A 68,417-nucleotide genomic window follows, 5' to 3' on the forward strand; every position below is an offset into this window, starting at 1 on the left:
ACCGCCTAGCTAAAAGGTTTAAGGTAGGGGACGAGGTATAGCTCTCTCTATATAATATAAAGACGAACCGCCCTAGTAAGAAACTCGATTAGCTAAATACCAAATATAAAGTAGTCGTAGTACCTACCCCCCTAATAGTAACGTTTAATATACTAAGCAATCTATACCTAACCTTCTATATTAATCTAGTTGAGTAAGTAGCCTCTAATCTACTCCCTTTATAGAAAGTTATAGATAAGTGGCTAGACCCTATATAGGTTACGTCGAAGGAGGGTATTCCCTAGTAGAAGTATAGGGTAGAGGCGATCCCTAAAGCTTAGAATGCTAGGGGGAGAGGGAACAACTACGATATATACGTTAAGTGGATAGATTACAACAAACCAACGTAGAAGCCCCTAGAGAACTTCTTAGATACTACTATATTTAATAAGTTCGAATAGAAATAGGGAGACGTATAATATAACGATAGGCTAACGTCGAACTAAAGGAGAAAAGGAAAACGCAATGTTTATATATAAACTACCCTATAAGAAACGACAACGATAAAACAAATATAGCTTAGTAGTACTACTAGGTATATAGTCACCTTAATATATCTAGCTATAGTCTTATTATAAAAAAACAATAAGAAAAATATAAATGTAGAGAGGCTTTAATATACTAACTAAGTCTCCTTCCTTAGATATAGGTAGTCCTTTAGCCTTACCCTAGCGTCAATCCTATAGTACTATAGGATACCTAGATACAAGCTAAAGGGAAGTGGGGTCGACGACCAACGTATTACCTACTCTAGGATCTTTAAGGTAGGGCGAGAGCAGATATTAAAATTGCTATAACTACTCTAGTTGGTAAATTAGTTCAATAATAGGTCGAAGTATAAGATAAAGTAGGAATAGGGCTATAATAGAGGACAGAGCTATCTCTAGCCCTACTCTATAGCCTCTTCGTCTCTAGATAGTACTATATCGCTAGTAAACGAATGCTCAATACCCTCGTTAGGCAATAAGAGCACCTTTACAATCGGCTATCTATTAGACCTACTAAGGGTCTAGGGAAGGGGATTAGTATATTTACAAGGGATATAGGCGAGATTCTTAGTAGGAGAGGATAGGCGGCGCTAAGGATATAGGACGAAGGGAACTAAGGCAATGTTATACTTAGTAGGAGTTATACTATAGCTACCTTGTAGAGAAGAGCTAGACTATAGCAAACTCAAAATATAGTCGATAAGACGGTTATTAGTATTAACGACTATTGTAATAGCGTCGACTAGATAGTGTATATTACACTAGTAGGCTTCCTTATTGCTTATTAAGCGATAAGTTAGGTAGATAGCTAGCTAGGCAGAGTAGTCTAAGGAGGAGGTAGACGAATTATAGGGGACTAAAGCCCTATAGTAGCTTAATATAGTAGGGGAGGCGACTAGGGTCTAGAGGATAGTGTAAATCGGGGTTCGCTTAGTAGTAGACGAAGGGAGTAATACTAGCTAAGTAGGGATACAATACGTTTATATGTTATTAAAAGCGGTCTAGAAAGACTACGTCAACTTTTAGAATTTGTATTTAAGGACTATATAGCAAGTGGACTACGAGCTTATCTTCTTCTAAGCTAGGGTCTTAATAGCCTAGCCTATATTGTACACTTTAAGGATTTTCTTTAGACTAGACCGAAAGCAAGGGTTTATTACCTATAATATAGAGTCCTATTTGTATATAGTATAGGCCCTCCGATATTCCTTATAGGATTTGCTATAACTAGGAGTATATTCGACCTTAGTGCTACTAAGGAGATAGGCAATACATTATATATAGAACTCTCCTTTATTGAGGAGAAGTTTGTTTTCTTCGTCGTCGGAGTCTCCTTCGACAATAAACCTACTAATCAATAGCTTATCGTTCTTCTAGCGATAGTTTTAGTTCTATAATATCGTAGTTAGTAAGCAACTTAGGTCTATAATAGGGTCGTCCTAGAAGCATTTATATTATAGTCTTTATTATTATCGCTACTAGGATAGTAGCCTACGCTACTACCTCTAAGAGCAGTGGTAGCGACTAACATTTTAGCGTTCCTATATACAAATGTAGCGAGCGAGTTTCAGAACTATATTGCTATCGAGGGGGGGGGGGAAACGAAGAGACTTTTATAGGAGCTAAGGCGAAAATGAGCAACGTATTTAAAGATATAGGCAGATATAAGGTAGGAGTATAAAAGAAAGGAAATATATATAAGGTAGAATAGGGAGGACAATGTTAATATATAAAAAGGGGGAGGAATAGATTATAGGAGAGGAAGAGGAGGCGTACATTAGGTATAGGAAGAAAATATAAGAGAGTCAAGTTGCATAAAAAGAGAGGTTTAAATAGTAGTAGGCAAGGTTAGATTGTACGCAATTAGTAGATACGCCTAGTGTAACATAGTTGCAATGTACGAATATACAAAGCGAAGAAGGGCCAATCAACGGCTTACTAAGGCGATATAAACAAACAACTCGAGCCTAGGCAATAGGGCGGCTATAAATAGCAAGGCTTTAGCAGGCAACTACGCTAGACTACCCTAATAACGAGGTAGGCACTATATAACCTAATAGTAGGTAGCGGCGTCTATTACAACTAGCGCTATACTAGACCTAAACTACGCTCGATATAGCGTTATATATACTCTAATTCAACTATCTAACAGGGTGGGGGGGGGTATATTATAGACTAGGCTATATCTAGGCTAGGTATATAGGGCTACGCCTAGAATCTATAGTGGCCCTAGGACGGACCTATAGCGGGCTCGTTTCGCGCTTAGAACAATGTTGGTCTAAACCTACTTCGCAAGCCTCTAAAAAACTCTACGTATAGGGACTATAGCCTATACTTCTCCTTTTTCCTTTCTTAAGGTAGTTGAATAGAACATTGTACGCTTATCTATAGACGCTATAAGGCTAGTACGTTATATACCGCGGCATTATAGCTATATCACTAGCACCGTAGGCATCGCTAGCACTACAGCATTGTAGCTATATCGCAGCTACCGCAGGCACCACTAGCACTGTGGCATCATGGCTGCATCGCTAGCACCGCAGCATTATAGCTATATCGCTAGTACTATATACATCGCTAGCACTATAGCATTATAGCTATATCGCTAGCACCGTAGGTATCGCTAGCACTATAGCATTGTAGCTATATCGCTAGCACTGTAGGCATCGCTAGCACTACAGCATTATAGCTATATCGCTAGCATCGTAGGCATTATAACTATATCGCTAGCACTACGGCATTATAGCTACATCGCTAGCACCGTAGCATTGTAGCTATATCGCTAGCACTGTAGGCATCGCTAGCACTACAGCATTGTAGCTATATCGCTAGCACTGTGGGCATCATAGCTGTATCGTAGGCACCGCGGCATTATAGCTATATCGCTAGCACTGCGGGCATCGCTAGCACTGTAGCATTGTAGCTATATCGTAGCCACCGCAGGCACCGCGGGCATTGCGGCATCGAAGCTGTGTTGCAGCCACCGTGGGTATCGTGGGCATCGCGAGCATCGCAGGCATCGCGGGCATCGCGGGTATCGCGGGCATCGTGGGCATCGCGGGCACTGCAATAGCGGTCGAGACGGCGTTCAGTACAGCGGTTGGTATAGCGGTCGGCATGGCGGTCGTTGCCCTAGATATCGAACGGCGGTCGGCATATTGGTCAACACCTAGGATGTTGAACGGCGTTCGGTACAGCGGTCGGTACGGCGGTCGGCATGGCAGTCGTCGCCCTAGATATTAAACGGTGGTCGGCATAGCGGTCGGCACAACGGTCAGTACCTAGGATATTAAACAACGGTTCGGTACAGCGGTCGGCACAACGGTCAGCGCCTAGGATATCGAACGGCGGTCGATACATCGGTTGGCACAACGGTTGGCGCCCTAGATATTGAACGGCGGTCGGTATAGCAGTCGGTACAACGGTCGGCACCTAGGATATTGAACAACGGTTCAGTACAGCGGTCGGTACGGCGGTCGGTACAGCGGTCTGCGCCCTGGTTATTGAACAGCGGTTCGGCATAGCGGTCGGCACGTAGGATATTGAACAGCGGTCGGCACAGCGGTCTATGCCCTAGATATCGAACGGCGGTCGGCACAGCGGTCGGCACCCAGGATATTGAACAGCGGTTCGGCACAGCGGTATACGCCCTAGATATCGAACGGCGGTCGGCACAACGGTCGGCACCTAGGATATTGAACAACGGTTCGGTACAGCAGTCGGTACAGCAGTCGGTATGGCGGTCTACGCCCTAGTTATTGAACGGCGGTCGGTATAGCGGTCGGCACCCTGTATATTCAACGGCGGTTAGTTCGGCGGTTGGCACCTAGGATGTTGAACAGCGGTTCGGCACAGCGGTCGGCACGCAGGATATTGAACAGCGGTCGGCACGGCGGTCTACGCCCTGGATATCGAACAGCGGTCGGCAAGGCGGTCGGCACCCAGGATATTGAACAGCGGTTCGGCATAGCGGTCGGCACCGCGGTCTACGCCCTGGTTATTGAACGGCGGTCGGCACGGCGGTCGGCACCTAGGATATTGAACGGCGGTCGGTACGGCGGTCGGCACCCAGGATATTGAACAGCGGTTCGGCACAACGGTATACGCCCTGGATATCGAACGGCGGTCGGTACGGCGGTCGGCACGGCGGTCGGCACAGCGGTCGGCACGGCGGTCGGTACGGCGGTCGGTACGGCGGTCGGCGCCCAGGATACTCAACAGCGGTTGCAGATATCGTAGTTATCCTCGCTATCGCAAGCACATCGTAGATATCGTAGGCATACAGTATACAGGCGTTGCTCGCCTGCGTAAGGTGTTTTAGCGGGCCCGACATGCGCAACAGAGGAGATGCCTAAAAAGGAAGTATCAAAACATCAACAAGCACTCGAAAACACCAGAAAATGGCTATTTGGGCCGTTTTTTGCAGTATCTACAGCTTCAAATTCGAGGGCGATGGTTGCCCACTGTTGCCCACTGTTGGCTACTGTTGTTCAAATTGGGGTGTGTTGCAGGCACCTGGACCCACTTTCGCCTGGTGTTTGGAAGCGACAACATATCTCAACTCCTGAACGTGCTATCTCTACTCCAGGTCAGGCTGTCCTCTCTTGGAACCACAACTCGACCGACTGCAGTTACGCAGTGATTACGGAGAGCGCCTCCACGACACATGGCCAATAAGGCTGCTGCAGTGTCTCAGACATTGGCCAGGCCCCGCAACCTGTCCACCGGTCTAAGCAGCGGTGTAACTCGAACAAGCCGGAATTGGAAGCGTGCAGCACGTGTGATGCACGAGGCAGCGCCTCGAGAATGCATTTTCCGGCGATTCGGGTCGAGGTGTGGCACACCACAGACCCGGGAAATGCCCTCTGCGGGCGCCGTGCGACGGCCTATCCGGCGTTTTCGTGACACACCTGATCATCAAGGCGAATGCAGCGGGCTGAACTTGGACGCACCGCTGCGATTCTGCGTCCCAGTTCCGCTGCGATTCGGAAATCCACACATGCCGGCGTTGCGGCCCAGTAGCGACGGCCGATGTGACCGGGAACGATGTGATCGGCATGGTGCAGGATTGCTGCCTTCATGGCCGCTCAAGGCTCAAGCGACCCGGGCAGACACAGACGGGGCATCGTCTTGGGTGGGAATGTTGATGGAGATCAAGAAAGTCAGGAAGGCACCGCGTACCTTGGGTACTGTCGGTACCCCTCGTTATCTCCGATATCCGGCTTATTCAGCAGCAAGCGACCTGGCCTCTGACGGCCCCCTAATCACCCAAAACGCCGAAGCGGGAGCGGGAGCGGTGCTGCCGGAAGCAACGATCGACGACGGCCCGGTCGGGTGTGCGTGCTCGCGAAAACGCAAAAACGGAACACAGAAAACAGGGCAGGCGCGACAGCCGCTCAAGACCTTCCCCGCAGCGCCTCGACAGATGCCTGCTTGCTTCAGCCCCGATCCGAGTCGGAGGGTGGGCATGGCGGGCATGGTGCGGGAAGCGGAAGCCCAACTCACTGCATTAGTGTAGTGTAGTTCCTGATCCCGGAATGGCCGCGAGACCCGATTCGCGGGGCCTAGTCTCGTCCCAGTCCTTCGGCGGCACCCCTACCCGCCTCGGATAGGTGCCGCCCTCCAGGGCTGCGCTGCGCTGCGCTTTCGCGATGCAAGGTAACCTGGAAGGAGGTGGATTTACCATGCTATCTCCGGCCCTGGCAATGCCGAAAGCGCGAGCCTGCTGGCCCATCCCGTGCGCGCCAATGCAACTCTAGCTGCTCCGCTACCTTCCTTAGGGGCAACGAAGTCTCAGACAGCCCCACGTTCCCCTGCTTCGCGAATTTTCCTAGGCGTTCTGCTCTACACTACACTCCATAAATGGCTGTCTTGACCTCGCCTCGCCGACTCTCCAAGGTTGCTTCAACACCGACCACAAGTTAGCAGTCATCCGCCATGGCCGACAGAGAGGGGCGGCCGAGCCGGGAGGGCCAAAAAAAGGAGGATGCGACGTTAGCGGAGAAGCTGCAGCACCCGCTCTCTGACTCGAGCACCTCGGTGGGCTCGGTCGAGGCGGTGACTGGCGAGAAATGCGAGGATGATCCAGCAGCGCCGGCCCAGCTGCAGCGGGCTAGTCACGGCGGTGCCCGCGGCACCCCAGACATCGACCACGTCGAGGTCGAGGACGCAGTCCCCGGCCATGCTCTCGACGTCGAGCTCGAGAAGGTGAGTCGCCCCGCGAGGCTCTCTCTTTCATGCCCACCCCACCCCAAGCCACGCTCACACGGCTCTCAGGGCCACGACATCTCCGAGATCAAGCGCATCCCGACACACGGCAGCGCCAAGTCCAAGCTCTCGCGCGTCGTGTCGGCCCTGTCGCGCAGGCGCACCCACGAGCGCGAGCGCATCCCCTTCGCGCCCATCCCCGAGTCCAACCTCGCCGAGGGCATCGTCGGCTGGGAGTCGCAGGACGACCCGGCCATGCCGCTCAACTTCCCCACCGCGAAGAAGTGGCTGATCGTTGGCCTGCTGTCGGTTATCACCCTGCTGACGCCGTTCGCCTCCTCCATCCTGGCGCCGGGCATCGAGCGCCTGGACCGCGAGTTCGGCAACACCAACGACATCGTCGGCACCATGACCGTCAGCATCTACCTGCTGGGCTACGTCATCGGGCCGCTGTTCCTGGCCCCGCTGAGCGAGCTGTACGGGCGCCGGACGGTGCTGACGGCAGCCAACGTCTTCTTCTGCGTTTGGCAGATTGGGTGTGCGCTGGCACCTTCGATCGCGACCCTGATAGTGTTTCGGTTCTTCACCGGTATTGGGGGTTCGGGCTGTCTGGTAAGCTCTCTCCGCACGCTCGCGGCGGCGTTGACCCTGGTTTGAGGGACTGTGGACTGACCGGCTGCAGACGCTGGGAGCAGGCGTCATATCGGACGTCTTCCGCGCCGACCAGAGGGGCTTCGCCATGGGCATCTACACGCTCGGGCCGCTGGTTGGTAAGTCGTGCTTCCATGACCACCGTCATTCGCTCGCTCGCTGGCTCGCTCGCACGTCGCTGACTGCCCAGGTCCCACGGTCGGTCCCATCATCGGTAGCTTCGTATCCGAGACGATCGGCTGGCGGTGGGACTTCTGGATCGTCTTCATCGTCGCCGCCGTCGTCATCGCCCTGACCGAGCTGTTCAACACCGAGACGAACCCGCGGGTGCTCATGCAGCGCAAGGTCAAGCGACTCCAGAAGGAGCTCGGCCGCGCCGACCTGCGCAGCTGCTACGAGACGCCCGGCGCCGAGCCCCAGAGCCGCGCGCGCATGCTGCTGAACGGCCTCGTCCGGCCGACCAAGTTGCTGTTCCTGTCACCGCTCGTCTTCTTCGTGTCGCTGTACCTCGCCTTCGCCTACGGCACGCTCTACCTGCTCTTCACCACCATCCCGATCGTGTTCCAGCAGACCTACGGCTGGAGCCTCGGCATCACCGGCCTCGTGTACATCTGCCTGGGCCTCGGCAACTTGACCGGCTGGGCCGTCATCACGGCCACGTCGGACCGCGGCGTCGTCAAGCGCACGCGCGCCAACAACGGCGTGTTCCTGCCCGAGTTCCGCCTGCCGCTGAGCATCTACTTCAGCCTGGCCCTGCCGCCCACCTTCTTCTGGTACGGCTGGGCGGCCTACTACCGCACCCACTGGATCGTCCCGGTGCTGGGGCTCTTCCCCTTCTCCTTCGGCATCATGGGCTTGTTCCTGCCCCTGACCACCTACCTGGTCGACTGCTACCCGATGTACGCGGCCTCGGCGATCGCCGCCAACACCGTCTTCCGCAGCCTCGCCGGCATGTTGCTGCCGCTCGCCGGGCCCTCCATGTACCAGAACCTGGGGCTTGGCTGGGGCAACTCGCTGCTGGGGTTCATCTGCGTTGCCATGATCCCCGTGCCGCTGCTGCTGCTGCGGTACGGGGCCAGGTTGAGGAAGATGGGTCTGCAGCTGTAGCGTGGAGAGAAAAAAAAGGAAAAAGGAAAAAGGGGGCCTGATAGAGGTCGATTTGGATAGACCAGCGATAATCATTGCACACTTACCTGTATATATATTTCCATTCTTCAAAATTCTTCTACGGGTCGCGTTCTGCGCTTGGCTCTCGATCGGTTGCCTCGTAATGGCAGCCTCTGAGTATACCGTCCGATATCCCATATGCTTATCCTGGTAAGGCATCCGGCGTTAGGTAGGTCGCGGTATTTATTTGCGGGCACCGGGTCTGTCTGCGGCGGACACGCCACCTTCCCCGGCCTGAACAAGGCGGTGGTTTTCTTCTCTGTCCCGATGGATGTCTGTATAAGGCTCGTCTCCTAAAGCCAACACAGGACCCAGCGACTGGTTAACCTCATCCCTCTGATCATCATCACATCATCATCACCATCGTCATCATTCACCATAGAGTGAGTTCCCGATATCCCATCGAGGTGAAAACGTATCATCAGTCTACGTCCACACAAGCAATAGCATTCAAGATGTCGGGTCTACAACGCCATTGTCGGCCTGTGCCGCGGCGAGTACGCCTGGCGCTCCCGGCTCGACGGCACACGCGCGGACAACGGTGTTTAGGAGCAGGAGCAGGAGGACGCGGACTGCTTGTCGCAGACGGTAAGCGCCCGCGCTGACGCCCGCGGCGGCCGGGGCGACCTGCAGGCGATCCTGCTCGGAGATCGGAGGGCGCGATGGGCCCATCACTCGTGGTGAGGGTTGGAACTGTCACGGGTGGATAGAACTGGTCTGAGACAGACAGCATCGTGCATGTTTGGAAAATCAATGCACTGCTGAACTGTTGCGATACTTGGGAAAGCTGGACCGTGCCACCCGGCTGACGAGCGATATATATGAGTGCCCCCATGCCCCCATGAGTGCCGCAAGCGGTCATCAGTCAGCTAGCTACCCGGGAAATTAATGCGACGGCATGTTCCGACCGCCATGCGGCGCCCGGTGATGTTCACCGTGCTGCATGCCGCCGCTCCGGCTGTACTTCTGCCCGACGTCTTCGGGGAGCTCCCCTCCCGCCGCGCTGACAACCTCGCCCAGCGCGGTGCTCCCCAGCGTGTTGTCTTGCACCCCGCGGCCGCCCACGCTCTCCTGCTCCTTCCGGATCGGCTTGGCGCCCTCCCCGGATGGCACCACGTTGGGCTTCCCTGCGTCTTCGGGAACTGTAGCGTCTAGGTTGGCGCTCTGCAGGAGCAAAGGGTGGGAGAAGGGGGCGCGGGAACGAACCCTTGGTGCCCTCCTTGGCCATGTCGAAGAGGTTGACTCCTTGGGGGTACCGATCAGACATCTTGACAGACAGGGGCTCTCGGCTTCTTTGCGTGAATTTTCAAGACCAGCCGACTCTCAACGATGGTCTGTAACTTGCGGTGGTTCAGGGCTGGCGGATAATGGTTATATTGCGGACCGATTGTTCTAGGCTACGTCACGACGCTCTGACATCACTGGGACCCTCGCGGAAGGACAAATGACGTACGACATGGCATTGTAGCCCTACTAGCGAATGATCCGCACCCGTATATCCGGAGATATATTAGATCTCCCAGTGCGTATTGGATCTAATAGCTATTCTGTCCAAGACTAGTGGAGGCGCTCCCTATCTTCCTCCGGAGGGTACGCCATGAGCAACTCGGAGCCGTTAAGAAACTCGGCGTCCGCCAACAATACGCATGGGGCGCAGGAATGGGCGATTCGGCAAGTCGTCATGGGAGAACATGGTAATGCTGTCGATGAACAGGCGATACTGTCCGTCTAAAAGGTTCACCTTTCCTTTCATGTTGCAGAAGGTGGCCGTGCCGAAGCACAGGTTGAGGTGCTGCCGGAGGAAAAACTCGAAGCACTTGAGCTCCAGCGGGGCGACGGGTTACTGGCTGCCAAAGTGATGTTGCCGCCAGGATGGGCTCCCAGTAGGTCCCAGCCAGCTCGACACCCACGATGAGAAGGCGGAGGATCGCGTGGCATACCCAGGAGTCGCGTCGGTATGCCAAACACGGTGCAGACGCCGGCACGCCGCGACGAGAGCGAAGACATCGCTTGTTGGTTCGCAGTGCTGGAGAATGTTGAGAATGACGTCGACGGGCGCGCGTCGGGCAAGGAAGTTGTCCGAGGGTATTGTGTGGGGTGTGTAGTGGGATTAATTACCGAGGGAACAGAGGAGAGCTGTCGTGGTGAATGTTGTTGGTTCTGCGTCTATCCCCGCAAGAACAACCAAGCATGCTATTTAACGAATTACCCCAGCTAGGCCAACCCAAGGCCAAGGGGTGACCTGAAGCTTCCACGGCTGAGCCGGAAGCACAACCACGCAAACGCCGCCGGAGGACAGACAGACATCCGCTTCGCTCCGCACCCTCTCTAAGAAGTCTTAATGCGTCTAGTCTACAGTACAGAGCTCCAGTTCACTTCTGGAGCACTTCCTGCAGCCAGGGATGGTTTGTCAGCTGGTAAGCAGACGGCCGGTCTTCGGGCCGCCACTTGAGCGTCCTCCTGATGAAGTCGAGAAACTGAGCCTTGTCGTCGCCCTCCAGGACCTTCGCTTCCGCCTCCAGCGTGGCTTCCGACACAAGGTCGGGATGCTTGAATGTGCCTACATGACCAGTGGTTAATAAAGGTTAGGTTCGCGGAGGGAGCCCGACTGAGGGCCACTTACCGTCGTCATTGAAGTAGTTGGCCGTGACGTTGCCCTTCTCGAGCAGATCCGGTGGCGGTGGCCCCAGCAGGGAAATCATTCTGGCCAAGTGAGCCGGAGTCGACGCGTCCCGGCTGGGGAGTCTCTCCGTGAAGAGGGTGTCACCCTCGAGCAGGTGCCAAATCTATCCAGGGTCAGCGTTTGTGCACATGCGCGTCGTTGCCGATCAGTCCTTGGGCGTACCATGAGCCCAAAGGCCCAGATGTCAATCTTCCTGTCCCACGGGATGGCCAGGACGATCTCGGGAGACCTGAAGAGATCGGGCATCACCTCACCGAGAAAGGGCGGGTCACCGAACTGGGCGTCTCCAAAGTCGCAAATGATGGGATCGCCGAGATCGTCCGGGACGCCTAAGTCGGTGGAACAGTAGACCACACGGTCTCCATCGACCTTGCGGAGGCCGGGCTTCTCCCATTCCCCTTCCACGGCCTTGTCGAGGACGGTCGCGTCTGCGAGGACGAACAGGATGTTGCCCGGCTGGATATCTGCCTCGCGATGAGCTCAACGTGCGGTCGGCTGGCGCCACGGGCGGTAGCATAATTACCTGTATGAACAACCCGGGCCTCGCGGTGGAGGAAGTCCAGAGCCATGAGCATGCGGTAGGCGAAACCTTTGAGTATGTATGGCGGTATCTGTCCGCCGAACATGTCACGGAGTTCGGCCAGGCTCAGGCCCAGCGGCTCATGCACGATGCAGACATGGGGTCCCTTGTTCCCGGGCAGCTCAAACGAGTCCAGCGCCAGACGCACCAGCTTTCGTCCAGGGTGATCTGAACTGACGGAGCCGATGTGCTGCAACACTTTGTACTCGGTCCGGGCCTGGCGGTGGCCGGTCACGTAGACCTTGACCGTGACATATTTGTGCTCTCTACGCTGATGGTTAGTCTCGCGGCCTGTGACTGGAGACTAGGGAATTGGGCTGGACCTCAGATCGCGGCACAGCCATGCCGTCGAGACGGAGCCGAAGCCGAGCTTGAGGAGGACCTGGTAGCGAGATTCGAAGACGTCGCCGATTTTCACCGGGTACCAGTCGTCCGGGTCGTACCACGAAAATGCCTCCTCCTCCACGAGACAGTCGTCGCCGAGCAGCTCGGGCTGTGCTGTCGGGAGCGCGCGGGGAGGGGACGGACTCCGCGATCCTGAGCTCGCCATGATCAGTGAGTCAAGGTTGAAGTTGAAGATGAATGTTGCGTTGTTGGCAGCGAGCCCGCGGGGTTGCTTGAGCAAATAAGATTGGCGGTTTGCCGAACTCCATGCGATTCCATCAGTCATAGGCGCCGTAATTTTAGCGGCTGCAGATTGCAGACCGCTCACGCGCGGCGAAGGAGCCAATCATGTGCAAGTTGGTTGCAGAGCACGGCCCACGGCGGGCGGTCGCATTCTCCGCGGGCGGGATGTTTCAGTGGCAGAGAACCACCGTCCACAAAGTAGCCTCCAGCGGTTAACTCGGGTGACACGCTCATGGACTACGCGCGCGCCAGCGTGGCTCCAGCCTATCGCCGCAAGGCAGGTGCGGTCGACCGACGATGGTCTGTGGGCCAGGGACCGCGGCCCGGGACCCCAATGAGCGCGCTAATCGCCAACGCAGAGTCTTGTTCCATCGTCCACGGGCCTGCTCCGAGTAACTAAGGTACCTATGTAGGCAGTCGAAGACATCCGGAAATCCAAAGATAGCACCAGTCCAGCCTCAGCCATGAACGACTGTCTCGCTGCAAGGCCAGGCTGCTGTCCACGCATCATCTGAGGCAAGGAGCGTAGGGTGGCCGAAAGCTATATTAACCAGCCATCTCTCCATCGCTTCAACGCTTTGCTAGCAGCTCCACGGTACAAGCTTCGCATCTCCTCGTTGAACTTGACCTCGTCGTCCTGTCCGGGCCCTTCACTCGGAAATCTGCATATCCGTTGAACAGACTCCCTGCTATTCCATCATTCCATCCCGAGTCATGTCCCGCCCTCCCTCTCCAGGTGCCGCCTCCCTCAGCAGCATTGAGGAGGCCCCCGGCTCTAAGGTCCGCTTCAAGGACTTCGAACATTCTTCCTGGATTGGTGGTTTGAAAAAGGGGATGAAGATCCTCAAAAGAGCCGTTCGTCCCACTCCTCCATCAACCTGTCATGGACTCGTTCGGACGACTGACATTGTGTCTTTGCTATCCACAGAACCCGGATGCCAAGCAAGTTATCATCAAGTAAGCCATCTCTTCAGGTAATTTCGAGCCACAGGACTTTCAAGCTCATGAAACATTGCTATCTCTAGAGGGCAACCGCACCAATCCAGCACCGTCAAGGAACATAAAAACATCGTTTCCGTGCAGATTCTGGATGCGTTGGGAAGATATCTTGGATCGGCTCACATCGACCAAGACGGCAACGTCACTCCCAACAGGAACTGGGAGCAGAACTTGAAGAAGAAGAAGTAGATGGCTGCTTGAAACGGGGACCTGGGCCGGCTGAAAGGGGTCATGTAAGACAGACTTGGAAGAATTCGGCGGAGAAGGTTTGGGTGCGTGGTCTGGGCATATGTTGATCAGGTAACATGATACTGGGCGGTGGCTACGAGAGTTTCCGATACCTACGCAATTCATTGGCTGAAGCTAGGTGTAACCGGTTTGTTGGTGGACATCATTTCATCGTTACGACCTGCCCGTGATTTCCGCGTCCAGGCATTCCGTCATACCCTATCTGCAACGCCAACACGGGACTTGTCAACTACCGCGGCGGCCTAGCCCTCGTCATCGACGGCACACTGTATGATTGCTGGGCGCGGAACATGGACGATGTTGGGGCCCTCGGGGCTTCTATGTGCACGGAAACACGAGGTCGGTCAAGCAGCTAAAGCGAAAAAGCGAGGGACATTCCGTGAGGAGAGTGGCCGGGCAGGCGATGAAGCTGCTGTGACGAAGGAGGAAATGGTGATGGTACACATAGGTGGCTTCATGCAGCGGCGCCAACTGGTAGATTTGCTTCTTACCCAAGACCACGGCTTGCTGGTGGGTTCCATCTGATACGCCGGTTCGGGGAACGACCGGGACTTTCTCGGTCCACCACGGTCAGTCAGCATTGATACTGTTACACTGTGCTCCACGAGCGCTTTCCCGTGCCCTGCTGTGAGTTGGCAGACGACCACAAGCGGACTGATCCAGTCGCAATTTCCATCCAACCATGTCACAATCCCTTCTTCCGTCCTCCCCCCTCCGATGACCTGGGCAAGCAGCACTTCCCACTCCCCTCGGCTCGTCCTCCTTGGTTTCTTCTTCTTCCCAACGATTATCAGTTTCAACCGTTTCAACCACAGTTTTCAACCGCTTCCAGATCAATTAACACTGGACCAACCGTCTCAACCACGCTTATCCACCATGGATATCGCCGCCCGCAGACTACACGTCGGTCGGGAAGAGCACTTCGTCCACGACGTGCCGGGCACCTACCCGCGGCTGTGCCGCTCGGCCGACGGCTCCATCCTCGCGGGCTTCACCGCCTTCGAGGCCGACGGCCAGCGGGTCCTCACGGTCGCGCGGAGCGTCGACGGCGCCAGGTCGTTCCAGCCGCACGGCGAGGTGACGCGCTCCCGCGGCGACTGCGACAACCTCTTCCTGCTGCAGCTGCCGGGCCCGCCGCTCGACGACCCGGACTTGCGCGGGCCCCACGCCCACATGCCGATCCTCGCCGCGTTCCGCAACCACGACCTGGACGCCGCCGGCAACCCGACCTGGTTCCGCATCACGGTGTGCCGCTCCCTCGACGGCGGCCGCTCGTGGTCGTTCCTCTCGCAGGCCTTCGAGAAGCCGGCGCCGTTCGGCCTGTGGGAGCCCTTCCTCCGCATCGGCCGCCGCCTGGGCGACAACGATGACTACGACGACGACAACCGCTGGGAGGTGCACCTGTACTTCTCGCAGGAGCTGGCGCACGACGACCAGGACACGATGCTCGTGCGCAGCGCCGACGGCGGCGCGACGTGGTCGGCGCCCGTGGCCGTGACGGGCATGGGCGAGGCGCTGCGCGACGGCATGGTCGGCGTGGCGGCGTCGGACTACCCGGGCAGGCTCTGGCGAGATAAGGCGCTGGTGATGGTGCTGGAGACGACGCGGCGCGGCACCTTTTCCATCGAGGCGCTGGTGTCCTTCGACGGGGGCAAGACGTTTGCGTCGCGGCAGGTGGTGTACGAGCCCGCGGCGGGCAGGAACGCGGGCGCGCCGCAGATCGCCGCGCTGGAGGACGGAACGCTTGTGGTTGTGTTCATGACGGACGAGGATGGACCGGGCGAGCCCCAATGGCCGCGGCGGGCGAAGATCAAGGCTGTGCACGGTCGTCTGCTGGCGGACGGAAAGCTTGCGCTGAGTGCGCCCGAGGTTGTTGAGGAGGCTGCCAGCTTTTGGCCCGGCATCATGTCCATCCTCTCTTCTTCAGCCCTGGCGGTGTACGAGTCTTCTTCGCGGATCAGGGGACGTCTGCTGAGGTCTGGTCCCGCAGAGGAGCAGTGAAGAATGATGGACTTCCAGGTTGTCAGGTAGTATTGCGGGTGCGACATCCGGACAGAACTACCCCCAAGAGTTGCCATCACAAGATAGACTCGAATAACGAATCTGAAAACACGATGTCGAGGCACCGAGAGACCCCTCAGAAAAGCCTCAGATGGCAGAAGAGACAAAAATGCTGGATGCACCCGGGATCGAACCGGGGACCTTTCACAGTAGCGCATCGTGGTCAATGCGAAGCGAAAATCATACCACTAGACCATGCACCCATGTGACTTTGATGTCTGGGTGTGCCAGCTGGTTTATGAGCTGCTAGCTGGCTAGCCTCTACGAAGAGGACGAGGTAGGACCATAATTTCGCGAACTGATTGCTTGTCCCTTCCCTGCCTTTTTATTCATATTCGCAATTACAAGAACATTCCTGAATGCAGACACCTCGAATAATCAATCACCACGACGACCGACTGCTCATCATCGCGCAACTTTCCCAAGTCTCAATCGCACCGGAAATTAGCTCAGTATCTAGATAATCTCTCGCATCCGCATTTCCCTTCATTCCATCATGGATCGAGATCCGACAGTGGTAGAAGACCTTCTAGGTCAGTCAGTCAGTCGTTGCAAATGACAAAACACCCTCCTAAGTAGCTTGCTTAGCAGACCCCCCGTTCGCACAACCGCCCTGCTAACGGCCCCCAAGAAAGGAAGAACGTGCTCGTCGCCGAGATCATGACGGCGTACCGCGACCTGGTCAAGCACGCCACCGCGCAGGTCGACAGCAGCGCCTCGACGGGGCAGGCCGCCTACAGCAGCATGGCGCTCGGCATCATGATGAGCCAGATTGTACGTATTTGCATTAATCCGCCACCACCATCCCAATGCGTCTCCCATCTCTCAAGCCGGACCTAACCACGCGAGAACCGAACAATTGAAAAAACAACAGATAAAATCAACCGAGGACCTGCTCGCCCTGACGCGCAGGATCCGCGAGCTGTGGGTGGTCGGCCCGCTCAAGGCGCCGGGCGCGCACGACGCCGAGGCCGAGCAGCGCATGCGCGCCGACGCCGAGCACGTGTTCGCCATGCTCAACGCGATGCGCGACGCCGAGCGCCGCGGGATGGTGCAGGCGTTTGCCGCCGCCGCTTCCTCCGCAGCAGTAGCAGCCGCACCAGCAGCAGCAGCAGCAGCAGCAGGAGCCGCACCGGCACCAGCGGGCGGCGGGGTAGCAGCGTCGGGAGGGGGAGGCACCGGCGGAGGCGGAGGCAGCGGGTTCACGTTTGAGCGGGCCGAGGTCGATGGCGCTCCTGCGCCCCCTGGTGCTGCAGCTGCTGCTGTTCTTCAGCAGCAGGCCCAAGCCCCGGCTCGGCCGCCGCAGGCGGCACCGGCGGGGCCGACAACGGGGGCGGAGGGTGGTACGGGGTCGCAGGGGCAAGGGGACAGGCAGGGAGCGGCGCCGGCGCCGGCGCCGGGTGTTCAGCATGGCTAGTGGGACATGCCGCCGCGTTCCGGATAGAGCTTGCATGAATGAGGCTAGGGAAGCGGGCAAGGGCAAGAGCGAGGATGGCCGCGAGGCAGGGGACGAGCATGAGATTTCATTGTCACCGAGGCTCAAGGGTAGTACCCATTAGGACGAGAACGGGCACGGAGACGGCCAGAATGAGCGATCATGACAGGGAGAAGAGCAAAGAGGCACATTGGAGCCTGATCACCATGGCCGTCCGGCCACACTAGTTGGAGCGCAGCCGGCTGTTTGCGGTTGCAACCCTTCAATTCGCTGCGAAGCCTGGGCGAGCAGCATACCGCCGCCAGCAATAATCTACCTCGTGACAAATCTACGCTGTGCCTCCCTACGTGCCCACCTCCTCCACGCCGTCGGCGTCGTCGCCTAGCTCCGCCTGCAGCGCCCGCGGCACCTTCTCTATGAACCTGTCGGAGCGCTCGTGCGACGCCTCCAGGCCGCCGGCCGTGACCCAGAGGAAGTAGTCGGTGCGGAAGTTGTCGACCTGGTTGAAGAACAGGTGGAATCTGCGTCCAGGTCAGCAAAACGAAACGGCTCAACTGAGGAGGATGTTCAGCTCCAGCAGGCGAACACTCACGAATTCTCCTTCTCCTCCAGCTCAAACATGCGGCGGTAGATGTGCTTGTCCTTGAACTCGGCGATCTTGTCCTCGTACTTGGCGAAGTCGATGGGCTCGCGGCCCAGCCGCGCGGCCCGCTTGTTGTACTCGGTGAACATGGGCCGCTCGAGCATCAGGCCGAGGCCGGGGGCCTTGGGGATGCTGATGCGGCGCGGGCCGTAGCTCTGCAGGATGGTGTCGAGCGGGGCGCCGCAGCGCACCACCATGACGGCCATGGCGACCATCTTGCGGATCTGGTGCATCATGAAGGACTGCCCGTGCACCTTGAGCGACAGCCACTCGGTGTCGCCGATCACGATCGGCGCCGGGTTGACCCGGAACGACTTGATGTGCCGCTTCGCCGACGCGTCGCCGTACGACTTGAGGACCGTGTAGTTGTGGTAGTTGCGCGTGCCCACGTAGAGGTCGAGCGCCTGCTGCAGCCTCTCGATGCGCGGCGGCGTCACGCGGTACCGCCGCTTGGCCGCCACGTAGGCCGCCTTGACCTCGCGGAGGGCCAGCTCCAGCGGGGTCAGTTCCCGCTCGGCCTTCGGCTGTGGTGCGCTTGCGCTTGCGCTTGCCCCCTCGGGCGGAGCCGGCGACGCCGCGTTTTCGGCGGTCGACTGCGGCGCGGTGTCCTCGCTCGGCGCTGTCGTCGGCGCCGCGACCTCGGCATCGGGCCGCATCGGCATGCCCTCCTCGTCGGTGAGCTCCTGATCCGCCGTGTCGTGCAGCTTGCGCAGGACCTCCGCCCTGACCTCGGGGTCCAGCTTCTCGAGGATCGGCCGGATGTCCCTCTTCTCCACCTCCTCCCAGAAGCCCGCGACGTCGTCCAGCCGGCTGGTGTACTCGGCGGCCACGCCCTTCTCGCGGGCGGACTCGGCGAGCTTCTTGCCCAGGAAGCTGTGGGGCTGGGGCGGCAGCAGGGCGTAGCTCGGCATCAGGTACTCGTACCAGCGGGAGTCGCAGGCCTGGTAGCAGCTGAAGCCGTTGTTGGTGCGCTGGATGCCCCATACCCTGATCTGCTCGGGCAGGTGCTGGTTGATGCGGTCGACCACGTCCTCGTCCTCGACGATCAGCTTGAGCGACAGCACGTTGCCGGCGGCGTGGACGCCCTTGTCGGTGCGGGCGCAGCGCACCAGGCTGGACTTCTTGGGGTCGTCGGCGTTCGCCTTGGAGATGGCGCCGGCGGCGACGAAGGCGGCGAAGATGTCGCCCTCGATAGTCTTCTCCTTGTGGTTGATCTGGATGCCGTGGTAGCCCGTGCCGGCGTAGCCGATCAGCACGGCGACCTTGCGCTTCGGGCGGCGCTCCTCGGCGGCGATCTCCTCGGGCGTGAAGGTGATGCTCATGTAGCTAGTGCCGTCGGTCTTCTCGTCAATCACGCGGCGCCGCTTGGCATTGCGGTTGTTCTGGACCTGCTCGCGCTTGTCGGCGACCTCGCCTCTGCGGGCTTGTCAGTGTCGGCATTGCGGCGCACCAAGCGGGGGGTCAGGGGGAGAGGGGAGACGGGAGAGGAGAGAGGGAAGAAGAGGCGGCGGCGTACTTTGCGCTGCCGAAGCCGGCGTGTTTGCGCTTGTGGTCCCGGTGGCCTCGGTGGCCATTGTGCGTGCTGGCGGGTTGCTCGGCAGGCGCGGCGGCAGGGTCCGCGGGCGAGGCGCTTGGCGCAGGGTCAGGAGCGTCGTCGGCTGCCATGCTGTCAGTCGGCCGATGGACCTCATCGCAGTTGTTGGAGCGCGCAAACGAAATTTCGGCCGCGAAAAGCCGTTTGCGGTGACTGGCTTCCGCGTGCACACGCCAATCACTGCGGGGTTCCAGGTTGTGGGGCAGACGGGGCCTGCCTGCTCCAAAACCTGGAACCCCTGGGGACCTAGGCTGACCTTTAACTGACCTGAGGCCCGCCGCAGAATGTTCAGGTAAGTACCTAGGTACCTAAGGACGACGTTGCACTCATGACACCAACTCCAACAACTCAAAGGAAATTACTGCTAAGAGAGCATCTCGTTGCAAAGGGATACGAGCAGGGAGGGCGGCAAGGGCGAAGCAATCCTCAGGTGCAGCTGGACGGCGGGAAGCAGAAACATGGACGAGAATCCCCCGGCCAATCTGTCGCATTTTAAACCACAATGCCCACCATTCACAAGGCAGACCTCATCATTCCTTGCACACCCCAGCTCCCTGCCAGCCGTGCCCAAGACTTTGCCAACTTGTGCAACCGACGACCCTGAAACTCAGCCAGCGGGCGTCACCTCGTCGGCGCTCGTTTTGATATCACCCAGCCACCCAGCCCGAGTCCCCAGATATCATTCAAGGGTACTTATCGCGGTCCAGCGGCACGGGATTGAAGATGTACCCAATGCGGTTGTCCAGCTTCGTGTACCGGCCGTCGGGCACGACGGGGCCGAACTTGGGATGCACCAGCACGCCGGGCTCGAACGGGTCGACCTTGATCTCGTCCATGCCGCGCAGCAAGCGGTCCCAGTTGACGCACTCGTGCGCGATCGTCCGGTTGCCCCCCGGCAGGATGCTGTTGTCGAACCAGATCATGGTCAGCGGCGTCTCGTCCGCCTTGCACATGATCGCCTCGACCAGCATCTGCAGGCAGTGCACTGTCGTTGGTGGGTTCATGTTAGTGCCGCTGCTACGCAGACACACAGGGTTTCCGACTGGCTCGGAGGAATGTGGACTCACAGCTGTGCTCCGTCTGCAGCTCCTTCTCGAAGTCGGTCATGTTGGGGTAGTACCGCTCCGGGAAGTGTGCTTGATGCAGCCGTTTCTGTGCAGGGACTCAGCGGGTGCCCGCATGATCACGCAGCGGAGGGGCATGTGCAGCAGGTAAGGACAAGGGGCCGTACGATGCAGTGAAGCTGGTGGACCCAGGCGAAGTTGGCCAGGTAGTTCCCGTTCTTCAGCCGGATGCCCGTCTTCTCGCGCCCGAGCTTCTTCATGTACGAGGCCGGCACCTGGGCGTAGAAGTACTGCATCAGGTTGGACCAGCGCGCGTCCAGCTCGTCGCTCGGCTGCCCGACAAGCGGATAGTCCTTGGACGTCTCCGTCATCTCGAAGATCTTGGGCTCGTATTGGATGTACTTTCGGATCGGGGCTGGAGGCCGGTCAGCATTGGTCTGGACGTCGCTGATATGCTCCGCCTGGAGCTGGAGGCCACGAACAGTCAATGACGTTGGCTCCGTGAAGCCTTTCCTTCTTCCACCACATCGAGGTAGCCGTCACAAGCAGGACCGAGTATGCCACGAAGACGAAGAAGCCCCCTAACGCGATCAAGACGGTCTTTTTGCGTGACCGCCTGGTCTCCGGGCTATTTGAGTGGACATCTCCATCGTACAGGAGGCCGTCCGATGAGTCGGCAGATCGCTCGCTGGGGACGGGCGAGTAGATTGGTCCGCTGTGCTTGTCCAGGAGGCCCATTATTGACCGGTGAGTTTCTGTCGACAAGTATTCAGACGAAAGAGTCGTTTGTTGACCGCACGAAGAGAGTAGAGGGCCGGAAGAAAATGCCGGTCTTTCTGCTCGGCTCGCCCGGATAAGAAGATCGAGCCACGAACCCAGTGGGAGACATCGGCCATCTGCAGACCGCCTGCGCTATGGTACAATGAGGAAGGAGAAGAGCGAGATCCGTCCGTCTTGATGTCTTTCACCGACGGCACTCGGCATTGAGATAAGATCGACGGCTACAAGTGGGTACGCCCAGCACCGAAGGATTCGTCTGTAACGTCAGCCATCCGTACTTCGTTTCTTGGCCTTCCTAAAAGAAGATCGAACTTCTGGTTACCCCGCGTCGTCAACACCTCAGATTGGAAGCTATGCGTGCAAGGCGCGCCTGAACCCCACAGTTGTGGTGCTGACTGAGATGCGCCTCGGGTTCCTGAAACCTGCTAGCAGAACTCGGTTCGGACTTCGATAGGAAATCCTGCCAGAAGAGGAAGGTCGGCAACAACAACACTGCCCAGAGAACACATGCGGAGGGGCTTGACGATGTCCGCGACTTCCGAGCATAAATGTTTAAGGGCCTGAGTGACGGTCGCCTGTGCCTGCTCGTCTCCCGAAGCCGAGCACGGCGCTTCGAATCTCCTACAGCTCGCTCCTCGAATCTTCCCTTACTTGAACATCATGCAGCTCAAGAACCTGGCCTTCGTGGCCCCCTTGCTGCTCGCGATCGCCCACAGCGCGCCCACGCAGACAGGCGAGATCGGTACGCACAAACCGCGTGAACCTTCCTGGCTTACATGGTTGCACCAGCAGTCTCCTCAGTAAGCTGACAGATCACGGAACCAGCCAAGAAGGGCGAGCTCGTAAAGGACGCCGACGAGATCTGGCTCTGGAAGAAAGACGAGCTGCAGAAGGACGCTGACGCCATCTGGCTGTGGAAGAAGGACGAGCTGACCAAGGACGCGGACGAGATCTGGCTGTGGAAGAGGGGCGAGCTGAAGGCCAAGCTGCAGAAGGATGCCGACGAGATCTGGTTGTGGAAGAAGGACGAGCTGGCGAAAGACTCGGACGAGATTTGGCTCTGGAAGAAGGGCGAGCTGAAAGGCAAGTTGCAGAAGGACGCGGACGAGATCTGGCTGTGGAAGAAGGACCAGTTGGGCTCGAAGAAGCTCGTCAAGGATGCCGACGAGATTTGGCTTTGGTAGCCGCGTATCCAAATCAGGCATGCCGCTGATGGGAACTTTACTGCGGCGCAGTGCTGTTGGCATTGAAAAGGCTAAGCTATGAAAGATCCGGCTCATATGCAACCGTCGTACCCGCCCAGAAAGGCGTCGCTTCGAATCGAACTGCCTCGCTCGCAGGGTCGTACCGCCCCGGCACATATACCCATGGCCGGCCTTGCTCTCCTCTGGCATTATCTCGCATGCATCACGATGCTTAAGTGATGGCGAGGCAGACACGGCTCAGACGGGAAAGGAGAGCTCTACAAGGCCCCCGATGCAGCACAGCCAAATGACTTTTTCCTTTTCCGTTCGCGCACAGGATGCCTGGTTTGGGTGGTTTCCTGCAAGCCCGCATGACGCGTCTACCCTCCTTATTGGAAGGGATATATTGGGCTTCTGCCTCCCCCCAGTCATGTCCGACATATCTAATATCTATCCATTGAGGCAGTGCGAAAGGGTGGCAGGCCCGTCAGGCTCGTTGCGCGTCTCTGAGGTCAAGGTCAAGGAGGCCCATGCCGTTCTCTCCGTCCTGCTCACGAACATGGACGAGAACCTTCTCGATCTTGCCGAGTCCCGCCTGCTGGCGCTCGCTCTCGCCTTGCTCGAGATCTATCACCGGGGCCGCCAGGGGGTCGAGAAGGACAGCTTTATCGACAGCTGCTTGATCCGCCTGTTAAACGTCCCGGCGAAGTTGAACTTGAGGAAGACGACGTAGGCTGTCCGTGTCGAGCCGTCTATTCCGTCCGCGTACTGGCCAAACCGCACATCCGTGACCATGGTAGTGACGACGCAGCGACCCAGAGTGCTGGCGTCAACGAAGCTCGCGTTGCTGACGGCCCCGAGCTCGCCGCTGCCATCTTGGTTGAGGGGGATGGAGAATGTCTGGGCAGCAGCAGTAACGGGAGGCTCGGATTCAGACATTGCGCATCGGTCACTGCGGCAAGGTCAGGTACCGGGCGGCGTTCCCAATTCCCTGGAGTGATTGGACACCTAGAATCTTGAGACATCCCACGTAGCAGTGACTGGCTGGTTAAGTAGCAAAGTATGGCTGTTCCCATATTCTTGGGCGCTGTATGCTGTGTAAGTGGAAGCCCGGGCCACCACCGCAGTGATTTCTCTGCCCCATGCAGTCCTCTGCAGACATGACATCACCATAACATCGTCGGCCTCCGCGTTCGATGGGAACAGCAACCCACTACCTACCTTACACTTGGAATCATGGCAGACCGGCCATGGCAGGCCTGCTTCGTGTGATGGTTGACGTCACGACTACGACGACAGCAAGTCGTCCCCGCCCGTCCGCTCAAGTATTAAATGAACTGTATCGTGGTGATTTTGACTCGGCGCTCACAAGGGCACCTGTGACCTCTCATCATTGACTACCTCTCTGCGATTTCTGGACCGAAGAACCGAAATCGAGATAATGGCCGGCCTCGTCCCCGAAACCATGCAGAAAGTGACGCATGCCGTGCTTGGCCCGCGCGAGGGCGACAAGCTGAAAGACCTCGCCCACGACACCAAGGACATGACGCCCAAGGACCGCCTGACCACCGACTATGGCGTCAAGCAGAGCACGGCCGACGACTGGCTGAAGGCCGTCAGTCCCGACCAGGCCGGACCGCTGCTGCTGGAGGATCCCTTTGGTCGCGAGCGGGTGCGTTAATCCAATTTGATACACCCCGGACAGCCGCCTTGTGTTGATGCGCCCTACAGATTATGAGATTTGACCATGAGAGGATCCCGGAGCGCGTCGTCCATGCCCGCGGCTCCGGAGCGTTTGGCAAGTTCAAGGTCTTCGAGAGCATCGAGGACCTCACCTTTGCGCCCGTCCTGACCGACACGACGCGCGAGACGCCCGTCTTCGTCCGCTTCTCCACCGTGCTGGGCAGCCGCGGCAGCGCCGACACGGTGCGCGACGTGCGTGGCTTCGCCGTCAAGTTCTACACCCAGGAGGGCAACTGGGACATCATCGGCAATGACATCCCCGTCTTCTTCATCCAGGATGCCATCAAGTTCCCCGACGTGATCCACGCCGGGAAGCCGGAGCCTCACAACGAGGTGCCCCAGGCCCAGTCGGCCCACAACAACTTCTGGGATTTCCAGTTCAACCACACCGAGTCGACGCACATGTTCATGTGGACGGTGAGTCACCAACCGCGATTTCTTGCTTGTTTTGTGCCTGCGTAGTTCCCGGCGCAGACGCTGACGGAAAAAAGATGAGCGACCGAGCAATCCCCCGCTCGTTCCGCATGATGCAGGGCTTCGGCGTCAACACCTACACCCTCATCAACTCCAAGGGCGAGCGCCATTTTGTCAAGTTCACCTTCACGCCCGAGCTGGGCGTGCACTCGCTGGTGTGGGACGAGGCGCTCAAGCTCGCCGGCCAGGACCCAGACTTCCACCGCAAGGACCTCTGGGAGGCCATCGCGAACGGCGTGTCCCCCAAGTGGCGGTTCGGCATCCAGGTGCTGCCCGAAGCCGACGAGCACAAGTTCGACTTCGACATCCTCGACGCCACCAAGGTCTGGCCCGAGGACCTGGTGCCGACGCGCTACATCGGCGAGCTCGAGCTCAACTGCAACCCGGACGAGTTCTTCACCCAGGTCGAGCAGGCCGCCTTCTGCACCAGCCACGTGGTGCCCGGCATCGGCTTCTCCGACGACCCGCTGCTACAGGGCCGCAACTTCAGCTACTTCGACACGCAGATCTCGCGCCTGGGCGTCAACTTCCAGGAGCTGCCGGTCAACCGGCCCGTGTGCCCGGTCCTCAACTTCAACCGCGACGGCGCACTGCGCCACACAATCACGCGCGGCACCGTCAACTACTGGCCCAACCGGTACGAGGCTTGCCCGCCGGCGAGCCGCGAGGAGGGCGCCTACGTCGAGTACCCGCAGAAGGTGGCCGGCATCAAGGCGCGCATGCGCAGCGACAAGTTCAAGGACCACTTCAGCCAGGCGCAGCTCTTCTACAACAGCATGTCGCCCGTCGAGAAGCTGCACATCCACAACGCCTTCGCCTTCGAGCTCGACCACTGCGAGGACCCGGTCGTGTACGGCCGCATGGTCCAGCGCCTCGCCGACATCGACCTCGGGCTCGCCCAGGCCGTCGCCGACAAGGTCGGCGGCGACGTGCCCCGCGAGGGCCGCCCCAACCACGGCCGCCGCGCCCCGGCGCTCAGCCAGCACGAGTTCCCGGGCATCAAGCCCACCATCGCCTCCCGGCGCATCGCCATCCTCGTCGCCGACGGCTACGACCAGGCGGCCTTCGCCGCCGCGTACGCGGCCGCGTCGGCCGCGCTGGCCGTGCCGCTGGTGATCGGCACCAACCGGCGCAAGGTGACGGCGGCGGACGGCGCCGGGTCGACGCAGCCGCACCACCACCTCGAGGGCTTCCGGTCGACCATGGTCGACGCGCTGTTCGTGCCGGGCGGCGCGCAGTCGGCGGCCACGCTGGCCCGCAACGGCCGCGCGCTGCACTGGATCCGCGAGGCCTTCGGCCACCTCAAGACCATCGGCGCCACGGGCGAGGCCGTCGAGCTTGTGCAGAACGCCATCGGTCTGCCCACCGTCGCCGTGTCCGACTCGGCCGAGGTGCGCGAGAGTTATGGCGTTGTCACGCTCAAGGAGCTGCGGCCCGAGAGTTTGCGCGAGGCGGTCGCCATCGCCAAGGGCGCGACGGGGTTTATGGAGAAGTTCTTTTATGGCATCTCGCAGCACCGGTGTTGGGAGCGCGAGCTGGCCGGGCTGAATAACCAGGTTGCGTATTGATTCAGCGGAGGGAGGGTGAGGGAGACTGAGAACTGGGGAAGGCAGGGGGAAATAAATGATGTTTATGTAGGTTGACCGTTGCCGGGAGCCATCTTGCTGTTTATGTACGAATACAACGGAATAAATCATTGAAACTCCCCGTATCCCGTGTCCGAGCCCTGTCCTGTTCCCAACGTTCTTCATCCAAGCAACGCGCGCTGCACCACGCCGGGAGCCAGCGCCGCGCCCACCCCCCCCCCCCCCTAGCGGCCTCCTCCGCGGCGTCGAGATCAACACCCAGCCGCGCGAACAGCAGGCCCAGCTCGCCGTGGCGGCTGAGCGCGTGGCCGACGATCTCGAAGCCGAGCTCGCCGGCACGCGGCCTGATCTCGGCCTCGAACCTGGCGCCCAGCGCGCGCAGGTCGACCGCGTCCACGAACGCGTCGCGCGCCGCCGCCGCCGACAGCTTGCCCTTGAAGACGCGGAACGGCTCGAGGAAGCGCGACACGCCCTCGCCCTGGCTGAGGCCCTCGATCAACAGCGTGTCGGTGCGCACGCCGGCCATCGTGTGTTGCGATCCTGTTGCGAACAAACAAGCGTTGTTGCTGCGTATCGGCCACCTGATCGACTACGACGCAGACCGCTCACATCCTCGAAGCCCAAACCGCCAGATACCGCAACACCTTCCTCGTGCTCGGCAACCACGAGTTCTCATCTACTGCTGGACGCGCGAGCTCGTGGGAATGGAGAGGTGCGGGCGTGGGTGCTTGGCCACACGCACCACTCTCGACCCGGATGGTGCGGGGCGTGGTGAGGCTGGTGGCGAACCAGAGAGGGGGTATGTCCTACCTGGGAGGCGAGGAGACGCAGATGGAGGAGGAGGAGGAGGAGGAGGAGGAGGAGGAGGAGGAGGAGGAGGAGGAGGAGGAGGAGGAGGAGGAGGAGGAGGAGGAGGAGGAGGAGGAGGAGGGTAAGAGGACCAGGGAAAGTGACGGCGGGCCCGGCCGGGGTTTGGTGCTGGCCTGGTTGCTGTCGTGTGAGAGTGAAGCAGGAGGGCTGGAAGCTGAGAGAAGGGGAGCCAGATCTTCCAATCTGGATGAGCGGGGCGGCACACACGACGGAGTTGAGTTGTGCCTCCTCCTCTTCGTCGTGCCTTTTTTTTTACCTGCAGCGTCTCGCCTACGAGGCGTCGGTATCATGTATGTCGGCTAAGTACCTGAAGCGTCGAGCCCAACAGCAGCATCCAGGGCCGCAGTCCCTCTCAGCAGGCCGTCGAAAAACGCCGTGTCGACGCCCTGGAACACCCAGTCGTCTACCCCGTCTACCCCGTCTGCCATAGAAGGAAGCGTTGGGTTGTCCCAGGCCGAACTGGGGCACTGCATCTCGCTTCCGCTCCACGGCGCTGCCGACTGCGTGGCTGACGCGAGGCCAAGCGCCTGTGCCTCGGTGGCAGCGATACCAAGCTGCGAACTCGTACGAGGCCGACTTTGCGCAGCAGAAACGTCGGCCGGCAACTCTCGCGATATTGGCCCCTGCCGGCAGATCCTGATGACGCCGAGGTACGGGATGGTCAAACGCAGCTCCTCTCCATGATGGAATCCCTCGTCGCCGCCGCCGCTGGCCCCAGCGCTCCTCGCTGCGTTGTAACTGCCGCCGCCCGCCGACGCGTCGGCCTCGATGTCGAGCAATCGGCGGATCAACTCAGCGCTCTTCGCAGTCGTCACGTCCCTGTTTCTCGTCTTGATCGCATCCATCCGCTCCAGCGCCTGATCCAGCATCGCCCGATCGGTCAGGCGCTGGTGCGCGAGGATGCTGGTGGGTCCTCGATGGTGGTGGGCATCGAGATGGGCGAGCAAGAGCGTCATGGCCGCCAGCAGCGCGAAGAAGTCGACGGGCCGCGAGCAGGACGAGCTGGGGTTGAAGGTCCGGTGCGCGATGAAGCGGCTCATGATCTCGCGGCTGGAGTTGACACACGTGATCTTGGAGTATTCGTCGACCGCGTTGTCGCCCACGCGCAGCATGAACGGGAGGTGGAGCTGGATCAGGAGGCCGTGGTAGTAGACGTGGGCTGCGAGCCGCTGCGTCTCCAGGAGCGTCTCCGGGGATCCCGGCGTCAAGCGGTGGAAGTCCGGGGCACGCCAGAAGCTGGCTGGCATGCTCCCGGCCACCTGGAGTAGCTCGTTGTCGATGGCCTGCGTTGCCGGCGCTTGGCTCGCGGGAAAGGGGCTTTCGTTACGCTCCAAGATTCGAGAAGCAACGACGGTGAGGAGCCTCTCGAACCTCCCCAGAGCGGGTTCGTTCCGCACGGCGGCCGCGGCCGCCATGCTCTTCTCGGATGTGCCCTGAGGCAGACCCAGCAGCAAACTCAGATGGCGGTCCAGGTAGACGATCCGAAACCACAAGAATTCGGGATCCGCGTCGAGGTCGGCGTCGATTCGCTTCAGCGGCGGCATGGGAGAGCGGTGAAGGCCCATCAACTGGGCGACCGACATTGCCCGGCGGAAAACAGCCCAAGCCCGCCGGAGGTTGCCACTGTTCATTTCGTATACGCCCTCCAGTATGATGCAGACCAGACAGTCGACGGTGCCGTGCATCTCGTCGTTGGTCGTGACCCACGTTCTGGCGGCCGTGACGAAGCGGCTCATGAGCACGCCCGGCGGCTCGGACAGGCCCTCTGTGTTCTCTCCCGAGGGGTTTTGCAGCGCGATCGCGATCGTCAACATGGCTCGGGCCAAGGTGACAGGAGGAGTGTCGGGACGAGGCAGATCCACTTCTGGGTACGGTGCTCGAAGCCGCTCGAGCGTCAGTTTGCTATGTGGTTGAGTGTTGCTCAAGAGCGTGTACCGCGCCGACCGGCGGCTTGCTCTGAGGAGGATTCTGACATCATTCTGAGTGGGTAAAGCAGCAAACAAGGGGTTGGCGGTGCCTTCGGTCGCTCCGTCCGAGAGGCGCAATGCGCCTTGCGAGTCCGGGCTGGGAAAAAGTGAACTCGGCGGAGATTGTGGGGATCTCGCACTCTAGAAGAGGACGCATCAGAACAAAGGTAAACTGAGGGTACCAATGGACGATTACCTCGGAAGGAGTGTATGATGACGGATTGTACGCTGGCCGGCTTGAGATGTCGGAGCTTGGGGGCGAAGGTCCCTCTCGGCGCGGTGCTCTGCCATCCGTGTTGGCTGCCTCAGCGCCACGGCTGCTGGAAAGAATGCCATTCACCAGGTTCTCGACCGCGGCAATGCGTTCCCCGAGACGCCGGGTATCCCTTTTTGCAGGGAATGGGTCCTCGGCGATGTCCTGCGGAACGCAGCGCACACCGCGATGCTGGCAGCTGATGCAAGTGACCTCGCCGGGCGAAGCAAACATGCAGCGGATCTTGCGTCGCTTGCACTCCCAGCAGGATCTGGTTCCTTTCCTGAGCTTTCTCCGCTTCGCCAACGGCGGAGCTGCTTCGCTGCCGGCCTTGTCGTCCGGGACGTCGACCATCTCGTAAGTCAGCGTCAGGTCGGTCGATGCGGATCAAAGTGTTTGGGAAGATGGAGGGGATTGGTCTTAATTCCGCCGCGGTCGAAAGGCTTAGCGAGTCGCTGCAACTCCACCTAGCTTGGGATTTGTCAGACAGCGGCACTGGCAGCCTCCGAGCGCAGACATCTCGCGTCGACCCTTGTATTTTCTAGAAGGTTACGCAGGTAGCGTGTGCTCACAAAGAGCGATCGAGTTCCGAAACACGCGGAGCGGAGGCAAGTCCGGCGGAGACATGCGGCGGATGTCTTCGTCTCAGGGGTCGCATATAAACCAAACGCGACCATGGAGCGTCAACAGTCTTGCTTAGCCCCTGAGGCACGCACGCCAACCATTCCAAAATCCGGCACTCATCCTCTGACCGACGGGTATGGTCGCCAGGTGCTGTCATTGACCACTGTCTGCTCCTCAATCCCACCTCGGCATGAAGATGGCAACCCACCCCAACCCAGATAGCCCTCGCGACGTCAACACGGCAACGACCCAGCACGACAGCGACACCGGGACCAGGCGGTCCGACCTGGAAGAGAAACCTGCCCCGGCTCGGCCTCTGGCGCCCTCTGGCGCCGCCCCAGATAGCCCTCCCAATGGCGGCCTGGTCGCGTGGCTCCAGGTCGTCGGCGGCTTCCTGATCTACTTCAGCACCTGGGGCCTGATCAGCGCATTCCCGGTGTTGCAAACCTACTACGAGTCTGGCACACTGTTTGAGGCCTCGTCATCCAACATCTCCTGGATCGGCTCGATCCAGTCCTTCCTGCTCCAGCTGACCGGCGTCCTCTCGGGCCCGATCTACGACCGCGGCTACATGCGGGCGCTGCTCCTCGCCGGCAGCTTCCTGATCGTCTTCGGCCTCATGATGCTCTCGCTCTGCACGCAGTACTGGCAGGCGCTGCTCTCGCAGGCCCTCTGTATCGGCATCGGCGCGGGGCTGCTGTTCGTGCCGACCGTGTCGCTGATCCCGACCTGGTTCGGCACGCGCGTCGGCCTCGCCGTCGGCATCGCCGCCTCGGGCTCCTCCATCGGCGGCGTCGTCTACCCGGTCGTGCTCTCGCGCCTGCTCGCGCAGGTCGGTTTCGCCTGGGCCGTGCGCGCGGTCGGCTTGTCGGCTTCGTCGCGCTGGCCACCTTCGCGGTGCCGCTGGCCGCGCTCAGGATGCGCGTCGGGGCCCGCACGGCCAAGCCGCGCGCCGCCGTGGACTGGTCGGCCTTCCGCGACGTGCCCTTCATGCTCTTCACGCTCGCCGTCTTCCTCGTCTTCGTCGGCCAGACCGTCCTGCTGTTCTACGTCTCCTTCTACCCGGCCGACCGCGGCCTGACCGACACGTCGCTGGCCTTCTACAACGCGGCCGTGTTCAACGCGGCCTCCACGCTGGGGCGCATCCTACCCAATGCGCTGTCCGACCGCATCGGCGTCTTCAACACCATCGCGCCGCTGAGCCTGCTGCTGGGCGCGACGCTGTTCTGCCTCCTCGCCGTGCGCAACGCCGCCGGCGTCGTCGTCATGGCCGTGGTCACGGGCTTTACCAGCGGCGTGGTCATCGCCCTGCCCCCCGTGTGCTTCCGCTTGCTGACCGCGAACAAGGCCATGATCGGCACCCGCGTCGGGCAGGGGTTTGCCATGATCAGCTTTGCTTTGCTGCTAGCTGGGCCGAGCGCCGGCGCCATTCTTGGGAGTGCCGGACAGCGGAATTGGACGGGCCTGTGGGTGTATGCGGCTGCCACGGTGTGTGCCGGCGCTGTCGTCTTGTTTTGCCTGCGGTTCATGAGGTCGGGGCTGGCCTTGACGGTGAAGTGTTGATCCGGGGGAGCAATCACGGTGCGGTTTCGTCGCCTATGCCAGTCTGTATTGTATATCTAGGACTCTAGAGAACTCGTATATTGAAAAGGAACTTGTAAATCAAAGCTGCGCTTCCATGAGTTAGGCGACCCCGCCGAGTCCACTCCTGCGTGGTGAAGACAGGCGTGTTTGCGTAGGCTCGAGCTGTGTAGGGAGCCGTGATAGAGAACAACGCACTTCCGGAGGGAACGTTACAGGCGGCCATCGACGAAGCGACGCACATGTCCAATACGGCCAACCAGAAGTACCCGCCCGCGGCAACTGTCATGGCCGGCTCCATCAGCCAGCTGGTGGGACCCGAGTAGGGCCAGAACCACGGCGTTGTCCTGTTTTGGTACACCAGGAACGAGCAGGACGACGGCCGGATTCCCAACTTCCCCCCCGACAAGGTCAACGTCGACTGCAACTGCGGCGATCTGCTCAGCAATGGCACGCTGATAGTCACGCCCAGCCACTATCTGTACGAGCAGGTCTCGACGGATGGACCGCAGTGACTCATCTAGAGAAGATCGACCGTGTCTGAAGGCGCTGTTTTGCATCACTGCGGTGGAGGGCGGACAGGTAGAATTACGCAGCACAGGCTGGCTTGATTCTTCCTTAGCCCCAAACGTCGTGCGCACAGTCTGTATGCCTGTGCAGCGTGAGTGGTAACACTCAGCCCCTTATCCCTTCGCAAAGTCCGTTGTCACTGTCATTGAAATGCGAAAATGTGTCCGATGGCCTGGTTCCAAGCACAATCCTGAGCGCAGAGGTCCATGTGATACTAGTTTTCATCTACCGCGACCAGCCCAACGACCGGAGGACCGGGAGCCCAACGTGGGACGGTGAAAGGTTGGACGCCGGGTTATCATACGATCTTCCCCGAACCCACGTAGGATGGCCAACCGGTGCACCAGCTGGGCCCAACTCACACCTTAGAATCTCCCTGGCGTTACAGAAGCATGAGCCCACGTTAGAGCCAGCGGCCAGCAGAAGCGAAACAGACATAAAACGGGGCGCGCCATCGCAAAACCACATCTCAGCACCCGGCTCTTCCCGCACTCCGCCGTGTCACTTGACCACACCAGATTCCACCCTGTGTCCACGCCTGCATCGACAATGCACCTCCGCACCGTTCTCACCCTGGCCGCCGTCTCCCTGGCACCGGCGCTTGCCGCCCCCGACCGGCCACCCCTGGGAGGGTGCACCGCCGACATCCCGTGCCAGCCGGGCACGTACTGCTGCTCCTCCACCGACCTTGTGGACCAGATCTGGGTCTGCACCGCGCTGGGCAGGTGGGTGAAGAGCGCGCAGTGCAACCACTGGTGCTGCAGCACGACCTTTGAGCCTGTGTCCAGCCTCTACTGCGTCTGCTAGGGGAGCGAGGTCGATGTCGGGGTTGTTCTCGCTTCTGGGGGTCTGCTACGAATGGGGACTGAGTCAAGAGGATGGCAGTGCACCTGTAGGTCTATAGCCTTGCTCCATTCCAGTTGGGTACTTTTCTGCTCACCATGTGGACTTCCTTCGGTTACCTAGGCACCGCTTCCAGCCTGTTTCTACTCCTCCACGCTAGCGGGCAGGTGGGACATGAAGCCAATAGGGATAGAGTATGGGGCGAGAATAGGACAGTATAGGGCGATATGAGGTCTTACAAACACGTGTGAGCTGTGACACTGCCTCCGCTTATGAAATGCGTCACCTCGGCGCTGACGCTAGGTCTACCCTCGTGGCCATGGAAAGGAGTCACAAGTTGGGAACAACTAGCACGATAGTGGGAGATGTTGGAACCGCTACGCAGGCTTAGGAAGATGAAGCTATCACGATATAAGCGAGATATACAACTAGGATCAATTATAGTGTTGAAGATGTTGTATTGTAGAAGAGAGGCTCTTCAGGAGCCTAGTCTTAGGTGGCAGTTGGGCATCAAGCTAGTAGATCCTAATCTCGGTAGGCTGGCCTAGAGCCCTAGGCTAGGCCAGTTCTAATATACCCCCCTAGGTCGAGCCTCCGGCTCTAGCCTACTAAATCTAGTAATCTATAAAGCTATTCTCAATACTATGTCCTTCCTAATCTAGCAATTTTATAGTATTAAAGTCCTTTTGTTATCGCTCTAATCTACTGAGCCTTATACATCTATCTATCTTAATCCTATATATTACACTGTAAATTAAACCCTCTATTTAGCTAGAGCCTTCTTCTAGCCCTAGGTTTCTTCCTTCTATACCGTTTAGTAGGTATATATCTCGATAAAGGCCTAGATATCTACTAGATTAAGTATTTCTATAAACTTCTTATAGGGCTCTAGTTCTAGTACCTTTGTTAGGCCGTTGGCTAATATCTAGTTCAAGGGTATATAATCTATATTAACCCTTTTATTCTAAGCTTCTTAGTATAGCTAGTAGTTATAAATGTCGATATATTTTAGCTTTATCTATAGTATAGGTATCTTAGCGTTAATTAGTTGAATTATCTATTTATTATTATACTAGATCGATAGGATCTTATTATCTAGATAGATCTCTAATGCCTTTAATAGGCGCTAAAGGAATATACCTTCTTTCGCTATCTATACGAGTATCAATAGCTCTACTTCTATAGTCGATATAGTTACTATATCCTATTTACTAGTTCGCTAGGCGATTAGCCCTTTAAATAGGATAATAGTATAACCTTATAAGCTCTTATAATTAATACTGTTGTTAGCGAAGCTAATATCGCTAACTATAATTAGAATGTCTCCTCCTCCTAGTTAGAGGGCCTAGAACCTTGTTCAATAGAGGTATTATAATACTTGATTAGCTACATAGTAGTGTTTAAGTCCTAGGTTCTAATTAAACTATATAAGCTTAGAGGCTATAAAGGCAATATCTAAGTAGATATTAACAACGATATATAGGTGATGCGGAGAAGTGCTATAGATACATAGAATAACAAGATGTAGATTAATGATGGTGGTAGATCGAAGATCTAGGCGGTAGGGCGCTAAGAAATATATGTCTGCAAGGCAGAACATATATACGTATACCGCTTGCCCGAATAGGCCTAGCGTCGCAAAGTCTACAACGTAGGGCGTAGGGCACCCTTATCAAATCTATATACACAGACATATAGGTCATATAACCCCCCTGTTCCTCCTACCCTATATCAAGTCCAGGCCTATAGGAAAAAACAGCAATGCCCTCATTGCCTTACCTATCTAGATCCTCTATATCGTTAAATACCCTTAAATCGAGTACTACGACGTAGGGCTAGAAGCGTAGTGCTAGATTGATCTAGATAGCGATCAACTAATTTCTTCTATATCTTGTTATCGCTAATAGGAACAGGGTTCTTATAAGGCTAGCTACGCTTATAGGCCAGTTAAGGTGCCTAATCAGGTATAGGAGGCTCCTCTTAAGAGACTAGGCAATCCAAATAATCGCCTTTATAAGCCTAGTATTCGTTGATCAGGCGCTATATATAGCGTAGCTTATATATAGTCTTCTAGACTCTCTCTTCTCGGCTATAGCCAGTCTATTTGATTAAGTATTTAAGGCCTTTGCGTATAACCTTATAGTTAAGGATTATATTAACCTTATATTTATCGCCCAATTCGTTGTTATTAGAAGAGCGGTCCAATTAAGAGTCGACGATTAGGCTAAAAGGCGATATATTACAGCTAAATAGATCCTCTTCCTAAGGGGCTAGGCAAAGGTGAGCGATAGAAACGACTAGATAGATACCTATATTGGCTAGAAGATCTAGTTTATATACTAGGCGTTTAATATAGTGCTTGATTAGAAAAGGCCTAACGCGCTATTGCAAATACTTCTAAGACAGGTTGCCTAGGAGATAGTAACTATCATATAGGCGTAAATAAACCTTATCGCCTATATTGAACTCAATGTCGTAATATTTACTATTATAACGGCGCTTAGCGTATACTACTATAAAGTCTATACTTAATTGAGCATCCTAATGTAGAGTATCTTATAAAGCTAGAATAGTAGCTAGCTTAGTAGTAGCCTAGTTAGTAAAAGCTTCTAAAGGTCTAGGAAGCTTAAAGTCGAAGAGCTACTTATAAGACGAGGATTTAATAGCTTTAGTATAAACGTTGTTAAGGTACTATTATAGAGATACAATAATATTTAGCTAATTGCCTTTAAGGCACTTGAATATATAGAAGCGGATTATAATTTCTATAGTCTAGTTCTTATATTCTAAAAGGCTATCCACTTATAGGTAGTAGGATATTGTTATTAGCAATTTAGTGCCTAGAGCCTTCTAAACGCCTTGCTAAAGGTTAGAAGTAAACTTATAATCGTAGTTAGAGATGATTGTAGTAGGTATACCCTAGTCGCTAAAAAGCAGTTAGCAAATTAGAATATACCCCTATTCCTAAGCCAAATAGCTAGAATTGCCTAGAATAAAGAGGGTATACTTTAATAACTTGTAAGATACTGTAAGCAAGCTATCGAAGTGGTTGTAGTTCAGGAGCTGCTAAGGCGAACTAGTAGCTAAGACCTTCGGTAGGCCTAGAATAAAATCAATAGCAATAACGTATATCGGCAAGGTATTAGATAGTCGAATTGGTTAATAGTTGCCTAGTTTAGGGCGACGATCTATTGCATTAACTTAGTACTTTAGGTATAGTTTAATATACTTCTTAACGTTATAGGTTTTATAGGCTATCGATATACCTTATAAATTATATAATATCCGCTTAGTGCTAAAGTAGTACTTCTTATTGTAGATAGCTTCTAGAATAGTTTAAATTATATTGTAAAGTATATAGAGCAAGTGTAATCTATCTAGTTGAATATTATAGAGAAGGCTATCTACAAGGATAAATAGGAGGCTAGGCTAAGAAAAAACTTTGCTACTACCCTCAGTAGCCAATTCGATAGTAAGATCTTTAATAATAGCGACGTACTTAGCGTTATAAGAGTATATAGCTATAAATCGAGCTTAGAGGTCGTCGTCCAACTTCGCTTCTACGAAGGCGAACTAGATGTTGTTAAAGACTACGTCGTTGTCACCAGAGCCATTCTCATAGTTCAGATCATCCTATAGAGCTTTTAAACGGCTAAGCGTATTAGGTACCAAGTTTAGGTAGCCTAAAAGGTAATAGATCTCCAAGTTGTACTATAAGAGGTAAATAGAGGCGTTAATAAGCCTATAATTAGCCTACTTAGTAGAAGACGTATCTAAAATAGTCTAGTTAACAATACCTTTTATAGAGGTATAATCTATAAGGACAACAACTAGCTTATATAATGAATAGATCGTAGTATATAGCTTTTTAACTGCCTAGACAAAGCAAGCGACTTCCTACTTAAAAGGTCTATACTAGAGTTCCTCCTTTATAAGGTACTAGCTTAGGAATATAATAGGCCGAACCTAGGTTAATAGGATAACAGTTCTAGGCTTCTACTTATAACCATTAGCAAAGTAGAACGCTATAACGCTAAAGCTATGCTCTAGACATCTATCGATCTATAAGAAAAGGGTCTTGTCAAAGTCAAAGTGGACTAAGATAGTCGGGTCTAGCTTATAAATAGTATCCTAAATAGCTTTGAAAGAGGCTTTCTTAGCAAGCGTAGATTCGAAGGAGATCTTAGCGCAATAGGCGGTACGCTTGCTAGGGTTTCCATTCTATACCTAGCTAGTAGCTTAGCCTTTTATAAACAGTATAGTCTTATAGTTCTAGAGAGGCTCGATAAGCTATATATAGTATAGGATTAGATAGTGTAAAAACCCTAATACGCTAATATACTGCTCTAGAGCCTTTAGATTATTCGGAAAGGCGAGGTTCCTAAAGGCGGCGATATAGTGCTCTATATTAGTTAGTCCAAATCCATCGACGTAGAAACCAAGCAGCTCTATACTAGGGTATACAATATATAATTTAGCTAGTGCAATAGAGATATTTTTCTTTTTAAACAAGCTAAAGATAGTTTCTAGATACTTAGCGTACTTATCTATAGTATCGCTAAAGATAATAATATCGTCGATAAATATATAGACGAAAGAGGTATAAAGGCAAAGCAACTAATCTATAAAGCGCTAGATATATATAGAGGTATTACAGTAGTTTATTAGATATACTTTTAGCTATTCTAATCTACAAAGGCTAATCAAGGTAAAGCAGTTACAATATAGAGGATATATATCGAATTAATAGAAGAAGGATATAGCATCAATCGCAGAAATAAACTTCTTACCTTATAGATATACAATAATGTCCAATTACAAAGGCAAAGAGTAGTTGTTAGGTACTATAACCTTGTTGAGAGTATATAAATCGATGACTATATAGCCCTTGATCTTACTATAATGAAGTGGTGCAAAACCTCCACACCAACCTACCCCACCACACCCAGAACCAGGCGTGCAAGATAGCTTCCAAAGGAATGCAGTGTCCCTCTAGACGAATAAAGATAGTGCGTATCGAGTAGTAGGAAGGCTATCTTCCGAGAGGAAGACACGTGGCTCAGGTACATCTAGTAGGATGTAGCGGAAACACAAGAAAGGACAACAAGAATACGGTCAGAGCTCAATAGCTCGAATGCCTATCGTCTGGACAGAGGTAGAACAACAGAAGGAGAGGCTTAATAGCCTTCCTAGAAGAAGGGGGACCACCAACGTAGTATCAACGAATATATATTGACAACTGCTTAATGTCTTACCTCCTAATAAAGAAGATAGGCTCAGCCTACTTAAATATATATAACCAGAGGGTTAGACCTCCTCTAGCAACGAATATAACGCTTTGAGACAAATAGAAAAATAGAAAAACTAGGTCCCCTATATCTAGGTAGTCTATCACCCCAATTTACACTTCCCTTTCGAGCTTGCTATACGCTCCTATAGGCAAGCTCGTACTTTAAAAGCTCTCTAATACGCGCCTCTCACCGTCGTTGCTCCTTGAGCTGCTCTCTACGTACGGCTCTTTCGGCTTACAAAGGTCTAGCTAGCTATAGTGGTTGATTACACTAGCTCTTGTACTCCTCTACCTCCTTAATATATACGTCCTAGCCTTGCCACTATACTAGATACTTATACTTATAGGCAAAGGCACGGTTATATAGGTCGTACAGTAGTAGGCGAAGTAGACGTCTAGGCTTCGTGGGTTCCTTACGAGGGCGTTTACTACAGTGCTACACTAAGGGTAACGTTCGACCAGATAATATAGATAATCTTTATATCTAAAGATACTTCTATATTAGAGTATAAGGCATCTCGAGGTAGTCTAGCCTCCTTATAAGCGTATAGACGAGCGTCTCCTCTTCTTAGAGGTAGGGATCGAGTACTATCTTCTTAAGGGCTACTTGTACCGATACCCCGAGGTTCTTGACTAGGTTATTGCCGAAAAGGCGTTTACAGTCCATCTTATCTACAGGGGTATCGACAAGCCTTCGTATTACGGTCACTTATAGTATAGCAATCTCTATAATCTTAGCTTCGACATTCTACTAAGTCGATATATTGTTAAGATCCTCCGCGAATGCTGTAGATAGACCTAAAGCAACTAGCTAGTCCTCTGGTTAGAAGGGCGGAATAGCGCTAAGTGCTAGAAATGTACCTTGTAGCTATTGTCTAAGGTCGTCTATAGGGTTTTATAAAGGTAGTACGCCACTAAACTGTCTGTCTAATAGGAGTCCTATAACCCTACAATAGTATACCTAGTACGCTATATCCTTCTTTGACTAAGGTACGAGGATAATTTAAACGACGGTGATCACTCCTTCCTCGCTCTAGCTAGGGAGCTAGGCTTCCTTGAACGCTACTGAGTATATAGCTAGGATCTTGAGTTCTACGTCACTAAAGTGGTTGTAGAGATATATAGGCAAGTCATCGAATTCGGGGGCATTGGACGTAAATACGTTGTTAGCTTAGAGGACTTCGATCACCTCGTCTTCGTTGTACTCTAAGAGTATAGGCTACGTAGGTTTTTAGGTTGGAGACAATAGGTCTAGAGGGAGCTTATACGTTTTCTCTTCGTTCTACTATAACGAAGGGATTCCTTTAGTATAGAGTGGACAATCCTTAAAGGTACTAAAAGTATTCCTATAAGCTTTTAACTATAAGTGTAATATATATCGCTATACAACTATCTCGTTATCTCCCTAGTATAGCCGAAGCTAAGGCAGCCTAAACTATGTCTATCCGTCTAGAAGGTAGGGCTAGAGCTCTTGAAGAAAGGCCTATATAAACTCGAGGACGAACTATCTGTACTCCTATTCTAAACTTTGCTAAGGGTAGTGGATAATAACCTTCTCGTATAGCTACGACTAAGGGAACCTATAGACGGACTAGAAAGTAATCTAGACCTTTAATAAGATATTAGCGTATATCTCTATGCTCTTAAGTATAGAGTCGAAGTAGTAAAGCTGGCCTATAACTTAGTTGAAGATCGCGATAGCCTAATGCCTTTCGTCGACGAAGTAAAGGAAGACCTAAAAGCGACAACGGTTAGTAATAACCTTCTAGCTAGACTGGTAGAACTCCTTTAGCGTAGGACCAGTATCTAAGATAGGCTACAAATAGAACTAGAGATAGTCCTTATAAAGACGAAAGAAAAACTATATAACGTCTAGGATCATCTAGCCCTCTAGCTATTCCTTAGCAAGTAGTATACCTTCTATATCGAAGAGCGAAATACCTATATCTACGAAATTGACCTCGAAAAACCGATCTATCGTGTACCTTCCCTCTAGCTAGCCTAGGAACAGGTAGCTTACGATCTTAGAGTTCGCACTAAGCCGAGGGCTCTAAATCTAGTTGGGCCGCCAATTGATTACATTTTATAGATACTTCTTTAGGGTCTATAGAAATAGAAAAAGCTTAGGACTAGTCTCCCTAGGGTGACTTAGCATCTTTGAGTCTAGCTCTTGCCCCGCGAAGGAGGTGTAATGCCTTGCTTAATCGCTATCTTCTATAAGCTTCTACGAACCTAGTGGTATATAAAACTTAAGCTCTCTGAGCGGCTACTTCTATCCTAGGGTAGCGGTCACATTGGCCCAAGGTTATATAGGCCCCACGAAATTGGGAATTCTACGACAACCTATAGCAATGCTCGCAATAGTATATAAAAATTTAGCTCGATAGAAAAGTCGCTCTCTAGGCAGAAAGATCTAGACTGATTAAAGCGATTATAAGAAAATCCAAGGCGTAGTAGGCGAGGCGAAAGAAATGGCTAATTGTAAGAGAGCTAGCAAGAGGATTAAGAAAAAGGGGTAGGCAAGCCTTCGAAGGTAGGAGGGCTACTTAGCTCTTTCCTAAACTAGGTAAAAGAAAACGGATAAGGCTTATAGCGCCCACTGATTGGCTAGAAATGAGTGTTCGCCCCCTAATTTCTTAAGGCCTTCCTCTCCTCCTTACTATCCTAGAAGTATTTTTTTTTTTTTTTTTTTTTCAACCTTCTCGCCACTTTATTCTAGTGCCTTCGTCTCTCTAGGCAGATCGGGTTCTTAGTGGTTAGGTCTTCCACTTCCCTTTCGAATTCGTATATAGCTCCTATATACAAATTCGTAACCTAGAAACTATAATGCTAAGTAGCTAGCGTACTCGCGACGCGTTGTAGGAAATTACCGATAAAGTAAGCGACTAGAGGCCACTGTTGTATAGGATTATAAACTGCTAGATCGATCTCTCGCTAATACCGAAAACAACGATCTTCGTAGCCTAAAAGTATATTTAGGTAGTCCAAAGTAAAATAAAGGATTCGCCGATACTAAAAGATAAGCGCTATACTAACAAATATACTACGATCTTAGTCGAATATAAGGCTATCTATAGTATAATTAAGATCTTTCGACTAAACGTCAGATTGCTATATATCCAATAGGTCTTGCTAAGTAATTAGCAAGATTAGCGTAGGATATAGCGATCAGTTTATATCGACAATAGGCTGGTTAACGTGATTAAATAGCACTATAATACTTTGGTTCTTCGTCCAATGTTTATAGAGCATTACAATGGCGGACTACTTAGGCGTTGGATATATCATCTTACTATACGCCTAAATCGAGCTTCGGCTCTTTTGATCTAAGTATAGGGTCGCGAGTGAGTGCTATACTTCCCTTTTATACTCGCCCTCTAGGTAGAGGAAGACTAACACTCTTGTAGTAACAAAGTTCCTTACTAAAGCTATAAACTTTTATACCGGCGTTCGACAACTCCTTTTAGCGAAGATAGGGATATCTATATAACTTAGCCCTTTAATAGCTACGCTTCCTTTACTCCTCTCTTTGCCAATAAGTATACTAACTATATCTAGTTGGAGAAGGAATATACCTAGACTTACGTTTATAGGAACGATCAAAAGTACCTAGCTTAGGACTTAATCTCGTAGAACTACCTTCTACGCGATCCGAAGAACGATCCTAGGCTGAAGCTACGTCTAGAAAAGGTAGGCTAAGAGTGGTTTGTCCTACTGGAGGATGCTATTAAGGAGTAAATAGCGTAGTACTAGGCCAACTATAAGAGCTTGCGTTGCTAAGGGACGGAGACAACGGATAGGGATAGGCAGAGGGTAGGATATAGTCTAGGAGCTTAGCCTATAGACAGTAGATTGAGAGACTATATACCCTAATCGTAGATTTTTCTTAGCCTTGGCTTTAGCTCTAAGAAACTTAATCTTATATAATAGAAACTATCTATCTAGAAGGCAGAAGTGAAAAGAAAAAGGTATAAATAACCGTAAGGCTCCTAAGAGTAGGGTCACCCTTTAGAAGGAAAACTTAGATACTAGTGAAAAAGAATAAGGCCTTAAGGGCTAAAAACGAGCGAAGGATAGTGGATAGACGAAGACTAAGTAAGATGTAGTTAATGGAGACATTACTAGCGAGTAGGAGGCCAATATAACAATAGGTATTAGAAAGGAAATATAGCTAAACGTCGGTGAAACCATCGGAGGTAGTAGCTTCTACGCCTTCCCCCCCCTTCTAGAACGTATGTCCCTATATATCTAGAGGGCTAGTGTCAAAAACTAGGTAGCTTTCTATAAGGGATTTCGATAATAAGCTTCTAACGAGGTCGCTCCTTCCTTGCCCCCTTCGTAGTCGAGCGAATCTAGCTAGCCTAAGGCGCTATAGTACAACTAGGGGTTTCTTCCTCGAGGACCTCTTCCTCTACTATAATCGTAGCGTCCTCTATAACTATTTACACGGTTTCTTCCCTTAGTAGGCTATCGCTATAAGCGTAATAAAGATCGCTAAGGCGGTGCTATCGACTAGCTAAGGCGCTATATAGTTCGTCGCTATAAGGAAGCCTAATCGGTTGGCTACTATTGGAATTCTTAGCCGGTTAATAGGGGTAACAACCTATAGTCCGGTCGCCGGTATTCTAGTTGTCTTCAGTAGCGCTAGACCCCCCTTCGCTATCCTTATAGAGCCTTAAGCGACCGTTGAGGCGGTAACGTTCTCCCTAGAAGTGTTTAATATACGTTTCCCCGTTATAGCGCGCCGAGGTAGCTAAGCCTCGGCTAGCGCTAGGGTTAGGATTAGCTCCCCTACTGTTCTACGCTTCGCTATAGCGACTATCGTAGTAGTGCTCGTCGTCGCTATGCCCCTTTGAGTAGAGGAATAGGTTTGTACTATCCGCTTCCAACTAGACATTATCTAGCTTAAAGAACTTCTTTATATAGTTTGGAGGATATAGCGTCTAGATAGGTATACCGTCTAAAGTCTCTAGGAAGTAAATATCTTGGTCTTTGATTATCTAAATACGGAATAGGCTGAACCAACGATACTCTAGCTTCTAGACTAAGCTTATATCTAGCTGTCGAATATTGTTGTAGACAAGGACGAGATCGCTAATAGATATTACTATATTTTTTAGGTGAAATTTGCGTTTATAGGCCTTATTGTGGCGTTTAGCTAGCTTTTCGTGAACTACGGCAACCCATTTGGCAGTAATCTCGTAGTTATATTTAGCTTCCTAGAGGATATAAGCACAGAGGGCAATGAGCTTTGTATAGCGTCTAGTGGGATCCTCTCCCTCTATCTAGGTATAGATAGAGTCCTAGGTAAGAATTCGCTAGGTAGGAACATTAAACTCGACTAGACTAATAGACTTATAGTTATAGGCAAGAAAGAAGGGAGATATTCTATAAGAGCCCTTGATAGTTGTACGATCTATATATAAAATATATAGAAGGAGCTCCCTCTACCTCTTTCCTATACTATTAGTCATTTTTATAAGCGAAGTAGCAATCGGGATATAGCTAGCCTTATTTACTCCGTTTATATACGAATTGTATAGCGAGATAATGACTCTCTTAATCTATAGTTTATAGAGGATCTCTTTAACTTCGCCTTTGAACTTAGAGCCTTCGTCGACAACTATAACAATAGGGTAGCCTTAGCGACAAAGGATATACTATATAATGAAGGACTTGATAGCCTTAGAGGATTTGTTTAGTAGGATCTTAGCTTCGATATATCCTATAAGATCGTTGTAAGCCTCGACGAGGAAACACTTCTTCTCCCTATAGCTAGATAGTATATATTAGATATTGAGGTGCCATTTAGTAAAAGGAAAAGGCGGAGGCGCTATCTAATTTGCCGCTTCCTCGAACCTCTAGGTATTGTACGCTTGATATAGTGTATAAGCCCGAATCTACTCTACGACATCTTTATATATCCTACGCCAATAGTAGTAGTTCGTCACTCGTTGGTATATCGCCTCTCTCCTACGATAGCCAACCTCGCTATAGCACCGGTCGAAGATTAAACGCCTCTCTTTAGGGGTATCAACAACGCGCCTATAGCACTATATATAATTTGTATTTCGAAGGAAAAGGTGACGATCCTCGACGAAGTATTTCAACGCTTCCCTTTTAAGTTAATGTCGCTTCTAGTATAGACTATAGCTAGGCGGAGCTTCTATCGTCGATAGGAAGTAGGCGATATCTTAGGAGCGCTAGGAGTAACTATTCTAAAGGCGGATAGGTTCCAGTCTCCCCTCTGGATACGAAGTCTCTTCGCTTATATAGTTAATAAAGATTTAGGCGTCGACCTAGTTGTCGATATCCTCCTTTAACTCCTTTTCTATATGGTTAGAGGGCCTAGGCGGCTTATAGGACAATGCGTTGGCTACAATGTTCTTAGGGCCTAGGATATACTTGACCTCGAAGTCGAATAGACGAATCTAGGTAATCTAGTGTATTATAAGAGTACTTAGAATATCGCTTGTAGTACTATTGAGCTAATAGACTAGAACGAGAGTATCGGTTTCTACAGTGAAATGTACACTAAAAAGGTAGTAGCGAAAACGCTTTAGAAGGAAGAGTAGCCCCTTTAGCTCCCTCTTCGTAGTATTATACCGCTTCTTTGCCTCTGATTAGATACTGCTCTTAAACCTATATAGGTGTCTCTTGCTATTGGGATCGACCTACTTGAGTACACCTCCCTAGCTGAGGATACTAGCGTTATAAACTAGGAAGATTATACTATATTGTAGATCGCTGTAGACAAGCGTTGTAAGGACTAGAGCAGTAGTGATTTTCTCCTTTAGCTTGTCTATCGCCTTTTGCTTAGTAGGCCCCTAAGTCTACTTAGTATCCTTCTTTATTAGAGTATAAAGAGGAATCGCGATAATTGTAAAGCCCTTGATCTAGATCCGGTAGTATCCGACTATTCTAACGAAGGTATATACCTCCTTAATGTTAGAATAGGTCTTCTACTCCCTTATCTTAATCACCTTTGCTTCCTTGGAAAGGCGCCTATTAGGTGTACAAAGATAACTAAGTAAGACCACTTTCGGCTATACCCACTTCGACTTTACTATAGCAATAGTTATACCTACTAGCTCTATATTTAGCAATACTATATCGATGTTCTTAAGATACTCGACAATAAATTTACAATGTCCCTCTCTGTCTAGACGACTATTATAATCAAATCGAGGGCCTTTTATTGCGATGTTGTCTAGATAGACTTGATAAACATCTAGGATAAAGTTACTAAAGATCGTTGTTATAGCCTACTAGAATTGGGCAATGGAATTTATACCCCCTATTAGCAATGTATATATATAGAAGAGACTAATTAGCGTCGAAAAGGTCGTTAAATCACGGCTCTGCTTATTGAGATTGACCTAGTTGTAACTAGAGAAGAGATCTAGGAGAGACATTAGCTTATAGCTATTGAAGTCCTTACTGAATTCCTCTACGATAGGTAGGACGAAAGCATTATAGATCGTTATAGTATTGGCCTTTTAAGTATTATTGATAAGCTATAATCTATTGTCCTTTTTAAGAACGAGGAACTAGTTATTGCAATAGCTTATATAGCTATACTCGATGATCCTATATATCTACCTCTCTCTAAGTAGATCAATGACCTTCTATATTAGTAGTTTCGGAATCAAAATAGACTTGCTCTGCTAGGCCTTATATAGGATAGTCTTAATATACTAGGGCGGGACAACATCCTTATAGATACGCCTATACTCAGTGAAATCCTATATAAGTGTAGCTTCCTAGTTTTATAAGATCTTAGCGAACATCTCCTTTTCCAGCTTATTGAGGAACCTATCTATAGTGGCGAGCATCGCTTAAAGGCGCTCCTCAGTAAGCCTCGAGCCTAGTTTAAGATCCGAGAAATAGGGGACTATAAGATCGTCCTATTCCTTCTCGAACTATATCCTCGCTTCGGCCTTCGTAAGCCACTTTTCTCGCTATAATAGGTCTCCCTCTAGCGTAGAGCTATCTAATAGTGCTGAATCGACTAGTTGAACCTTGTTTACAACATTCTTCCGAAGTGTAAACATCTTCAAGGTATATCTAACCTTATATTCGAATCTCCGCCTTAGCCTCCGGTTAGAAAAGGGGCTTCCGACGGAGGTCCCCCTCTTCCCTTTTGAATAAGACAACAATTCGATCTCCGTCTATCTAGACGGAGAAGATGAAGAATAAGAATACGTAACGTGAAAAAGAGTGCTAAGGAGTGGTATATAGGACTTCTATAAAACAAGATAAAAAACCGCTTTACCTGTATTATCGTTGAGGAAACCGAGAGCAGTCTCGCCTTCCTCTATCTCTACCTAGTCAAAGATTCTTTTAGGACTCTTCGTCAATCCTTAAAATTATTCCTAAATAGCTAGTCACGTCAGAGATAGTAGGTAGCTCCGTTAGATAATCTTCTTAGAGACGACGTATACCTAGACTATCTTTCCTTCTATAAGTAGATTAGTAGTAATTAGATTACTATTGTGATAATCGAAGGTTAGAGCGGTATCCTTGATGAACGGTATACTAAGGATTGCTTTATATTCGCTAGCGATGTCCTTAGTTACGAAGAAGTGAAGGTTGATGCTAACTCCATCTAGGTAAAGAGCGACCTAGGTCTCCCTAAAGAACGGTGCTAAGCTATAAAGACCCTTTAAAACGACCTTAGTAGGCTAGTATAGTAGTATATATTTCTTAACGACGCTTATCAAGATATAGTTATACTCTAAACTAGAGTCGATTAAGGCGAAATACTTATTATAATGACCTTTCTCGAACTAGATATATAGAGTAGGTAGCGACTATACTCTTATTATTGTACTAAGCTCTATACGCTCTAAGACTAAAAGCGTCGAGACAGACTTCTAGAGTAGAGTATAGATATAATCGTCAACGTCTTTAGGCGGACCTTTACGAATCTAGTACTCCTAGAGGCTTCCTATATAGATGCCCTATACGCTGTCTTTAATAACTTCGAAGATTGCTAGAACCGTCTTAGTCTAGCTAGAGCAAAGGCTACTAAGTATATTTACATTAGTACGTAGAGCCTACGTATAGACCCCTATATCTTTTGGTATAGTAGCTAGCCCATTAGGCTTAGGAACACTAGACCTTTTATAGTCGATAACCTCGATATCAGTGGAAATACTCTATAGGTATATAATCAAAGCGTCTTTATACTTAGGCGAGATATAGACTAAGTCGTCAAAGGTTAGACTAGTCTTCGCTTTTATCGTAATATAGATTATATCCTTTATATATAGAGGCAACGTAGTAACCTTCGACGTAGGCGGCTTAGACTATAGCTCCTCTTTCTTCGTATAATTCGCTATAGCTAGGTTCTTAAGGATAGTTATACGAGGAGGCTCCGCTAGAGGTATAAGAGTACTGCCCATCTAGATATCGTCTTCCCTTTTGTCTTTAGTGAACCAACGCTTAGTAGGTGGTATACCCTGAAGTATAGTCTCCGCTTCCTCGTCCACTTCCCCTTTAACTTCCTCTTTAGCTTCCCCTTTAGTCTAGCTAAAGAGGGGAAGAGGTAGCTAGCGGAATTCGTTAGCCTTTAGCGTAGGTCGTAGGACAACCTTCTAAGTCAAGATATAACCTCCCTTTGATAGGACTATGTAAAACGACAACTAATTAGACGCTATATAATAGAAAGCGGAGGTGAGCTTAGGCTCCCCTTTGTATATAAGACGATTGATTGTCGTCTAGACGGTCGTAGGCTCCTAATACAGCTTAGGCTACTAGAGGTAGTGCTTGTTCAGCACTAGGGATATATCTGGCTTAAATAGACGACCATTTAAGCACTTGTACTTACGATAGTACGCTTAGTATATAAGGTAGCTATTATATTATAGGCAATAGGCTATATATGTAAGAACGAGCTAGCTGATCTTGCTAACCTCTTATACACTATTAACATCTACCTTCGTAAAGGTGATCGTCTCGGCTAGTGTATAGCCCTTCTTACTCCTATCACCAAGGTAGTAATCTATACCTTTACGATACATTAGACCTATAGCTATAGCTTTTATAGCCTCTATATACTCGAGAACCATATAGTCAGAGTCACTGTAATAGTAGCAATAGCTAGAACTTATAGGTCTACTATAGCTAGGGGGACGACTATCAATATATAGACTAGTAACGAAGTTAACGCGTCTCTCCTATAAGCGACTCCGCTACTACTAGAAATACGTTCAAAGAACCTCGATCTCGTTAAAAGTAGGATCGATTCTATATAAACGGAGGGCTTCGATTTTCCACTTAAACTGCTCGACGATCTTCTGCTTCTAAATACGTAGACGCTAGAGCTAATTAGCTAGATCGTCGATATCGTCGGATATAGGTATAAGAGCTTTCTTTAACTCCTCTTCTTCCTACTCCTATAGCTTAGGAGTCGTCTTAATAGTAAATATAGCCAAAGGCGAGTAGTACTTCTATAGATCGATCTTACGCTCGTAGGTCTTAAGGAAGAAATCTCCTATATTAAGACCCTTCTAAAGAGTATCCTAAACGAACTCGAGGAAGTCTACCTACTTCGCAATGTAGATAGAGTCCTTGTCGTCCTTCTTCAAGGTACGCTAGCGGTCTTTAAGAGCTACTTAGATCTACTAATCAAATATACGCTATACCATTGGAACGATTATATACTATAGCTCTTCGCGAACTTTAGTAGGGGCGATAGCGTATATATAGTCAATTAACTCGAAGTGGTCGTAGATAACCTTATTGACTAGCTAGCATCTCCCTTCGATCAGATTACAAAGGTAACCTTCGTCACTATACTACTTAGGATCGTCGCCCTTCTAACGCTTTAGGAACTTAGCCTTGAAAATAGCCTAGGTGTCTTAGTCCTTTTTCTCCTAGTGACAAATAATAGGCTAGATCGTAGTATTGTACTAAAGCTCGAACAGATATATATAGGTCTTGTTATTAGTAACCTAATAAGCCTCGTATATCTTTTTGAAGGTCTCGATCCATTGCGTAGCATTCTGACTAGAGAAGCGGCCCTAAAGGCCGGCCTTCGCCAAGGTCGGAAAGGTCACGCTAAGCGTAGTAGTAAGAATGTACTTAGCTATCTTCTTTAGAACTTCGGCTTTAGATTGACTAGAAGGTATTACCGTAGATGCCTCTATATAGACAAATGGAGTAGAGATACCTAGTAAAAATAGAAGAGGTGTCTACGCCGCTTTAGCTAGGTCTTCTTCGCTTAATATACCTTGGAAAGGCTATGAGATAGATACGTCCTTAGACTCTCCTTCGGAGGTTGGTGTTAAGATTAACAGTGTTATAGCGGTCGACGGGATTCCTAGAGCTTCTATAGACAGTGTATATATATATCGCTAGAGTCTAGTCATTAAGCGCTTAGCTATTATCTTCGAGAAAGGTAGCGACTATATCGATAGACTATAAAAAGACTAATATATACACTTCTATAGGAATGTCGACTCCTTCGACGTCTGTCTAGAGGAAGAAAACCTCTTAAGTAGCTAGGTTCCCTCAAAATATACGGTCTAAAGGCCCTGAAAGATGACTATAGGTTCTTTATAGATCACCTAAACACCTTTGGCAACCAATATACTAAACCCAACTAGTATAATAGCGGTAAGAGTATAGCTTTTAAAAAGAAAAGTAAACGTCTACGCTAAGACCTTGTATCCGATATAAAATAGTGCTAGATATATTGTTAAAAGGAGCTAAGTATCGTAAAGGTATAGTCCTAAGCTTGGAAGCTTACAAATAGCTACTACGCTTGACCACTTTCGTAACTAGTTCGGCTAGACTAGAGAAGAAAATGACGATCGATGAAAATTCTACCCTTGTCTCTACTTAGGAGGATAGAACTATCATCTTTCAATTAGATTAGCGTTTTACGACTACTACGTCAATAATGACGAAGCCTCAATAGGTCTTCGAAGTATTAAGGATAACGGGATATCTTTTCGATGTTCTATACTGTCTAGATAAAGGAAGGTCTCCTAGGACAAGGTCTCAATAGACCCCTAGAACATATACGCCTTAATAGGCCTCTGCACCTCCCGGAGATGCCGGTATTGGTATGCCGGAGCCTCAATAGGTCGGCTATATCGTCGTCGTATAGCTATCAACATAGTATCGTGTAGTTCTACGATCTCGGAAAACTTCGTAGTCTATACTATCTCGTTTAGATATAGAGCTGAGCTCCTCCCCGATTGAGCCCCTATTTAAAGTAGTGTAAAACCTCTATACCAACCTACCCTACTACACCTAGAACCAGGCGTACAAGATAGCTTCCAAAGGAATGCAGTGTCCCTCTAGACGGATAAAGATAGTGTATATCGAGTAGTAGGAAGGCTGTCTTCCAAGAGGAAGACACATAGCTTAGGTGCGTCTAGTAGGATGTAGCGGAAATATAAGAAAGGACAACAAGAATGTGGTCAAAGCTCAATAGCTCGAATGCCTATCGTCTAGATAGAGGTAGAACAATAGAAGGAGAGGCTCAACAGCCTTCCTAGAAGAAGGGGGACCACCAACGTAGTATCAACGAACGTATATTGACAACTGCTTGATGTCTTACCTCCTAATGAAGAAGATAGGCTCAGCCCACTTAAATATATATGACTAGAGGGTCAGACCTCCTCTAGCAACGAATGCAACGCTCTAAGATAAACAGAAAAACAGAAAAACTAGGTCCCCTATGTCCAGGTAGTCCATCACCCCAATTCAATAAGAGGTATACTAAACGATAAATACTAGATATATAAAAGGAGTGGCCTTTATAGCCTATTTAAAGCGCTTTTGCTAGTACAATTCGTTGAAAGTAGCGTTAAGAACTTCGTGATTATAAGCGTTTAGAGGGTATTAGCGAGTATAGATCTTCTAATGCTACTAGCCTTCTATAAGAGGCACTTGTATTATATCCTCTTTGTCCTAGACAACTTGGCCCTTATCCTTCTATAGATAGGGATAACGCTTAACAATGTCAATAAATCGCTATACTAGCTTACAATCTTAGACATATATATATACGCCCTCTAAAGTAAGTATCTCTAGTAAATTGGTAGGTATCTTAAGGCCTAGAGTTGAATATTTCTTTAGTACTACCGGCTTACGGTCATTAGGCTATAATTTAGAGCTGGAATTATACCTATTGGGGTAGCCTTCAAGGTTAGGATCCTAGATCGGTTAATGTAATACAGGCTAGGCAGGCTAGCCTAGTAGGTATACTAATTGGTATAATATAGGCCTAGATTCAAATAAAGTAGTTAGCTAATATACTATATCGCTATAAGGCGTTGATAGCTCTAGCGAATTTTACGAGGATAATAGGGTCTAGGACGAAATATCGCTTGTAAGTCGTATAGAGTCTCCTAGAATAGTATAAACTAGGCTATATATATCGAATATAGTTGACATGCTAGGGCTAGTATACTGAATAGCAGTTTGAACTATACTATAGCTTATAGCGGTAGATAATATAGCTATTAAGGCGGTTGCTATAGTCAATGCTATAAAGGCTATCTCCTAGAAATATACGATATAACCGCTATTATTAGTATCCTCGATTCAGCCAATAGGGTAGCACTTTAGAATAGTGAGAACTACCTTAGTCGGGTTCTTAAGAGCTATTACCTTAGGGGTCTTAGCGTTGATAACGGCGTTCAAAGCAGTAGGATAACGAGCGTTGAACATTATAGACCGGTCTATTAGGAGAGGCTTATACTCTATAGCGATAAACACTTCCTGTTTAGGCTATAAGGTGATAGTACATATAGTCTTAACCTTATATATATAGGGGAATGTCTAGGTATATATAGTGAATAGTATATCGAATCCTCCTAGAATACTATATAAGCTAGTGATCTTCGTACTATAGTCGATAGAGGCCTAATATAGATCTAGGAAGTCGGCTCCTAATAGGAGGTTAGCAAATAGCTTATCTACTACCTAGGCGGACCAAGTGAACTTGAGGAGTACTAAGCCAGTAGCGGTGACGTCTAGTAAGTAAATGACAAAGGTCGCCTACTAGGTAGGCGAAGTCTTTCTAATACTATAAATTTGGCTATTATAGCACTTAATCGAGTGCTCAAGGGTACTTAGGAAGGTCTTGTCGACAATTAAATAGCTAGCACCTAGATCAAGGCAAATCTCTAGGTCCTTATAGTCGAGCTAAGCGTAGGCCTTGACGTATAAGTATATATAGGTGCTACATAGGCTATCGATGCCTAGGTCGGCCACTTCAGGGGCCTCCTATACTTCTAGGTTAGTAGCAAAATTCATAGTAGGGCTAGAGCCTTCGACGAGTAGGATATTGTCCTCCGAGGTATCCTTAGCGATAGTAGTTGCCTGCTCTAAGTATTTGATAGAGCTAGAAGTAGCTACTAAACAGGTTTTTAGGTACTTAAAGAGCTAGTTCTACGAATTAAACAGGGTATTATAGCATCTATAGGTTCGACGGCCTAGGTTAGCCTAATTAGCTCGATAGTAGCAAACACTTTTAGGAACAATTGTCTTGCTATAGGCGTAGATATACACGTTGGTAGTAGGAACTGTATTGAATGTCTAATAGCACTTATAATAGGTCAGCTTTAAATCGTAAGCTATATAGGCAATATCTAACTCGTCGGTACTATTGGAAATAGATAACTTGTAATTAGCTTTAGCTTCGTTATCGGCTTCCAAATCGGATAACGTCTTTGAATCAATATCGTCAATAAGGTGCGCTTAGTCTTAGGCTCGATCGTTACATTTAGAATCGTAGTTATCTAAGTAGTACTTACCGCCTTGATTGCAATCTTGGTTATAACGGTCATTGTCGTAGTTACAGTCGTAGTTCTAGTGGTCATCGCTATAGTGATTAGTATGTCTAGAGAGCTTCTTATCAAACTTAGTATTACTAGAAGTAGTAGACTTATTAGCAAGCAAAGACTTCTTCAACTCTAGAAACTTATTATAAGCTACAATAACAAATGTAGGCTATACTTCTATAATCTTATATATATAGCACGCTAGAGTATACTTCGTCTTAGGCTATAGAAGAAAAGATATAATAGTCGAATCTAAACGGTTATAGATAGTGCCTATAGCGTTATACTAGTTTAAATTATTATAATTAATCTAGCCTACTATATATATAAAACGCAACTTCTTCTAAAAGAAGTTTATTAGGGCGTTAGGGTTCTCTACAATATACCTAATAGTCAACTATCCTTGGTTAAACTTGTTAATAGCCACTTAGTAATCTATTGCAAAACGCTCTACTAATTGATCAAAGACCGTATTTAGGCTAGCTTAGCGCCACTATAAGCGTTCCTAAACAGTGACTTCACTGTTCTACTAGAGGAGGGCTTGGCTAGCGAGAACTGTCATGCCCTAGAACCACCCTAACCCGCGGGACCCGCCTCGGCACCCGGCATAGCCCTCGGAACGCGCCTCGGCACCTAGCATAACCCTCGGCCCAACCACCTCGCCCTGCATCTAGCACCTAGCGTAGCCTAGCCAACTATAGGGCACTACGCAAGTTATCTATATACGCCACTAGGGTATACGTCAGTAGCCCAGATTACACGAGCCACCTAGAGGAGCGATCGGAGGGGTATAGAGCTAAGCGAAGTACAGGGCATTAGGCTAAGCAAGTACAGGGAACTAAGATATTAGGTCGGCAACAAAGTGGATTAGACGCACTTAGAGAGCTATATAGGCGCTATAGGATAGCCTAGGAAAAGATCTACAAGCTTAGGAATAAAGGCTAGCCGATACAAAGGAAGATCGAGGGCTAGGATAGGAGAGATAAAGAGGATAGAACCTATAGGCAGTAAAAGAGGCTAGCGTTTAATGCAACTACCTATACCCCCCCCTACCTCGTAGCTACCTTATAGTATATACTCTATATATACCTTGCTTATACTCCGTCATTTTAACGTATACCCCCTTCCTTCTAGGAGCTCCTACTCCTAACAAGTTGAACGCTCTTATCCTACCCTAGGGAGTTGAACTAGTGGAGACGAGCTATAGCCTAGACCTACGCCTATACTATACTTGAGTAAAGCCCTATACCCTTATAATCTCAGACACTTTCTACCGATCTGACCTCTTTATATACCCTCTCTATACCGCCTACGCCTAACACTACTATAAGCGAGAGCTCCTAGTACGCCTAGATTGATCTGAACGGCTCCTATACAATGTCTATCGACCCCCTACTCTCTACCTAGGAGCGTGACCTTACTAAGGAAGAGCGTCGTCTAAGCGTTGAGATCGCTTTTAAGTACTATTGTCAAGCTATCCTCCAACTATAAGCTTAATATATATAGCTCCTATACTAAAATGCCTAGCTTATATATATTGCTAAGGGCACTACCTCTTCGAATTCCGACCCTCTTGCCGCCTAGGCCGCTAATACTACTATGCTAGCTATATCTATTGCTACGTCTACGCTTATACCTACTCCTACACCTGCTTCTATACCTACTTCTATACCTGCTTCTACGCCTATTGCTACACTTGAGGCTACGCCTATAGCTGCTACGCCTACGCCTATACCTATAGCTATACCTATAGCTATGTCTATTGCCCTATATACTGCTTTGCCTACTGCTAATCCTAAGCTTAGCGCTCCTATTACACTTTCGCTAATCTTTCCTAGCGCTATAGGAGCTCCCCTCTAGCGTACCGCTAGCTTAAATTACCCTATATATAGTGGTAAAGATACTTCTTCGCTCTAGGCCTTCCTATACAACTACTATACCAACTTCTAGCTTATAGGCTACTTACTTAATAGTAGCGACTACGTTATATATATAGCAAGTTGCCTCTAAGGCCTATCTAAGAACGCCTAGGTGAAGTATATCTAGAAATAGAAGGCTAATCCTAACTTCTATCTTTTAGCTATTACCTAAGGCAAGTTCATTGTATTCCTTTAAAACGAACTATCTAATCTCGATTTATATGCTTTTAATATAGCTTTAGAGCTTAAGCGTTTTATATAGCGTAAAGATAAGACTATTCTAGAGTTCGTTGAATAGTTCACTAGCGTTATTGCTAATATACCTTCGAAGTAGGATAAACCTACCTATATAGTTACCCTCTTGCCAAAGTTTCGCCTAGAGATTAGCTTTATCCTCAACTACTCCCCCTAGTTACCTACTACGTTCTAGCAGCTTATAAACTTCGTCTACTATATTAAGTATAGTCAGTGTATTGCTAGTACCTTTCGCTATTGCCCTCACTTGTTAAACAACGCCCCTATAGCTCTATAGCCGCTATACCCTGTTAACGTCCTACCTACGCCCTTCTAGCGCCTTGTTCGATGCTTCACCTATAGCAAGGAGGGCTATTGCTATACCAACTGCCCTAAGAACCGCCCTTTTGCCTAGCCTACCCCGCCTTCTGCCCCGCCTACTTAGCCTATTCTACCTATAGCTACGCCTACCTAGCTCCCTCCTATATAGCCTATACCCTAGTAACCCGCCTTAGATACTGCTATAGTACCTACTGCTATACCTAAGTTGTACCTAGTTTACTATATCTATAACGAAGTTGGCTATATCTCTATATTCTGCTTTAAGGCTATCTACTGTCATTATAGGTATATAGGCTATACTGCTATTCGTTGCCTAGAGCCTCTAAACCTAAATGCCTAGAACAATCTAAACCTTACTCTACTTAGGCGCGACTATAGTGCTAACGCTGCCTAGGAACTTAGGGGGCCTAGGTCGTCTTAGATTAAGAGCATTGTCCTTATATACTTAGATAAGAATTAGAAGCCTATAGTAGCAATACTAGATACTAGGTTGGATTATAATATAATTAGTTGTAGCTTTCTAGCTAAGCATTTACAGTTGACTAAGTTTATTTAGTACTTTGGATTTACTACTATTAGTAATATACCTATTCTAATATATAGTGTATACCCCTTATATATTTATATTACCGACTACCTTAGATACTTTTAGACCTACCTACTATACTTTATAGTTATAAATATCGAGCTATTTACAATCCTCTTAGGCTAAACTTAGATAGAGATAGCTAAGCTATTCTTCAACTACTATAAGAAGACTTAGACTTACTTAAACTCGAAGTACTACCTTAGCTTATAAGTTGAGCCTAAATAGGATTAGAGCGATAATACTTTCTTTATTGCTATACTTATACTAGTCACCGACCTAGCCGAACTACCCGACCTAGCTAACCTAGACGACCTAGCTGAAGACTCGCCTACTATTGGCTTGTAGCCTGCTACTCCTAAGCTCCTAGAAGTGTATAAGGCCTACCGAGACCTCTTCTTCATTGTAGATCGACCTCCCCTACCTTGCTACATTGTACTTGAACACTATATCGATCTCGAAGATAGTGCGACTATGCTATAGGGGCTGATCTACCCTCTTAGCGAAAAGGAATTAGAAACCTTGTATAAGTGGCTTACGGAGGCTCTAGAGAAGTAATAGATCCGACCTTCTACTAGTCCTATAGGTATGCCTATTCTATTCGTTCTAAAGAAGGGAGGCGAATTACACTTCGTTATCGACTATTGTACACTTAATCACATTACTTGTAAAAACTATACTCCTATTCCTCTAATTAGCGAGATCCTCGATCGCCTATCTTCTACAAAGATCTATACTAAGCTCGATTTAAAGGATATATACTATTGGATCTAGCTATATAAGGGCGACGAATAGAAGACTACCTTTTATATACAATATAGCTATTTTAAGTTTATTGTAATGCCGATAGGCCTAGCTAATATACCTATAACCTTCTAAACTTATATTAACTATACCCTCTCTAGCCTTGTTGATGTTACCTATATTGTATATTTGGATAATATACTGATCTTTAGCAACGACGAAGCTAAGTATAAGCGGTATATATACGAAGTTTTAGAATAGTTACAAAAAGCCGACCTCTACGTCAACCTCCCTAAGTGCTAGTTCTATATATACAAAGTCGAATTCCTTAGGTTTATCGTTACCCTAGAGGACATTAAGATAGAACTATTGTACGTTAAAGCCATTGTATAGTAGCTACTACCTTATAACGTTTACGATATCTAGGTATTCCTTAGGTTTATTAGCTTCTACTATAGGTTCATTTGCAACTATTTGAAGATTTATACCCCCCTAACCAACCTACTTTAAGGCAATTGTACCTTCGAGATAATATAGGATATAATCGATATGTTCTATAAGCTATAGTGTAGATTCTAGGAAGCGCTTATCCTACGTTATTTTAACCCTAGCTTGCCGACCTACGTTAAGGCAGATACCTCGAAGTTCGCTATTAGTATAGTCCTCTCCTAACTGTTCAAGGGCTAGTAGTACCTTGTTACATTCTATTCTTATAAGCTTAGCCCTAAGGAAATACGCTATAGCACTAGTAATAGGGAGCTACTTACGTTCGTTAACGCCTTTCGAGCCTAGTAGCATTACCTCCTATACTTATAAACTACCGTTATCGCCTTTACTAACTACCTAAACCTCAAATATATAAAGACGAAAAAGCAGCCCTCTATATAGTAGCTATACTAGAGCGATAAGCTTATAGAATTTAACTTCGTTATTAAGTATCGCCCTAGCCTATAGAACCCTACTAACGGACTGTTACAGACCGGGCTGTACCCAGGCTAGGTATATAGGGCTACGCCTAGGATCCGCGGCGGCCCCAGGACGGATCCGCAGCGGCCCTAGGACAGACCCATAGCGGGCCCGCCTCGCACCCAGAATAACGTCGGTCCGAACCCACTTTGCAAGCCCCTAAAAAACTCTACGCACAGGGACTATAGCCTATACTTCTCCTTTTTCCTTCCTTAAAGTAGTTGAATAGAACATCGTACACTTGTCTATAGAACGCTACAAGGCTAGTATATTACAGTTCAACTACCTTCGCGCCAATAGAGCATTCGCTACTTCTAGGCGTAGACGAGATAAGTACACCCAGCGTCTCGACGCTAACACCGAGCGGACCAGATACCACTATAAACCACCCTGGCATCCTATAGGCTCTGGACCTAGATTAGGTTCGTAAGTACTTTCAGCACCTATAGAAGACAATCGCTCATTAGAACACAACTATCGAGGAACTTTATATAGCCTAGATTGCTATAGCTTAGACTATAAACGCCTCTACAGTAGTAAACGCCTAGGCTCCGACGACTAACACTATAGCTCTGGCAGCTCCCTAGACATAGCGGAAGCGCCTCTCTATAGGACAACCCTTCGACGACAAAAAGGAGCTCTTTGCCGCCTAGAGGACTACGATAGTATATATCCTAGTAGCGGACTAGGACTTTATCGGGGGTCCCTACAACTAGTAGATATTTATTTAAGGGAACCTTAGCTAGGGGGTCTAGGCCAAGGTTGTAGCCTTCTATAAGTCGGGAGGACCTAGCTATAACTACGACCTAGGAGCGTTTTTCAAGTATCTTACGACAGTCTATATAGACCTCTATAAATAGGTTATAGCCTTGACGGAGCTAGATATACTCCGCTAAGGAGACAATAAGCCATTCTCCTCCTTTATTGTTCGCTTTAAGACGAAGCTATCGAAGGCTAGAGGACTTAATTAGAGCGACGAGGTACAACTTATTAGACTACAACGATACCTTTCCTCAAAGTTGAAGTATATCGCGATAGGACGGGGGGTCTTGTAGAACGACTATATTATAGCTATTGTAAAGTATTATAAGATCGCTATCGACCTAGAGGCCCTCTACCTAGAGGAACAACATTAGTAGTCCTAGGGTAAGCGACCTAGGCCTAACGTAGATATAGAGAAAGATACGGATAGAGATATACCGATAACCAAGATCAATATAACCTATATTGCCCTAGCCTAGGGGAGAGCTAATAGAGGTTATAGAGGAAAGTAGTAGTAGAATAGAGGAAAATAAGGTATAAATGTGCTATAGGCGAAGTAGATAAGCGACGAGGTATATATAGTACGCTAATAGGCTAGAGCCTATATCTGTTGTAGACGCTAGGGCCACTTTGTAGCCATCTATCCCTTCGCCTTGGCTAAAAGACTAGCTCCTTAGGTCGATATTAACAAGTTAAAGGCTAAGGAATAGGTAGAGGAGGACTCCCCCTCTAAGGAGGAGGAGGGAAAAGAGTAGCCTCTATATAAAGTCTTATATAGGGGCCAAAAGGACCTAGCCATTTATAGAACGAGTTTACAAAGATTAGAGAGAGAATAGATAAGCCCCCCTTTCTTATCTTTATTTTTTTAAACTCCTTTAGTTTTATAAATATATAAGTAGATAGTAGATACTAGAGCTATAGAGCTATTAGCGAGAGAGTATATTAGAGGTTAGGGATTGAGCAGATAAGCCTACTAACTTCCTATACCCTAGGTATTGTAGTTAAAGGGGTGTAAATTATAAAGAAAATTATATATATCGCCTATATTACGATGGACGTCGATAGGTAGATCAGTGCTACTATATTCTACGTAGTACTAGGGCTAGTCTACAATGTTATATTGGGCTTCCCCTAGATGAACTACTATAGGATCGTGCTAGACCTGGCCAATAGGGTCCTTACCGTCAATTCGTAAAGTGGCCTATAGGTATACGAGTGCTCCTTATAGTAGAAAAAAGCCAACGCCACCCTAATCATAGGTATAGTGTTCGTAGGCTTAGCCTATAGAGTACAAAGGAAGAAGTCTAAAGGGGTATAAGATACGTTCCTCATCACTAGTATCTACGAGATGACCACTATACTAGGAGTAGCCGTCTCCTAGCCCAATATCGACCTAGACCTAAAGGTCGCCTTGCCAAAGGAGCTATATAACTTCGCCGACCTCTTCGACAAAGAGAAGGCGAACGACCTCCCCCCCTATCGAAGGAAGGCCGACCATTATATCCGTCTTAAAATAGGCCTAGACAGAAAACCTCCTAAGCTCCTATAGGGACCCTTATATAATATGCTAAGGGACTATCTCCTAGAGATTTAGAAGTAGGTCGTAGACCTGTTGGATAAAGGATAGATCTAGGTAAGCTCCTTATCGGTAGTCGCTCTAGTCCTCCTTATAAAGAAGCTAAGAAGAGGATAGAGGTTCTATATAGACTACTAAGCCCTAAACAAGATCACTAAGTAGGACTAGTACCTACTCCCCTTGATCAAGGAGACTCTTCGGTCCCTAGCTAGGACTAAATAGCTTACAAAGCTAGACGTTAAAGCTATATTCCACTATATCCGGATAGCTAAGGAGGACGAGTACCTTATAGTGTTTTATATAAGGTTTAGACTATTCGAGTGGCTAGTCTACCCCTTTAGGCTCGTAGGTACTCCTACAATGTTCTAGAGATATATTAACAATGCCCTTGGTCCAACGCTAGAAGACTACGTAATAGTATACCTTAACAACGTCTTAGTATACTCAAGTAGAAGCCGAAAGGACTATATAAGGAAGGTATACGAGGTCCTCCGAAGACTAAGGGACATAGGCTTCAACCTAGACTTTAAGAAATACGTATTCGCAATAAAGGAAGTCAAGTACCTAGGGTATATCGTAGAGGCTAGGGTCTATATCCACCTCGACCTTGAGAAGATCAAGGCTATTCGCAAGTAGGAGGTACCCTATAAGGTCCAAGGAATATAGAGCTTCCTAGGATTCGCTAATTTCTATTACGACTTCATCCCCAACTTCTCCGAGAAGGCGGCCCTATTAATACGCCTTACCTATAAGAACGTCCCCTTCCACTAGGGCAAAGAGAAATAGGACGCCTTCGATACGTTTAAGGCCACGTTTATATTAGAGCTGATCTTCGCCTAATAGGATCTTAAGAAAGAGATAATCGTAGAAGCGGATTATTCTAGTATAGTACTTGGTAGATACTTGTCTTAGCGGGGAGAGGACAAGGTTCTTTACCCTATAGCCTACTACTCTACAAAGCTAAGCCTTACCGAGCGTAACTACACTATCTATAACAAAGAGCTATTGGCTATTATCTTATATCTTAAGGCTTGGTCGGTAGAGCTTTAGAGTATAGTAGCCCCCTTTACTATCCTAACCAACTATAAGAACCTTAAGTACTTTACCTAGCTATATCCGATTAGTAAATAGTAGGCCTAATAGGTAGAGACGCTCTCCCTATTTAACTTTGAGCTAAAGTACTAGCTAAGATCCTAGGCCTCGTACCCTAATATACTCTCTTAGCGTAAATAAGACGAGCTTGAAGATAGCTAGCGTATTGCCTAGCTACTCCCTCCAATCAAGGTATACTAGACTAGTATATAAAAGGAGGCTAGGTTACTTATAGGAGAGACGCTCTTTGAGGATAAGCAGCTCGTAGCCCTATAGGACGAGGGTATTGTCGAAGACGAGTACTACGCTTACTAGCTCCGGGCTATTCGCGATAGAGCTTAGAAGTTTCTAAAGGAGGTAAACGTAGTATAAACCTAGATTATAGACTACTCTCTCAATATATAAAGCGCACTCTAGTTCTATAGCCGTCTCTAGCTCCCTATATAGGAGCCCTTAACTACTACGATCATCTAGCGGATCTATAACTTAGCTATATCGGGATACCTAGGGCGCAACGGGCTATTTAAAATACTCTAGAGAGATTACCACTAGGACCTTATATCGTCCAACGTAAAGCAGTTCATTAGGAACTACAACTAGTACCGCTAGAGCAAGATCTCTTAGCAACTATATCAAGGGCTTTTACAACCTTTGCCTATCTTTGATCGCTTTTAGAAGTAGATCTCCATTGATTTTATAACCGACCTCCCTATAAGAGACGAGGGGGCGCCTAGTTACCTTATAGTGATCATCGACCGCCTCTCTAAGTATATATAGCTCAAGGCGATATACTCGATAGGAGCGGAAGAGTATACCCTCTAGTTCTATAACGTATAGTAGCGCTTCTATAGGTTCTTAACTCAAATTATAACCGACTATAGGTCGGACTGGTTAAGTAGGTTCTAGACTACGCTATATAAGGCGGTAGGGGTAGAGCAGCTCCTATCGACTTCTTACTATCCTTAGACGGATAGGGGAATAGAGTAGGTTAACTAAGAGGTATAGGCTATCCTCCAGATCTTCGTCTCCTTTACGTAGTACGACTAGCCTAAATACCTTCTAGCCTACTAGTTTATATTTAACAATAGGGACTCGTCTATAACTGGGGTAAGCCCGAACTACCTTCTCTATAGGTTCGACATAAGCCCTATACAACTTATTACAATCCCAACAATGCTTATAGCAACCTCGGAGGGCCGCGCTACTAGGTTCTTCCGCTATCTAAAGAAGGGAATAGAGTGGACCTAAGCAGCTATTGCATATATATAGTAGCGGTAGTAGACGAATATAAACCGCTCCTACCGCCTAGCTGAGAGGTTTAAGGTAGGGGACGAGGTATAGCTCTCTCTATATAATATAAAGACGAACCGCCTTAGTAAGAAACTCGACTAGCTAAATGCTAAGTACAAAGTAGTCGCGGTACCTATCCTTTTAACAATAACGCTCGATATACTAAGTGGTCTATACTCGACTTTCTATATCGATCTGGTTAAGCGAGTAGCCTTCGATCCGCTCCCTTCGCAGAAAGTTACGAATAAGTAGCTAGACCTTGTATAGGTTACGTCGAAGGAGGGTATTCCTTAGTAGGAGTATAGGGTAGAGGCGATCCTTAAAGCTTAGAACGCTAGGGGGAGGGGAAACAACTATAACGTGTATGTCAAGTGGGTAGGTTACAATAAACCAATATAGGAGCCCCTAGAGAACTTCTTAGATATTGCTATGCTCGACGAGTTTAAATAGGAATAGAGAGACGTACAATACAACGATGGGCTAGCGTTAAACTAAAGGAGGAAGGGAAAACGCAATGTTTATATATAGACTACCCTATAAGAAACGACAACGACAAAACGAATATAGCTCGGTAGTACTACTAGGCGTATAGTCACCCCGATATATCTAGCTATAGCCTTATTATAAAAGAACGACAAGAAAAATATAAGCGTAGGGAGGCCTCGATATACCAACTAGGTCTCCTTCCTTAGATATAGATAGTCCTCTAGCCTTACCCTAGCGTTAATCCTACGGTACTATAGGATACCTAGGTGCGAGCTAAGGGGAGGCGGGGTCGGCGGCTAACGTATCACCTACTCCGGGATCTCCGAGGTAGGGTAGGGGCGGATATCAAAGTTACTGCAACTGCTCTAGTCGGTAGGTTGGTTCGATAATAGGTCGAGGCACGGGATGAAGTAGGAGCGGGGCTATAGCAAGGGATAGAGCTGTCTTTAGCCCTACTCTATAGCCTCTTCGTCTCCGAATAGTACTATATCGCTAGCGAGTAGGTATTCGATACCCTTGTTAAACGACAAGAGTACCTCTATAATTAGCTATCTGTTGGACCCGCTAGGGGTCTAGGGTAGGGGATTAGCGTACTCCTAAGGGATATAGGCGAGGTTCTCAAGGGGAGAGGATAGGTAGCGCTAGGGACATAGGACGAAGGGAACTAGGGTAATGTTGTGCCTAGTGGAAGTTGTGCTATAGCCGCCTCGCGGAGAGGGGCTAGACTATAGCGAGCTTAAAATGTAGTCGATAAAACGGTTGTTAGTATTAATAACTATCGTGATAGCGTCGACTAGATAGTGTATATTATACTAATAGGCTTCTTCGTTGCTTATTAAATGATAAGTTAAACGGGCGGCTAGCTAGGCGAAGTGGTCTAGGGAGGAGGTAGGCGGATTATAAGGCACTAAAGCCCTATAGCGGCTTAGCGTAGTAGGGGAGGCGACCAGGGTCTAGAGGACAGTACGAGTCGGGGTCTACTCGATAGTGGACAAAGGGAGCAGTACCGGCTAAGTAGGGATACGATATATCTATACGTTGTTAAAAGTGGTTTAGAAAGATTGCGTTAGCTTCTAGAATTCGTATTTAAGGACTATATAGCGAGTAGGCTATAAGCTCGTCTTCTTCTAGGCTAGGGTCTCAATAGCCTAGCCTATATTATACACTTTAAGGATTTTCTTTAGACTAGACCAAAGGTAGGGGTTTGTTGCCTATAATATAGAGTCCTACTCGTATATAGTATAGGCCCTCCGATATTCTTTGTAGGATTTGCTACGACTAGGGGTATATTTGACCTTGGTACCGCTAAGAAGGCAAGCGATATATTGTATATAGAACTCTCCTTTGTCGGAGAGTAGTTCGTTTTCTTCGTCGTCGAAGTCTCCTTCGACAATAAACCCGTTAATCGATAGCTTATCGTTCTTCTAGCAATTGTTTCAGTTCTATAACGTCGTAGTTAACAAGCGACTTAGGTCTATAGCGAAGTCGTCCTAAAAGCACTTACATTATAGTCTTTATTATTATCGCTACTAGGACAGTGGCCTACGCTACTACCTCTAAGAGCAATAGCGGCGACTAATATTTTAGCGTTCCTATATACGAATGTAGTAGGCGAGTTTCAGAACTGTATCGCTATCGAGAGGGGGGACAAAGAGACTCTTATAGAAGCTAAGGCGATAACGAGCAATGTGCTTAAAGGTATAGGCAAACGTAAGGTAGGAGTACGAAAGAAAAGAAATATATACAAGGTAGAACAGGGAGAACGATATCACTGCGTAAGAAGGGGGAAGAACAAATCGTAGGAGAGGAAGGAGAGGCGCGTATTAGGTATAGGAAGAAAACACAAGAAAGTCAAATTGTATAGGAGGAGGGGTTTAAACGACAGTAGACAGGGTTAGATCGTATACAATTAGTAGATACGCCTAGTACGACGCGGTTATAATATACGAATACATAAAGTAAGGAAGGGCTAATTAGCGGCTTGCTAGGCGATGTAAATAAACAATTTGAGCCTAGGCAATAGGACAGCTACGAATAGTAAGGCCTCAATAGGCAACTATACTAGACTACCCTAATAGCGAGGTAGGCGCTGTACAACCGGATAGCAGGTACCGGCGTTTATCACGACCGGCGCTACGCTGGACCTGAACTGCGCTCGATACAATGTTATATATACTCTAATTCAGCTACCCAACGGGGCAGGGGGGGTATATTATAGACCGGGCTATACCCGGGCTAGGTATATAGGGCTACGCCTAGGATCCACAGTAGCCCCAGGACGGATCCGCGGTGGCCCTGGGACAGACCCGTGGCGGGCCCGCCTCGCGCTCAGAATAACGTCGGTCTAAACCCACTTCGCGAGCCCCTGAAAAACTCTATACGCAGGGACCGTAGCCTATACTTCTCCTTTTTCCTTCCTTAAGGTAGTTGAATAGAACATCGTGCGCTTGTCTGCAGAACGCCACAAGGCCAGCACGTTACACGGACTCTCTTAAAGACTAGATCTAGTAGAAGGCCCTAGCGACAAGGGCGTTAAGAACCCGCTACTACGACTCTTAGAGAAGTATATTACTATAGGAAAGGACTATATACTAGGGTACTGCTCTATAATTAGGGCTATTACTCTAGCTATATAGCCGAGACCTAATATAGGCCTTAGAGAGTTAGAGGATACGTATAAGCTATATAAATAGGAGTTTAATAAGAGTATTGCGCTTAATATATACCTCGAGCAGGGCAATCGGGAGGTCCTATAGCATATAGGTAGTGGCAAGCGTCACTATAAGCCTATAGCTAGGGACAAGGGAGAGGCAGTAATGTAGAGGCCCCGCCTAGATAACGCTTTTCTACTAGTTAACTATAGTATAGACGGAAGTGCTACCTATAGCCTAGATAGACCTAGTAAACTGCCACTAGAGCGTAGCTCCCTAGAGGCCTAGAAAATATATATAAGGGAATCTAGCTACCTAAGGCCTAGGTAGCGACCCCCCTTGGACTAGATGGCCTATAGTAGTCTAGCTAGCGGTATATATACGCCTAATCACCGCCTATACGTCGCTACTACTACTAGGAAGCTAGTAGAGGACGAAGGCTAGCCTTTTAAGTAGCAACTAATCTAGGTATAGGAAGTTGATCCCTAGGTGACTAAGGGCGCTTAGAAGATAGCTCGTATATATAGGCAGTAGAAGCATAGCGATAATAGTATCCTACGTTACAATAGTAGGATCTATATACCTATAGCCCTATAGTATACGCTTTTAGTATACTACTACAACGCTATAATAGGTGGCTATAGCGGCATTAGGAAGACTCGCAAGCGCCTAATACGCTACTACTACTAGCTAGATATATATAGGGAGATCGATCAATATATAGCGGAATATATTATATATAGCTATATAAAAGCGAGAACCTACTACTCTTATAGGGAGCTTATAGCATTGCCGGTTCCTAAGCGCCTATAGCAGGATATTACAGTCGACTTCGTCACTGGCCTACCTACCTCTATCGACCCCTATATATATAAGCCCTACGACGCTATCCTCGTTATCGTTGACAAGTTTACTAAGTACGCTCTCTATATTATAATATATAAGCAGCTCTAGGCTAGCGCCTTTGCCTACCTCTTCTTCGATTACGTCTACCGACTATTTGGCCTACTATAGACTATTATTTCCAACTATAGGAGCTTGTTTATAAGTGGGTTTTAGCATATACTCTACGACCTCTTAGATATTATATAAAAGCTAAGTACTATATACTATCTTTAGACTAACGGCTAGATAGAGAAGTAGAATCAGGCATTAGAGCATTACCTATATACTTACTGTATATAGGAGCAATATAACTAGACGTAGAAGTTGGCTCTAGCCGAATATACTTATAACACCTTAGTATATTCGGCTACGAAAGTGACTTTAGTATACCTCCTTTATAGCTACTACCTATACGATCCAATAGACCCGCTTATAAATAGCTTGAGCAACGTTCCTACTATAGAGAAGTATACTAGGAAGCTCGCTAAGGATTAGGAAAGAATCTACAAAGCCTTAGTATAAGCCAACGAAGGTTATACGAAGTAGTATAACTATAAGCGTACGCCTATAACCTTTAGAGTTAGCTAGTAGGTTTAGGTCGATTTAAAGTATATTCGCCAATAGCGCCTAAGTAGTAAACTCGTAGATAAGTATCTTAGGCTATTTAAAATTATCGCTAACGTAGGCAATAAGAAGATAGTATATCGCTTAGATCTCCTACCTATATTTAAGTTCTACTCTATTTTCTCTATTACGATGCTTAAGCTATTCAATAGCAACCTATAGGAAGTACTTATATACTACGATCGTATATAGGTCGTTATATAGGAGCAGCATTAGGAGGTCGAAGCCATTCTTAATCATATAGGGCCACCTCTCAACAAGTATTTCCTTATTAAGTAGAAGAACTACCTACTAAAGGAGAATACCTAGGAGCTATATAGGTATATTGATGACAGGCCTTTACTATATATTTATAAAGTATATATTCAAGATAAGTATAGGTATAGGCGATAAGTAGTAGGAATACAACGAAGGCGTTAAACGGCGTTTCAATTAAGGAAAAAAGAAAAGAAAAGGAAAAAAGAAAAAACAATGTAAGAACCACCTATCTACCTAACAGCTACCCCCTATATCGCTAAGTCCTTCTCTAAGCCCTAGATCGACTCTATTATAAATTTATCTACCTATATATTATTAGCGCCCTCCTCGCTACCCCCCTCCCCCTCCTTATCTACCTCTAGCGGTAGACCCTAGCTCTTTACTACCACTAAAATTTCATTCTTTGATTGTTAGCTATATATACGCTTCGTAGATATAATAGACTTATAGACTTACTACTACCCCCTCTATACGCTTCTGCTACTTCTCTAGCTTAGCTAGCCTCTCTATTATCTCCTCTAGCGTAGTACTAGGAGGAGGGGGAGAAGGTAGGAGCGGCGTAGGCGTATCGACGAAGCGCCGAAGGCGCCTCTTCAACACGTCCTCCGCCTTCTATACCTCCCTCTACTGCTCTAAGAAGTTCTTAAAGTAGGTGGTAGAGGCGACTAGGGCACTACTAATAGCCTTATAGGCTACTGTAAGTACGTCGACGACACTTTGAATAAACGTAGCTAGCTAGAACGTGCTCAATATATATATCGTATATATAGGGGAGACATTTAAAAACTTACCTTTTCATTGGTAGTAGAGTAGTCCCTCTTATCGAGGGCTTCGATAAAGCTATAAACTATAGCGAGGGCAGTAGGATAAATCTTTATTTTTTTAGAGAGATTAGCAACAGTATAACGTATATATAATAGAAATGTAGATTTTAGCTTTAAAGCGC

General features: G+C 49.4%; 13 protein-coding genes and 1 non-coding gene across 14 annotated transcripts; 6 read left to right on the plus strand and 8 right to left on the minus strand.

Annotated features, from left to right (window-relative positions):
* Nucleotides 1-6,464: 6,464 nt before the first annotated feature.
* THITE_121452 (uncharacterized protein) lies at nt 6,465-8,492 on the plus strand (the record flags this gene model as incomplete). Its single annotated transcript, XM_003654939.1, has 5 exons — nt 6,465-6,584; nt 6,636-6,734; nt 6,804-7,346; nt 7,417-7,504; nt 7,576-8,492. The coding sequence occupies 5 exons, from the start codon at nt 6,465-6,467 to the stop codon at nt 8,490-8,492; spliced, it is 1,767 nt and encodes a 588-aa protein (XP_003654987.1).
* Nucleotides 8,493-9,437: 945 nt separating this feature from the next.
* Nucleotides 9,438-9,819, minus strand: THITE_2130372 (uncharacterized protein; the record flags this gene model as incomplete). Its single annotated transcript, XM_003654940.1, has 2 exons — nt 9,438-9,694; nt 9,759-9,819. 2 exons carry the CDS (start codon nt 9,817-9,819, stop codon nt 9,438-9,440), a joined length of 318 nt encoding a protein of 105 aa, XP_003654988.1.
* Nucleotides 9,820-10,953: 1,134 nt separating this feature from the next.
* THITE_2118248 (uncharacterized protein) lies at nt 10,954-12,606 on the minus strand. Its single transcript, XM_003654941.1, has 4 exons — nt 12,139-12,606; nt 11,759-12,081; nt 11,398-11,699; nt 10,954-11,338 (listed from the first exon to the last, which is right to left on the minus strand). Exons 1-4 carry the CDS (start codon nt 12,363-12,365, stop codon nt 11,138-11,140), a joined length of 1,053 nt encoding a protein of 350 aa, XP_003654989.1. The 5' UTR covers nt 12,366-12,606; the 3' UTR covers nt 10,954-11,137.
* A 1,699-nt stretch (nt 12,607-14,305) lies between these two features.
* THITE_2118251 (glycoside hydrolase family 93 protein) lies at nt 14,306-15,862 on the plus strand. Its single transcript, XM_003654942.1, has one exon. It carries the CDS (start codon nt 14,567-14,569, stop codon nt 15,689-15,691), a length of 1,125 nt encoding a protein of 374 aa, XP_003654990.1. The 5' UTR covers nt 14,306-14,566; the 3' UTR covers nt 15,692-15,862.
* A 2-nt stretch (nt 15,863-15,864) lies between these two features.
* On the minus strand, nt 15,865-15,954 carry THITE_t125. The gene has a single exon. It is a non-coding gene; the product is annotated as a tRNA-Ala (tRNA).
* Nucleotides 15,955-16,127: 173 nt separating this feature from the next.
* On the plus strand, nt 16,128-17,168 carry THITE_2096374 (uncharacterized protein; the record flags this gene model as incomplete). The annotated part of the gene is made up of 3 exons (XM_003654943.1): nt 16,128-16,284; nt 16,383-16,525; nt 16,626-17,168. The coding sequence occupies exons 1-3, from the start codon at nt 16,248-16,250 to the stop codon at nt 17,166-17,168; spliced, it is 723 nt and encodes a 240-aa protein (XP_003654991.1). The 5' UTR covers nt 16,128-16,247.
* Nucleotides 17,169-17,419: 251 nt separating this feature from the next.
* THITE_2118253 (uncharacterized protein) lies at nt 17,420-19,596 on the minus strand. Its single transcript, XM_003654944.1, has 3 exons — nt 19,346-19,596; nt 17,779-19,252; nt 17,420-17,707 (listed from the first exon to the last, which is right to left on the minus strand). Exons 1-3 carry the CDS (start codon nt 19,401-19,403, stop codon nt 17,530-17,532), a joined length of 1,710 nt encoding a protein of 569 aa, XP_003654992.1. The 5' UTR covers nt 19,404-19,596; the 3' UTR covers nt 17,420-17,529.
* A 105-nt stretch (nt 19,597-19,701) lies between these two features.
* Nucleotides 19,702-20,618, minus strand: THITE_2118255 (uncharacterized protein). Its single transcript, XM_003654945.1, has 2 exons — nt 20,491-20,618; nt 19,702-20,408 (listed from the first exon to the last, which is right to left on the minus strand). The coding sequence occupies exons 1-2, from the start codon at nt 20,528-20,530 to the stop codon at nt 20,107-20,109; spliced, it is 342 nt and encodes a 113-aa protein (XP_003654993.1). The 5' UTR covers nt 20,531-20,618; the 3' UTR covers nt 19,702-20,106.
* A 1,029-nt stretch (nt 20,619-21,647) lies between these two features.
* Nucleotides 21,648-22,707, plus strand: THITE_2118256 (uncharacterized protein). The gene is made up of 2 exons (XM_003654946.1): nt 21,648-22,009; nt 22,093-22,707. Exons 1-2 carry the CDS (start codon nt 21,928-21,930, stop codon nt 22,449-22,451), a joined length of 441 nt encoding a protein of 146 aa, XP_003654994.1. The 5' UTR covers nt 21,648-21,927; the 3' UTR covers nt 22,452-22,707.
* Nucleotides 22,708-23,892: 1,185 nt separating this feature from the next.
* On the plus strand, nt 23,893-26,236 carry cat1 (catalase; the record flags this gene model as incomplete). Its single annotated transcript, XM_003654947.1, has 3 exons — nt 23,893-24,123; nt 24,183-24,611; nt 24,686-26,236. 3 exons carry the CDS (start codon nt 23,893-23,895, stop codon nt 26,234-26,236), a joined length of 2,211 nt encoding a protein of 736 aa, XP_003654995.1.
* Nucleotides 26,237-26,361: 125 nt separating this feature from the next.
* THITE_2130380 (uncharacterized protein) lies at nt 26,362-26,780 on the minus strand (the record flags this gene model as incomplete). The annotated part of the gene is made up of 2 exons (XM_003654948.1): nt 26,362-26,399; nt 26,513-26,780. The coding sequence occupies 2 exons, from the start codon at nt 26,778-26,780 to the stop codon at nt 26,362-26,364; spliced, it is 306 nt and encodes a 101-aa protein (XP_003654996.1).
* Nucleotides 26,781-27,423: 643 nt separating this feature from the next.
* THITE_121458 (uncharacterized protein) lies at nt 27,424-29,698 on the minus strand (the record flags this gene model as incomplete). The annotated part of the gene is made up of 3 exons (XM_003654949.1): nt 27,424-27,617; nt 27,702-29,224; nt 29,310-29,698. 3 exons carry the CDS (start codon nt 29,696-29,698, stop codon nt 27,424-27,426), a joined length of 2,106 nt encoding a protein of 701 aa, XP_003654997.1.
* A 466-nt stretch (nt 29,699-30,164) lies between these two features.
* Nucleotides 30,165-32,064, plus strand: THITE_2130382 (uncharacterized protein; the record flags this gene model as incomplete). Its single annotated transcript, XM_003654950.1, has 4 exons — nt 30,165-30,800; nt 30,914-31,456; nt 31,756-31,871; nt 31,914-32,064. 4 exons carry the CDS (start codon nt 30,165-30,167, stop codon nt 32,062-32,064), a joined length of 1,446 nt encoding a protein of 481 aa, XP_003654998.1.
* A 5,188-nt stretch (nt 32,065-37,252) lies between these two features.
* Nucleotides 37,253-37,579, minus strand: THITE_2053979 (uncharacterized protein; the record flags this gene model as incomplete). The annotated part of the gene is made up of 1 exon (XM_003654951.1): nt 37,253-37,579. A coding segment is annotated over one exon (327 nt), but the record flags the coding sequence as incomplete, so codon positions are not given.
* Between the last annotated feature and the right edge of the window lie 30,838 nt (nt 37,580-68,417).

The sequence above is a fragment of the Thermothielavioides terrestris genome, chromosome 4 (genome assembly GCF_000226115.1).
Source record: "Thermothielavioides terrestris NRRL 8126 chromosome 4, complete sequence".
NCBI lineage: Eukaryota > Fungi > Ascomycota > Sordariomycetes > Sordariales > Chaetomiaceae > Thermothielavioides > Thermothielavioides terrestris.

Coding starts and splice junctions, on each gene's coding strand:
- THITE_2118248 (XM_003654941.1), bottom strand. CDS start 12,365: ATGGCGAGCTCAGGATCGCGGAGTCCGTCCCCTCCCCGCGCGCTCCCG. Junction 11,700..11,758: donor GGCCCGGGTTGTTCATACAG/GTAATTATGCTA, acceptor ATCGCGAGGCAG/ATATCCAGCCGGGCAACATC. Junction 11,339..11,397: donor TCTGGGCCTTTGGGCTCATG/GTACGCCCAAGG, acceptor GACCCTGGATAG/ATTTGGCACCTGCTCGAGGG.
- THITE_2118251 (XM_003654942.1), top strand. CDS start 14,567: ATGGATATCGCCGCCCGCAGACTACACGTCGGTCGGGAAGAGCACTTC.
- THITE_2118253 (XM_003654944.1), bottom strand. CDS start 19,403: ATGGCCACCGAGGCCACCGGGACCACAAGCGCAAACACGCCGGCTTCG. Junction 19,253..19,345: donor GCCGGCTTCGGCAGCGCAAA/GTACGCCGCCGC, acceptor GACACTGACAAG/CCCGCAGAGGCGAGGTCGCC. Junction 17,708..17,778: donor CTGGAGGAGAAGGAGAATTC/GTGAGTGTTCGC, acceptor ACCTGGACGCAG/ATTCCACCTGTTCTTCAACC.
- THITE_2118255 (XM_003654945.1), bottom strand. CDS start 20,530: ATGACCGACTTCGAGAAGGAGCTGCAGACGGAGCACAGCT. Junction 20,409..20,490: donor GCTGCAGACGGAGCACAGCT/GTGAGTCCACAT, acceptor CACCAACGACAG/TGCACTGCCTGCAGATGCTG.
- THITE_2118256 (XM_003654946.1), top strand. CDS start 21,928: ATGCAGCTCAAGAACCTGGCCTTCGTGGCCCCCTTGCTGCTCGCGATC. Junction 22,010..22,092: donor CACGCAGACAGGCGAGATCG/GTACGCACAAAC, acceptor TCACGGAACCAG/CCAAGAAGGGCGAGCTCGTA.